General features: G+C 40.4%; 3 protein-coding genes and 1 long non-coding RNA gene across 5 annotated transcripts in view; 1 reads left to right on the forward strand and 3 right to left on the reverse strand.

Annotated features, from left to right (window-relative positions):
• Positions 1–322, reverse strand: part of ARHGEF28 (Rho guanine nucleotide exchange factor 28) — a 301,505-nt gene extending 301,183 nt beyond the window's left edge. Inside the window, exon 1 of the mRNA XM_019463023.2 lies at positions 142–322. The gene's annotated coding sequence lies outside the window, so the exon portion shown is untranslated. The remainder of the gene's footprint in view (positions 1–141) is intronic.
• A 17,795-nt stretch (positions 323–18,117) lies between these two features.
• On the reverse strand, positions 18,118–20,669 carry LOC128778363 (uncharacterized). The gene is made up of 2 exons (XR_008423963.1): positions 20,563–20,669; positions 18,118–20,312 (listed from the first exon to the last, which is right to left on the reverse strand). It is a non-coding gene; the product is annotated as an uncharacterized LOC128778363 (long non-coding RNA).
• Positions 20,670–27,837: 7,168 nt separating this feature from the next.
• UTP15 (UTP15 small subunit processome component) lies at positions 27,838–45,733 on the reverse strand. Its single transcript, XM_019463025.2, has 13 exons — positions 45,561–45,733; positions 42,320–42,492; positions 41,006–41,098; positions 40,723–40,907; positions 39,095–39,273; positions 38,388–38,513; positions 36,632–36,767; positions 34,672–34,756; positions 33,667–33,816; positions 32,849–32,950; positions 32,289–32,422; positions 32,053–32,111; positions 27,838–31,572 (listed from the first exon to the last, which is right to left on the reverse strand). Exons 2-13 carry the CDS (start codon positions 42,407–42,409, stop codon positions 31,355–31,357), a joined length of 1,557 nt encoding a protein of 518 aa, XP_019318570.1. The 5' UTR covers positions 42,410–42,492; positions 45,561–45,733; the 3' UTR covers positions 27,838–31,354.
• A 52-nt stretch (positions 45,734–45,785) lies between these two features.
• ANKRA2 (ankyrin repeat family A member 2) lies at positions 45,786–57,136 on the forward strand. 2 transcript variants are annotated; one of them, XM_019463026.2, is made up of 9 exons: positions 45,786–46,096; positions 48,384–48,776; positions 49,458–49,616; positions 51,660–51,725; positions 53,935–54,032; positions 54,496–54,621; positions 54,918–54,984; positions 55,505–55,585; positions 56,620–57,136. In XM_019463026.2, exons 2-9 carry the CDS (start codon positions 48,488–48,490, stop codon positions 56,673–56,675), a joined length of 942 nt encoding a protein of 313 aa, XP_019318571.1. In that variant the 5' UTR covers positions 45,786–46,096; positions 48,384–48,487; the 3' UTR covers positions 56,676–57,136. The 2 variants fall into 2 exon arrangements, with proteins under 2 accessions (XP_019318571.1, XP_019318572.1); XM_019463027.2 differs by lacking the exon at positions 54,918–54,984.
• Positions 57,137–72,089: the final 14,953 nt, after the last annotated feature.

Consider the following 72,089-nt stretch of genomic DNA (forward strand, 5'->3'; position numbering starts at 1 on the left):
CTTTCCACCTCTGTTGCCCCTCGCGTCCCCCAGTACCCTGGAGAGAGTATTTCTGGGCTAGAGAACTCGGGCGAGGGGAACAAACTTTTCTGCCCTGAGCTACCGGGAGACGCGGGGGATGGAGCCCCCAAGAGCACTTACCTGGAGCCAGGGCCCCCACAGCCTCCGGAACCCCACCGAGACGCTGCAGCCCGCGCCCTGCCCGAGGGCGTCTGGAACGCGCCCCGGCCCGCCGCCGCCGCCGCCCGGAGCCGGGAAGGCTTTCCCTGAAGCTGCCAACGCCCGGCCGCCCCGGAGGCTGGAGCCAGCGCGGAGGGGGCGGAGCCGCGGGCGCGCTCCCGGAGCCGGCTGGCTGCGCCCGCAGCTCGGGCCGCCCCCGCTCCCTCCGCGCCTGCCGGCTGCCACTGGATCCCCGCCTGCCCACCTCCCGGCCCCGGCATCACATGGCCGGGCCCGCCCGCCGCCGCGCCCGCCACCGGCTCCAGGACGAAACCTGAAGCGGCCCGACCGCGCTGTCTCCGCCGCCACCCCCACCCGCCTCCCGGCGCGCCTCGCCTTCCCTCCCCCATCCCGGAGCGCCCAGTCGGGCGGAGGCTGGCGCGGCCCCTGCGGGGCCGGGGGAGGGCGAGGTCGCGTCCCGGGTGCTGCGCCCGCGCTCCCCGGGCCCCCCACGGACCTCGCTTCGGCGTCGCCTGAGGAGGGAGCCGGCCATGCCCAGGGGAGGCGCAGGCTCTTCACTTAAAAGCCACCACACCGGTGACAGGCCGTGGCCCAAGTGTTACTTGAAAACCAGACGCCCCCTTTCTTCTTGAGGCTCACGTCCCTGTGTCCTCCGGCTGTGCGAGCCTCCGTTGCCTCCGCGTTCGTGCGGGCTAGTGGCTGTCTTGCAAGTCCTTGTAACTCACAAATTTCTCATGAGAACCGTAACCTGTTTTCACCACGAAAAACTGCGCGGGAGGGGCTCCCTTACCATCCAAGGCGCTTTTCAGGTTAGCTCCTCATAACCCCGAGCACAGAAGCTTCTCCGTCAGCCAGGCCTCCAAAACACAGACTTGAGACCAACTTTAAAGGCAAAGTTACCAAATGGACTTTTCTTGTGAGCACCACGAATCTCCTTGTTTTTCCTGCGAAGACCTACCGCCCACAGAGCCGGACAGGGGTGTGTGGTTGGAGGAAGCCGGCCACCAAGACAGTCAGCCAGGAGGAGCTCCCCTCCCCCGACCTGTTCCCAGCTGTCTGCAACACCTGTCCTGCGTCTGGGCCACTTGTGCCTCTTTGCAGCCTCACCTTGTCTCACCCGATCTGCTGACCGAGTTCCTGAAGAAGATAGCAGAACAACAGGATCCCGCCTCTGAAGTCCTTAGTCCTGTTCCAAGGCAAAGGTCTGGCGTCCTGCCTTCATAAAGGGGCCCCCGATTGGCCTAACCCCTTCCCGGAGGTGCAGTCCCAGCTGATTCTATTTCCCACTGGGATGAACCCAAGGCCTGGCCTCAGGCACTGCCTTTTAAAGACGGTCCTGCCCATGCCAAGACCTCAAGGTACTCAAGATAAAAACAATATTTTCAAAAAAAAAATTTTTTTTTTCCAACTGTATAATGTCTGCTGGAGACGAATTGAATCAACTTACCAGACAAAAACGGTTCCCAAACTCTGGTAAGCAAAAACATCCATGTGTTAGTGACCTTGTCGTTAATAGTCTTTTTACATCCGTAGTATTGAATCACTATTTTTTCCTTGTCCTTCCTCCCTTTTCCTAGTTATGTTAGATATGTAGAAAGAAGTAAGAACATGTAGCAAGAGGAACAAGTATTAGAGGAAATTATCCAAAACCCCTTCCCCACTAAAAAGAAGCAAAACTAGTCATTGGGGAACCTTTACCAGCTGAGGACATCTAATCATGCTGTCTGCAGTTTTCTTGCCTTCTCTCAAGCACTGAGCCTGATCAATATTTAAATAAGCACTTGGCTTTCAACTTCTCTAGGTTCAAATATTAAGCAAAGTGTACTTCAGCAACCTTAAAAGAAGCCCGTGAATGTATGAGGCAAGGAAGCTATCAGTAGTGTAAATAACCCTTTGCGTCTGATTGATTTTGCTACACCAGGGACAGGTTACTCCGGACACTCAGAGAAAGTACTAAGCTTGGCTGGGGCAGCATTTGTTGAGAATCCAAAGACTACCTATGTATTGTCAGTCCCCAGACAAGGGACATTCTGCCAACAAGAAACCAGGTTGGTAATTCAGTTCAATTTCTAACATCCTGCTGAGGATTATGCCACTATCCCAACTCAGTTCTGTCTTTCTTATTCAGTCTCCACTCATCCTTATAGACCTCCTCCATGAGCCTTTTCTTCTTCATTGTCCTGGTTCCTGCCAGCCTCTGAACTTTGCCAAAGTGTAACGACCTTATCACACAACTTAGTCCTTTACTATATTCACTGTCCTATGTGGGACTGTTACAGGTTCTTATCCACTCTTGACATCTCAAGGGCAAAGACTGTTTCTTATCCCAGAAATCTCTACAGTCCTAACACAGGGCACCTGTGGAGTATTTAATATTTGTATACAGACTCTAGCTCTGGGGGTATTTAATACTTGGTTTTCTTTAAGTGAACTATCCCATCAGTTATATAGGATGGAAAACTTCTATCCCAATTTTCAAACTTTGTTTTAGTGGTTTCTAACTGCTCCAGGTTTGATTATCTACTTAATTCTTTCCTGCCCTTCATTCTATTTTCCAATAATTCTCAAAGATTGAAAAATTGTAAATCTAATGTTGAGTCATATATGTTAGGAACTTAACCTTTTTTTTTTTTTTTTTTTTTTTAAATAACAGCAAGATACTAGAAGACCATAGAGGTAAGGGTGAGGGAGGGGGTACAAATTTTAGCATGAGAAAGGATTGCCTTGGAAGATCCAAACCTTCTAGCCTCCATTTCCTCATCTGTAAATGGGCATAAAAATTCTTCAGCATGGTGAAAATTAAATGAAGGTTATTATGGGATACATTATAAGGATAGAGGAAATGGTGGCAACTAATAATCAGAATATGGGTAAATTAGAATACTTCAGAGCGTTGAAATAATTAATAGAGCATGTCAGACTCTGAGGTAAGAGACTAGTTCTGGAATGTACACTTGGTTGCTCATGTTGAGAAGGTCAGGAACACAGAAAAAAAAAGCCAACTGGATCACAACCAGGGGACAAATCTTGTGGAAAAGGGCTCAGTTTTCAGTATGGCTACACATGAACATTACCTGGGAAGCACTAACAAACTTTGGTTCCCACAATCCCACCTCAGACCAATTATTTCAGAATCCCTAGGGTTGGAAGTGGCACATTGGTATTTTCTAAGACTCCCAGGTGATGCCAAAGATGGGGAACACCTGGTCTAACAACTGAATTTATTGCCACTAGAGAAGGATGAGAGCCAGCCCTCAATTATATGAGGAATCAGCTCTTCCATTTCTGCTGATGATGTACAATCTGTTTTATTTTTTTTTCATTTTTTTAATGTTTGTTAACTTTTGAGAGACAGAATGCAAGCGAGGAAAGGGCAGAGAGAGAGGGAGACACAGAATCCGAAGCAGGTTCCAGGCTCTGAGCTGTCAGCACAGAGCCCGATGTGGGGCTTGAACCCACAAACTGTGAGATGATGGCCTAAGCCAGAGTCAGACACTTAACCGACTGAGCCACGCAGGCACCCCAGATGTACAATCCTTTTTAAATTGCCAGCCAGTGGTGCTTCAGTGCAAGGTACGTGTGAATCACCTGTGGATTTTGTCAAAATGCAAATTTTGACTCCACATCAGTTGGAGGCTGATGCTCTGCATTTGTGACAAGCCCCACATGACCACAATGGCACCGGTCTGAGTAGCAAAGTAACAGATCCAGAATGGTCATTAGGGACAAAAGTAGAGAAGTAGTCACCTTGTTACAAGAGGAGTCTTGATGTTTCTGAACATTTTTGTTTGTTTGTGTTTTTTATTGTTGTTGCTTTCAGTAGGCTTCAAACCCAGCGCAGGGCTTGAACTCAGGACCCTGAAATCAAGACCGGAGCTGAGATCAAGAGTCGGACCCTTAACTGACTGAGTCACCCAGGTGCCCCAACATCTCTGAATTTTTTTTAATCAGTTAACATGTATTGTGCACCAACTATGCACCAAAGGTATTTTGCAATCTTTTAAGAAGGAACAGGCCATTGCCAGCCAGTTTTAAACGTGAGGCCTATCCAACAGGCCTAACTTCTCCACTAGGTACAGCTGGTTCAGTGCCCAGAGCCTACAGTACTTTCAGGGGCCAAAGAACATGTTGTAACTTCTTTTAAAATCAGAAGGAAAAACATGAACTTTTAGGTCGGGTGAAATGTTTTAATATATAATATTAATGTATATATAACAATGAAAATAATTTTTTTATGAAAAAAAAATTTTTAATGTTTGTTTATTTTTGAGACAGAGAGAGACAGAACGGGAGCAGAGGAGGGGTAGAGAGAGACGGAGATACACAATCCGAAACAGGCTCCAGGCTCTGAGCTGTCAGTACAGAGCCCCACGCGGGGCTCGAACCCACGAGCTGTGAGATCATGACCTGAGCCAAAGTCGGATGCCCAACCGACTGAGCCACCCAGGCGCCCCAAAATAATAAAATTGAATTGTTTTATGGAGGCAAGGACTAGTGAAAGCAAAAGGGCCTGGGGCCCACCAAAGTCATACTGTGCCTGTGTATTCAAAGTACATTTTAATCCCAGGTATTTTAAGGAAAGCAGATGGAGCCTGTTGTGGTTGATATTTAGATATTGATATTTACATGAGAAAAAAGATACTGGGGGAGCTATAAATTGCCTCTTGAATGTAATCAGTTGTATAATTAGTTCAACACTTCCCACAGGATTTGAGGACCCCTGGGAATGCTCCACTGACAAAATTTTGTTCCCCTTCAGCGCATTCCTGAGGCCCAAAAATTCTACCAGCGGAGATTTATTCTACCTCCGAGCCACCTTCAGAGCTTTACACTGTCTAGAGACCCTTCCTTTGCAAAACTGATCTTTCAGACCCACGTATTTTTTTACCCTCCTGATCCAGCACCACTTTTTAGACACTACTCGGGGGATTTTCTTAAAAGAAGATACAACGATGAGATTTCATTTTACAAGAAACACCAATTCTAATCCGTTCCGAAATATTCAGATGCGGCCACTCATGGCTAAAAAGTGTCACCTTCATCACTATTATTAAATACAGTAACCTCCACACAAAAAAATACTGATTTCTGATTTCTTTACTGTCCAGTATGGTAGCCATCAGTCACATGTGGCTGTTTAAATTAATTGAAATGAAATAAAATTGAAAAATCAGTTCCTCGTTGCACTAGCCATATCTTGATGGCTTGATAGCCACGTGTTAGTCTTGGACAACACATATTACAACATTTCATCATCACAGAAGGTTCTTTTGGACCGTGCTGTTTCAGGACCCTCTGAAATGCAAGGCGAGTTTGGGAAGTATGTAGCCTCTAGCACAGGCACGTTTTGTTTTGTTTTTTATTTTCTCCAGCTTCACAGGTCATCAGTTACTCTGTTCTTTTCTAAACCTCCCAACCCAAACTTCCTAGGAAACTAGCTGTTGGCCTGGCCTTCCCGAAGGGCAGGGAATTATCAACCTTTTTGTTTTTCTTATTTTGTTTTGTTTATTCATTTTTGAGAGACAGTGAGTGGGGGAGGGGCAGAGAGAGAGGGAGACAGAATCCAAAGCAGGCTCCAGGCTCTGAGCTGTCAGCACAGAGCCCAACACGGGGCTCAAACCCACCAACTGTGAGATGGTGATCTGAACAGAAGTCAGATGCTCAACCGACTGAGCCCCCGCAAGCACCCCATGAAAGCCAGGCCTTTTTGACTTGTGAAGGGCCGGTAAATCCTCTCCTTGATTCACCCAAGGAAACACAGAGGTTTTCCATAGGGTCTAGAACAGGCTTCATCTCACAAAGTGATTGTTTATTTGCATCATCCATTTGTTAGCTTTTTTTCCTTTCCAAAAATGGCTCCAGCTCTCCCCAGTTTGTACCTGACTTCCTAAATTTTAAACCAACTCAAAGGCCCCTTTTTGGTCTCCAGGGCATGACTGTACAAAGCAGGCCAGCTAGATACTATCCCCAAATGCAGACATCTATAAACCTTCCACCGGTTAGCAAGTTTGTTTCCAGGAACCTTACTGGAATGCTCATGTATAAGATTTGGGGCCACATAACTCAAAAGCTAGCTTGTCTCCAGTCCCCTAACACCTGCTGATCACTTGCACAAACATATGAAATCCCAGCCTGCAGCAAGTTTTCACAGTTAAAAGACAAAGCTCTTAAAAAAGAGTTGATCATTGAGATAACAACACCTTTTTAATTAGGGAGATAGAACTCATCACTGATAATATAGGTGGGAACTAATGTGTGTGCCACAGTCACATGGGCTGTAATTATGTTGAAGACTTCTGGTGACATGCCAGATGGTGAGAATGAAGTGTCGGTGTTCTGCACATGACATCATTTGGAAGCCTCAAAATGCACGTATAGCTTTGGGCAGCTATTACTCATTAAAGAGGATCAAGATCCTGTTTTTCCATTTAAAAAGGGTAGGCAGAGGGAGAGAAAAGACAGGAAAATCTATAAATAAAATTGCTATGAATTAGTTAACCTCCCCCCAACAATAACAAAACCTCCATAAAAAATATTTTATCTCAGTAACTCGGACTTTTGCCACTAAAGGATCCAAGAATTTTTTTTTTTTTAATTGGCCGAGTAAACTATTTTGCAATTTCTGAATCCAACTCAGAAGAGCAAGGCAGTCGGTGATAAGTGCAATAATGCATGGGAACTTTGTTGTCTGTTTTTAATTCTGCAAAGATCTCATTCCCACACTCCCTTCAATGGGACACTTTCAGAGCTCTTTCTTCAGCACCCTGGGGAGGTATGGAGAGCAGGTAAGCTTACACAGGCCCTGGTACTCCAACTCAGACAAAAAGACTTAAGAATCAGCCATAATATACAAAGGAAAATTGAAAGACTTGGAAAAAATGGAGAGTCTAAAAATAGACTATTTTTTTCAATATATGAAATTTATTGTCAAATTGGTTTCCATACAACACCCAGTGCTCATCCCAAAAGGTGCCCTCCTCAATACCCATCCCCCACCCTCCCCTCCCTCCCACCCCCATCAACTCTCAGTTTGTTCTCAGTTTTTAACAGTCTCTTATGCTTTGGCTCTCTCCCACTCTAACCTCTTTTTTTTTTTTTCTTCCCCTCCCCCATGGGTTTCTGTTAAGTTTCTCAGGATCCACATAAGAGTGAAACCATACGGTATCTGTCTTTCTCTGTATGGCTTATTTCACTTAGCATCACACTCTCCAGTTCCATCCACGTTGCTACAAAAGGCCATATTTCATTCTTTCTCATTGCCACGTAGTATTCCATTGTGTATATAAACCACAATTTCTTTTTTTTTTTTTTTTTTTATTTTTTAATATATGAAATTTACTGTCAAATTGGTTTCCATACAACACCCAGTGCTCATCCCAAAAGGTGCCCTCCTCAATACCCATCACCCACCCTGCCCTCCCTCCCACCCCCCATCAACCCTCAGTTTGTTCTCAGTTTTTAACAGTCTCTAATGCTTTGGCTCTCTCCCACTCTAACCTCTTTTTTTTTTTTTTTTTTCCTTCCCCTCCCCCATGGGTTTCTGTCATGTTTCTCAGGATCCACATAAGAGTGAAACCATATGGTATCTGTCTTTCTCTGTATGGCTTATTTCACTTAGCATCACACTCTCCAGTTCCATCCATGTTGCTACAAAAAGGCCATATTTCATTTTTTCTCATTGCCACGTAGTATTCCATTGTGTATATAAACCACAATTTCTTTATCCATTCATCAGTTGATGGACATTTAGGCTCTTTCCATAATTTGGCTATTGTTGAGAGTGCTGCTATAAACATTGGGGTACAAGTGCCCCTAGGCATCAGTACTCCTGTATCCCTTGGGTAAATTCCTAGCAGTGCTATTGCTGGGTCATAGGGTAGAAAAATAGACTATTTTAAATAGACACTTAATTTTAAAGTGTCCTACTCAGAACCCCACCCTAAAAGGCAGTTAATTTTCTTCTATCAAGGAAAATGTCTTTAAGTTATCACTCTTGGGGTCCCTGGCTGGCTCAGTCCGTTAAGCATCCGACTTTAGCTCAGGTCATGATCTCATGGTTCATGGGTTCACGCCCTGCATCAGGCTCTGTGCTGACAGTTCAGAGCCTGGAGCATGCTTCAGGTTCTGTGTCTCCCTCTTTCTCTGCCCTTCCCCCACTCATACTCTGTCTCTCTCTCTCTTAAAAATCAATATTAAAATGTATTACTCTCTGATACTATCTCATACTGCAAAAAATTAGTTGTTTTTCATTTTAAAAAGCTAATTTCAGCCATATGCGGTAGTTGAGCAGCAGGCATGACAGAAGCTGTGGACAAGCTCAGAGAGCTTACAAGACAGCCTCTGCCTTCTTCCGCTAGAACAGGAGTCTGCAAACATTTTCTGTAAAGGGCCAGATAGAAAATTTCTTCATCTGAGTGGGTTTGATGGTCTCTGTCACAACCACTCAACTCTGTGGCTATAGCACAAAATCAGGGATTGACAGTATGTAAGCAAATGACCGGTGTCTGTGTTCCAAAAATTGTATTTACAAAAATAGATGGTGGGCTGAATTTGACCCTACAAGCTATAGTTTGCCTACCCACTGCTCTAGACCACTGGAATATGTAGGGAGCTTTTAAAACCACTAATGCCTGGATACTACCTCAAATATGGACAGCTAGTCATGTAGAAAACCACAATGTGACAAAACCCATCCAAGTTAAGCTATAAAATTAAACTTCAGAAATTAAGAATTAAACTACAGGTGGAAAAAAAGTTCTTATAAGTCCTCATTTGTGTATTCCAGAAATAGATAGATAGATTTAAAGTACCTATTGAACAAGAACAAAATGCTGTGAAAATGGAACAGAGGGAGGACAAGAAGGTATACATGGAAATTAAAAATATAATTTAAAAATTCATAGTAAAGTTTAAAATTCAAAATTCAGAAGTGCCTGGGTGACTCAGTAAGTTAAGCGTCAGACTCTTGATTTCAGCACAGGTCATGATCTCATGATTTGTCAGATCAAGCCCCGCATTGAGCTCCATAGTGGTGGTGCAGACCCTGCTTCAGATTCTCTCTTTCTTTCTGCCCCTTTTCCACACACACACACACACACACACACACACACACACACACACACACACTTTCTCTCTCTCTCTCTCTCTCTCTCAAAATAAACATTTTTAAAATAAAATAAAATTCAAAATTCAGTTTGAAAATTCAACACAGGATGTTGAAGATAAAATTGATGAAAAATCCCAGAAAGTTAAAAAAAAAAAAAAGCCAAGTTCACAGAAAATATAAAATCAAAAACAAAATTGTTGCAGGATTAATCTCGCATATCCAACGTCCCACTAGAAAGAGTTCCAGGAGAAGAGGGAAAGAGTAAAAGAAATTATCAAAGAGACAATTTTTTCATACAGCTCAATAGCAAAAAAACAATCTGATTTTAAAATGGGCCGAGGAACGGAATAGATCTTTTCCCAAGGAAGTCATCCAGATGGCCAACAGGTACCTAAAAACACACTCAGCATCAAAGTTACAGTCATCCCAGAGATAAGAGACAAGATAAAGAGACAAGATAACAAGTGTTGGTAAGAATGTGGACATAGGGGAACCCTTGTACACTGGTGAGAATGTAAATTGACACAGCCACTATGGAAAATAGTTGGAGGTTCCTCAAAAAATTAAATCTTTTTATAATTTAACAATCCCAGTCCTTGGTATATAACCAAAGGAAATGAAAACGGGATTTCAAAAATATCTCTGCACTCCCATGTTCATTGCAGCATTATTCACAGTAGCCAAAATACGGAAATGATCTAAGTGTCCATCAATGGATGACTGCATAAAGAAGATGTGAGATGCAGATACATATACACATATACATACACACACACACACATACATAATAGAATAATAATCAGCCATGAGGAAGAAGGAAATCCTGCCCCTTTACAGCAACGTGGATGGACATTGAGGGCATTATACTAAGAGAAGTCAGAGGGAGACAAATACTGCATGATCTGATTTATATGTGGAATCTAGAAAGAGCTGAACTTGCAAAGAAACAGGGACTAGAATGGTGGTTACCAGGGACTGGGAAGTGAAGAAATTATGAGAAGTTGGCCAAAGGGTACAAAGTTACAATTAGAAGATGAGTAAGTTCTGAGGATCTAATGCACAGGGTAGTGATTATAGTCAATAATATTTTATTATATACTTCAAATTGCTGAAAGACTGTATCTCAAATGTTCTCACAACAAAAAAATTATAAAGGACAAAAAAGAAATTATAACTGTGTCGTGATAGGTGTTAAGCTGACAGTAGGATAGTAATATATTGCAACATATAAATGTTGCAAATTGACATGTTATACACCTTAAACATATACAATATTCTGCATTCTATCTCATTTTTGAAAATGAAAAAAAGGGGCACCTGGGTGGTTCAGGTGGTTAAGTGTCAAATTTGATCTCAGCTCAGGTCTTGATCTCAGGGTTGTAAGTTCAAGTCCCACATTAGGCTCCACCCTGGAAATGAAGCCTACTTTAAAAAAATGGGAAAAAAAAGGAACAATATTTTTTTCAAGTTTTTATTTAAATTCCAATTGGTCAACATACAGTGTAATATTAGTTTCAGGTATAGAATTTAGTGATTCATCACTTACATACAACTCCCAGTGGTCATCATTACTAGTGTTCTCCTTAACCCATCACCCATTTAACCCATCCCCCACCCAAAAACATACAATATTTTTAAACACAGAATTCAAGGACACATAAGTCTGCTTCTCAGAATCTATCCTAAAGATACCTGCAAGGGCAGGAACATGTATACACAACTATGCTCAGGTACCGTTTTTGCAAGCAAAAATTGGAAACAACCTAATTGCTCATATGGGTATTTGGTTAGATAATTATGGAACACCTCTACTATTTGTTTAAGAAAATAATAATGTGGCTCTGAATGTACTAACGTGGAAAGATGTCCAGGGTTATATGACTAAGTGAGAAAAGCAAATTGCAAAACAGTATGTTTACTAGCAGCCCATTTTTATTTAAAAAATAGTAAACTTGGGGCGCCTGGGTGGCTCAGTTGGTTGAGCGTCCGACTTCGGCTCAGGTCATGATCTCACGGTCCGTGAGTTCGAGCCCCGCATCGGGCTCTGTGCTGACAGCTCAGAGCCTGGAGCCTGTTTCAGATTCTGTGTCTCCCTCTCTCTCCGACCCTCCCCCGTTCATGCTCTCTCTCTGTCTCAAAAATAAATAAACGTTAAAAAAATAAATAAAAATAAAAATAGTAAACTTTGTGGATCAATATATATTTGCAAATGCATTGTAATCAGTCTAGAAAGCCACCCAAAAAGCTGCTAATAGTGATTATCTCTTGGGAGAGGAGTAGGATTGGGGGATTTGTGAACAGTCTTTTCATTTTACAGTTACATACATCTTACTGTTATATTTAACAGTGTTCATGTGTTTCTTCTGTAATCTTTAAAAATCAGAAGCAGTAAGTAAATTATTTGTAGCATTATAGAGAAGGGAAAGAATTTTGCCATTTACAGTATCACTGGGAAGAAAGAACAGAAAATTATTAATAGGGGTCAGGATGAAAAGAAAATGAAATTCCTGATTAGACAAGGAGGGTGTACCCAGATTAGGAACACAAGTAAAAGGCATCACCCAGCCCTTCAGGAGCTGACATTGGAGTTGGGACAGGCCCACGTGGATGGCTAGTAGTGATCAAGGCTCCAATACAGCCTCCTGCTGAATTGTGTGGCACGTCAAAGCCTGGGAACTCAGAGTACGGAAGCGGATGAAGGCTAGAGTAGCCCAGGTTGCTCACAGAGAAAGTGAGTCTTGAAGGATGGAAAAGGCAGAAGGGAGAACCTAAGCCAGACAACCAATGAGAGTGAAGACAGGGATTCTCATAAACATGCAGCATTCATGCAAAGGTGAGATTAACCCATCCAGATTAGATCATGTTAGGATTCGGTTTAGCTGCCTTTAACAGAAAACTCGGATCACAGTGTCTTAAACAAGATAGAGATTTAATTCTCTTTCATGTCAAAGGAGTCCAGGATTACACAGATCTAGGCTATTTCAATAACTTCATCTTCATCAGGGCCTCAGGCTCCTTTGCCCTTCTTGCTTCACCATCTTTAGCACTGGCTTCCATCCTCGGGTGGCCTCATAATTGCAACATGGTTGCTGTAGTACCAGCCATCATATCCATGCTCCACACAGCAAGAAGGAAGAAGGAGCAAGGGAAAAGAGGCATACCTCCCAGACCAGGCAACTTTTTTTTATAGACACTCTTTGGAAAGTCCCCACCCAACAACTTCTACCTACATCTGCGTGACTACCCTTGTCAATTACAGTAGGTTCGAAACATGTAACTTTTCTAAGCTGGCACATTGCTGTTCCTATTAATACAAGGCTTTCAGGAATAAAGAAGAGGATTTAACCATTTCCATTAAATAATTAGGTTCCACTAGGAAGGTTTTTGAAAACAAGGGAGATACAAAATTGAAAACAGGAGAAAGAAATTAGCAAATTGCCTGCCAGTAACAAAGACATAGGTAGTAAAATGAATAAACTTAAATAGAGCTTTAAAAGCATAGAAAGGAATACGAGTGAAAAATGAGAAAAATATGAGTATCTAGTTACTTCTAAAAGAAGGCCATTGATTGGTTGCACAACCAAGTGAAGATAATACTACTGAACTGTACATCTAAAACGTTTGAGAATAAATTTTACTATGTATTTTTACCGCAATTTAAGTCTATTTATTTTGAGGGGAGAGGGGGAGAGAGAGAGGGAGAGAGAATCCCAGGCAGGCTCTGCATTGTCAGCACGGACACCGATGAAGAGCTTGCATTCACAAACTGTGAGATCGCGACTTGAGCCGAAGTCAAGAGTTAGATGCTTAAGCAACGAGGCCATCCAGGGGCCCCTACCACAACTTTTTAAATTCTAAGTAGTTAATTGATAATTTTGGTAGTGATATACCTGAACTCAAAAAAAAAAAAAAAAAAACAACAACACGTCAGGTTCTGCTCCATCCAGAAACCTCCAACCTTCTACAGTTTTCTAGAAGATTCAGTAACATGCAAGTGTGTGCTCCCAGTGCTCCCAAAACAGGGTAGAATTCTATTCTGCGTATGCTCTAGAAGTCATCCTTGCCCCTTCTCATCCATTTGCCCTTGGTGCTTTGAAGATACCACTGTAATAATAATTACCACGTTGTGCTCCTGAGTTGGTTGTCACCTTGCTGGCTAACATGCGATGTGGTCGAGCCGAAAGAACAGCGTGGACTTTGTCGTCCCACCTAACTTGCCACTTGCTAACTGTGTTCGTCCAGGAAGTTACTTTATCTCATTAAGACCTGCTTTCATCCCCCTTAAAGTGAAGATCGTTCCATGAGTCTTACAGGAATTTTTAAGATTGTGGTAAGGACTGGAGCCTAGTACCCAGCCAGAACCTGGTAAGGGTAGCCTTCAGTGTTATTTGTGTCTTTTCTGCTGGACTCTAAGCTCCTTAAGGACTCTTAGTGTCTTTTTTGTGACCACCCCTATCCAACATGATACTGAATGCCCTGACAAGAGCCATTTCAGCAAATAGAAGGTCGCCTAGTGGGCCTCCAGGGGACCTCTGAGAGAGCAGCTTGCAGGCCAGGCCATGATGGTGGACTGAATGTCACTAACACCCCAGAGCCAGGAGTGAAGCCATAGGAAGTAAATCTCCCCAACAATGGTAAGTGACATTTGTAGGATTCTCCTTGTGGGACATTTGACATTCTGAGATTCTAGACACCTAACAAGTGTTCTGTCTTTTCCTCTTTTATGTTTCATCATTTAATCACTAGGTTGTACATCCTTAAGGGCACCGTGGCCAGTGTGCTTGTTTGAGAGTATTTCCTGGCAAACAGATGTGGAGATGCACTGAGGCCTGGCCAGTCCCCTCTGTGTCCCCTCCTCCAGGGGAGTTACCCTACATAGATCCCTTCCCTGGGTGGTTGTGATGTCACAACACAAAGGCTCTGCAACAGTCCCTCAGACCATCTCTTGTTTTAACCTAAGCACAGTTCCTAAAGCACCGGGCATTCTGCCCTAAACCCTCTGGTTGCAAAGCTCTGCCCCTTTCATCTTTTGCCTCTCCCTGTCTTGACATTTGCACATCAGATTGCAGGGTGGAAAGGAAGACAATTTGATTTATTCTGTGTATTCAAGGAAACTCCCCTGCACCACATTGTGCCTGACACGCACCTACACTAAACATTTTCCCTGGTCACACTGTTATCCTAAGGGGAGGCAGAGACAGCACTGAGCTGACATATCACCTGGAAGCCTTTTCCCTTTACTCATGCCTGGGCCTCACCCCTGAACATACTGATTCAGCAGCTCCAGGATACATCCCTAACGTGTATATTTTGAAAATGCTACCTTGGTATTTCTGTTAGGTTCCTCCCCACCTCTGCCTTGGGAAACACCGAAATAACCTGCACTCCCTTCTTCAGAGCTGCTCTTGGCAATGGTTTATAGAAAGCCACTCTCTCCTTGGCCGCCAGTGCCGCAAGGATCTGCACTATGGGTCACAGCCTCAGACTCATGATAATGGCAGCTAACACCATGCTTAACGTATACCAGGCACTGTTCTAAGGCCTTTTCTTCCATTAGCTCATTTAATCCTCGCAACACTAGAGATGCTGCCAGCTAACAGTAGTATCTCCTCTTTACCAGAAAAGAAACTAGTAAGTGGTAAAGCCCAGATTCAAGCGCAGCCCAGACTCACAACAACTAACCTGTATGGCCTCATGCAGGGAGTTTCAGAAGAACTTAGGAGTCACATATTTCTTGATGATCAAAACAACCCCAGTCACCACGATGACCGTGCCTGCCCCGGTCCATGTGGTCCACCACCAACCTCAGCCGTCACATCTTGGTCTGCTCAGCCATATAAATTCTGAAAGCCAGTCTGCAGATCTGTGTTTTTCTGCTGATCTCCTACATCTTCGTTCAGTCTCTCCCTCCAGAAAACTTTCAGCAGCAACCCCACCCTCCAGGCCAGGTTGAGCTAGATGCCTTTATCTGCCCTTCCGTCCGACTCCACGTAGTTCTTGGTCACTGAACTTACTTGTATGGCGTTTGGATGGTCTGTGTCTGCTTCCATGTCCCTCAGCTGAGAGTTGACTAAGGTCAGGAGTATGCTTTAATCATCTTTGATTCTCTGATGCCTAGTATAAGATTTGGCAGAAGAAACACATAACTGTTTAATAAACAACATTGGCTTCAATGATACCTTCACCCTCAACCTTCTAGCAGGGACTTACTAATTCAGCTCTGCAGTCTAAAGCAAGAAGGAACATCATCTAGTGGGCCCCTATTTAGACTCATTATCTTGTTCTATTTTGTCTTCCAAACCCTGCCCCAATATAATTATGCTTTATTTTGGTTTGTTTTATAGTTGAGAAGCCAGGGACCCAACAGTCTTAGTTAATCTGCAAAAGGTATGCTCCCATTCAAATGCCAACTTTTCTAACAAGAGAGTACCCTTTATCTTTAAATTCTCTCTTTTCCACCCTACCAAGACTTATTAGTGGGGGACCTACAACATGCAAAACAGACTCCTGGAAGCTCCAGATAGAGGCTCAAAAAAAAAAAAAAAATAGATGTACAACATTTTGAAACACTTCATAGTCGTCAGCAACATGAAGGTGGTAGATATAAACTCTCTTGCCTTTATCTTTTAATTTTTGAGGACTTCAGAATTAGTTGCACCTTGTGAAGTGCAAGGAAATACAGACAAAGGAGTGAGGAGAAACTGCCAGTGAAATCACACAGAGGTCAGGAGATAAATAAGCCAAAGGAAACAGAATGGCACTTGCCTTTCAGTTTCTGTGCAAGACATGATTTGGTTCTACAGATAAACATATCCTCCTATAATTTCTATTAACCCCAAGAACACTTTCTTTAAATTTTTTAATGTTTATTTTATTTTTGAGATAGAGTACAAGTGGGGGAGGGACAGAGAGAGAGACAGAGAATGGAAGCAGGCTCCAGGCTCCGAGCTGCCAGCACAGAGCCCAGTGTGGGGTTCGAACCCACAAACTGAGATCATGACCTGTGCCAAAGTCAGACGCTTAACCAATTAAGCCACCCAGGCACACCCCCCACCCCACCCCCAAACACTTATGATATACTCCAAGATTACTGAAAATATTATCAACAGGTCTCATTTGCCATCATTCTCACACAGCTCCCCTGCTCCAGTCACACTTGTGGAGCTGAGTATCTATTTCTTTTGCAAGTCATTTTGGCACTGTTAAAATGTGCCACTGAAATGACTTTAACGGCAAATATAAAGTCCTTAAATATTCCTCATTATAAAACATTACATTCTTCTTTCACCTGACATAAACTGTGCTAAGAAACAGGTTGAGAGCGTTAAAGAGGAGAATGGAAATGGTATCCCAGAAAACCTTTTAACATAGTGCACTTGGCCTTCACCTTTGATACTGACAGTATGACAAATTGTATAAACCATCAAAAGTAAACATCACACGGCAAGATTAAAGCCCCAAGTGCAAAGTATCATTAATCATACCAAACACTTACTTGCTTTTCTGTTGGCATCAAAACGTAATTGTTTCTCTATAAATTAAACATACCTCATGGTACAATGCTGATCCAAATCTCCGCAGTTGGCAACATAAAAGGGACACTTACCATCTTTTGTTCATTGTAGGGACATGTTTTTCTCCAACCAAAATGATCAACCTGAATTAACGTTTATTCTGTCCTCCTGTGTAAATGTTGCCAAACCCAGCCGTTGAAGTTTGAGTAAGGAAGAAAGAATGATCTGTGTTTGTTCACTACATTAATTAAAGTATAAGGCTTCAGGGGGAAAAGGAGTGTGGTCACAAACAGATCTGAAAATCTGAAAAAACCTCAGATCTTCGCCCCAAAATAATACACATTCACTCATATTCACCAAATTTTTTTTTTTAATTTTTTTTTCAACGTTTTTTATTTATTTTTGGGACAGAGAGAGACAGAGCATGAACGGGGGAGGAGCAGAGAGAGAGGGAGACACAGAATCGGAAACAGGCTCCAGGCTCCGAGCCATCAGCCCAGAGCCTGACGCGGGGCTCGAACTCACGGACCGCGAGATGGTGACCTGGCTGAAGTCGGACGCTTAACCGACTGCGCCACCCAGGCGCCCCTCACCGAATTTTGAATTTACTTTCCAGGGAGTTCTTGGCCACCTGAAAGTCTATTAGTGGTTCACAGGTTAAAAACTCACACACGGGGACAAAAACTTCATGAAGTATGGAAATTAAATCACATTTCTTGACAGCAATAGCACACATAAGTTGAGCAGCCATTGAACCCATTATTAATGGAATATTTTCTTCTTTGTTAAATTAGCATCATACTACCTAAGACTAAAAATGATAGGGGCCCCTGGGTGGCTCAGTCAGTTAAGCGTCCAACTCTTGATCTTGGCTCAGGTCACGATTTCACAGTTCATAGAATTGAGCCCGGGCACTGAGCCCTGTGTTGGGCTCTGCACTGACAGTGCGGAGCCTGCTTGGAATTCTTTCTCCCCTTCTCTTTCTGCCACCTCCCCTGCCCATCGTCTCTCAAAATAAATAAATAAACTTAAAGAAAATAAAAAATGATAACATTTGAAGTAAAAGTTAGTAATAAATCACTTAAAAGAAACAAGTTTTGCAGGCGCCTGAGTGGCTCAGTCAGTTAAGCGTCCATCTCTTGATTTCAACTCAGGTCAGGATCTTGCAGTTTGTGCTATCCAGCCCCACACAGGGCTCTCTGCTGGCAGAGCAGAGTCTGCTTGGAATTCTCTCCCTCCCTCTCCCTGTCCTTCCCCCCTCATATGCGTGTGTTCCCCCTCCCTTCTCTCTCCCTCAAAAATAAACTTTAAAAAATAGAAGTTGTGCAGATCCTTCTTTAATTGGTCCCTCACAAAGAGCTTGTCCCTGAATATTTGCAAACTATCTATTTGGTAAGCAGTTACTATCTGAAAATATATAAGGAAGAAGCTCATGCAACAAAAGCAAAAAACAAATCAACGTATTTTAAAATAGGCAGGGGCGCCTGGGTGGCTCAGTTGGTTAAGCATCCGACTTTGGCCCAGGTCACGATCTCTCTGTGTGTGGGTTCAAGGCCTGCATCTGGCTATCTGCCCTCAGCGAGGAGCCCACCTCAGATCCTCTGTCTCCTCTGTCTCTGCCTCTCCCCTCCTCTCCCCCCTCAAAATAAATAAACATTAAAAAAAAAATTAAGATTTAAAAATAGGCAGACAATCTGAATAGACATTTTCCCAAAGACACACACAGGCCAACAGGTACATGAAAAGACGCTCAACATCATTAATCGTCAGGGAATTGCAAATCCAAACCTCAACTAGTAGGTGAAATTAGTAAATGTTTAAGCTTAAACAGGATATTTGAATAATCTCAAATATTTCTCAAATACAAATGGAAAAATAACAATGGTGGAGAAACCTGGCCTAGAATGCCTTAATTAAGGGATCAAAGCAATGTTAGCAGTAATAGGGCATATGGACATCGTGTGGACTTGATGTGACACTCCAAGAGAAACACAGTATCACTTCTCTGATATTCTCGCCCAAAACATGCAGCCTAATCTAATCATGAGAAAACACCAGACAACCCCAAATGGAGACACATTCTACAAAATAACTGACCAGTATTCACCAAAAGTTTCAAGGTCATGAAAGACAAGACTCAGGAACCATCACAGACTAGAGGATATTAGACACAACTATATGCAATGTAGGATTCTGGGTTGGATCCAAGGACAGAAAAAGGACATCAGGAACAAAACTGGAGAAACCGGTGTATTTTAGTTAATAGCATGGCACCGATGTTAATTTCCTTGTTTTGGTACTTGTACTGTGGTTAGCAACAGAAGTTAACACTGGGGAAGCTCAGAGAAGCTGCACTATTCTTGGAACTTTTCTGTAAGTCTAAAATGATTTCAAAATAAAATAACTCTGGGGTTTTAAAACCTTCTGTCCTTGAAGCTTCTTCCATTTTTGTTTAGTTCCCCGGAGACCAAGGACTTAATTTCTTGTTTAGTCCCAAGAGAGCAAGCCACCTCCCTCCCTAGCATCCCTGCTCACACTTATCTCAGGTCTGACATTTGCCTCCTCAGAATTCAGCCTTCAAACAGCAAACACTTAGCACTTACTGTATGCCAAACCCTGTATGTAAGGCAGATATGGCCCCTGTACTCTCACAACTTGTCTTACCCATTCAACCTTATGTCAGCTACTATTTAAGGGGCTGACTCAGATTTTAAATATTGTTCTCCTGTTTTTCCAGGATGGATCGAGGAGATTCATACCCTTATCTCCTATATTGTTAAGAAAGAAATCCAGAGATAAACTAGTCTATGTTGCTATTCGGACTGTTGACGTAACAGTTTATATTGGTTGAGCTGAACATTAAATTAGTGTTCCTCTGACTATCAAATGACGTCCATATCCTATTTTCTAAGAATATCCATCACTGATCACATGGTCTGCTTATAGCAATGCAAGAGACAATGTTATATTTACAGGGACAACCAGTTCTCCAGGATTCTTAACAAAAGCTCGATGTGTTCATCTTTTAATGATTTAGAAATCACCACATCCATTATTACATAGAGGAAAAAGAAAAAAAAAACAACAAACTGCGGTGACCATTAGAGTATCTTTAGTAGAAACTCACTGACTTAGGCAATAGATTTATTTGTAACAAAACCAGAAAACATCTGCCAATCAAACTGCATCAGGAGCTTGGTTATCTGAATCCGTATCAGAGTTTCCCTGTTAGTGACTTCAATTTCTCCACTTTCAAAATAAGAGTCATATGCACTTCCTATGCGCTCATGGGAGGCATCATACCATGACATTATATAAGGCAATGAGCCCTGGGAACTTTCATTAAATGAACCCTTCATCCTTATCTCAACTCTAAGAAGCAGTTTCCCACTTAAGGGTGTTTTGATGAAGCCCTTGGATCTTTAACTCTTTTTTTTTTGATACTGATACAGAAGGTTGGTGGAGAGAAGGAACAATGTTACTTACACATTTTACAAACTAATCACTGTTACCTTTTCTTTATTATTTTTTTTTTAAATTTTTTTTTTCAACGTTTTTTTATTTATTTGTGGGACAGAGAGAGACAGAGCATGAACGGGGGAGGGACAGAGAGAGAGGGAGACACAGAATCGGAAACAGGCTCCAGGCTCTGAGCCATCAGCCCAGAGCCTGACGCGGGGCTCGAACTCACGGACCGTGAGATCGTGGCCTGGCTGAAGTCGGACGCTTAACCGACTGCGCCACCCAGGCGCCCCATGTTACCTTTTCTTTAGATGGCAACCTACATGCATAAGGTGGGAAGTCTCCAAGTCATCAGTGGGGAACACTCCTACCTGCATAGAGACTTACTTGGGAGACTCACATCTTCCCTACAATGTGTGCCTGAAATGTTTTCCTTATTAATTACAGATTTAACATTTTTGTTCATAAGTGAATTTTGTTTATATATATATATATTTTTTTTTTTTTTTTTTTTTGCTGTTGGGGAAGAGGAGTTTATCAGTCAGAGTGGGCTAGGTTATGCTGTGATAACAAGCAATTCCCAAATCTCAGTAGCTTAGAGTATCAGAGGTTTGATTCTTACTCATACTATATATCTACTCTGTCTTTTCTCCATGTCATATTCCCTCTGGGATGAGCTTATATGGCATATTGCTGGTTATCATGGAAGAGAGAGAGACTTGGTGAACCATGAACTGGATTTTAAAACTGCTGCTTACAAATGGCATGATGTCAATTCTGTCCTTATTTCATAGGCCAAGGCAAATTACATGACCACGTGGTGACTTCCAGGGTGGGAATATATCATCCAACCGGCAGGGGGCGCGTCTCAAGTCCTAGAGACATGCCAGATGTCTGTGTGTGAAGAACTATAACCTGTCTCAGAGGAGGAACATCAAACACCTTAATAGTACAAAGTACCAAAAAGATTTGTTGATATTTGTGTCATGCTGGCTTCAGAAAGTTACGTTGAAAGTTTTCTTCTCTAACTTCTAGATCAGTTTGTTGATATTTGTGTCATGCTGGCTTCAGAAAGTTACGTTGAAAGTTTTCTTCTCTAACTTCTAACTTCTATGTCAGGATTTTCTGTTCCTTGACAGTTTTCAGCAATTCACTAATAAAACATTTAAGTCCAAAGCTTCTCAGGTTATGTTCTGAATTACCTCCCTGGCCAGTGTTCTGTTTCATTTTTTCTTTCTTTTTGGGACCTATTTTGTTCATTTATATTTTCAAGAAAAGTATACAGGTATATGGAGAAAGGGGAGCCCTCCTGCACTATTGTTTTAGAATGCAAACTAGCCAACCATTCTGGAAAACAGTATGGAGGTTCCTGAAAAAGTTAAAAATAGAACTACCCTGAGGCGCCTGGGTGGCTCAGTCAGTTAAATAAATGTCTGACTTTGGCTCAGGTCATGATCTCACGGTTCGTGAGTTTAAGCCCCACATCAGGCTCTCTGCTATCAGCACAGAGCTTGCTTCAGATCCTCTCTGCCCCTCCCATGCTCATTCCCTCTCTTTCAAAACAAATTTAAAAACTTAAAAAAAAATAGAACTACCCTATGATCCAGCAATTGCACTACTAGGTAGTTACCCAAAAGATATAAAACACTAATTCGAAGGGATACATGCACTCCAATGTTTATTTCAGCATATTGACAGTAGCTGAACTATGGAAACACCCCAGGTGTCCATCAACTGATGAATGGATAAAGAAGATGTGGTATATATTTTATGTATAAGCATGCGCACGCACACACAGACACACACACACACACACACACACACACACACACACACACACACACACTGGAATATTACTCAGCCATAAAAAAAAGAATGAAATCTTGCCATTGGCAATGACATGAATGGAACTAGAGAATATTAAGCAAAATAACTCAATCAGAAAAAGACAAATACCATATGATTTCACTCATGTGGAATTTAAGAAACAAAACAACAAATGTGGTGGTGTGGAAAAAGAGGAAAACCAGGAAACAGACTCTCAATATAGAGAACAAACTGAGGGTTACCAGAGGGGAGGTGGTGGGGGGGGGGGATCAAGGAGTGTACTTGTCATGATGAACACAAGGTGTTATGTGTTAGTGATGAATCAACTTGTACATCTGAAACTAATATTACATCGTATGCCAGCTGGAATTTAAATGAAAACTTTTTAGAAAATCCATGTAACCCAGCTTTTTAAATATATTTGTATAGGGGCACCTGGCTGGCTCATTCAGTTGAGTGTCCAACTCTGGATTTCAGCTCAGGTCATGATCTCACAGTTTGTGAGATCATGCTCAGTGTTGGCCTCACCGCTGAGTGTGCAGCCTGCTTGGGATTCTCTCTCTGCCCCTTCCCACTCTGTCTCTCTCTCAAAATAAATAAACTTTAAAAAAGAAATATCTATCTATCTATCTATATATATATATTTGTATAAAGTTTTGTCACTCTTCTAAGTTGTTTAAATTTCTTCTACGTCTGTGGTTACTCTTGTTCCTTGTTTTTTCTTTTTCTTTTTTTTTAAGTGGCTCATTCTTTTTTTTTAATTTTTTAAAGTTAGGGGTGTTTGGGTGGCTCAGTCCATTAAGCATCCGACTTTGGCTCAGGCTATTTATTTTTGAGAGAGACAAAGCATGAGCAGGGGAGGGACAGAGAGAGGAGACGCAAAAATATGAAGCAGGTTCCAGGCTCTGAGCTGACAGCACAGAGCCTGATGTGGGTCTTAAACCTGTGAACCACAAGATCATGATGAGCTGAAGTCGGATGCCCAATCGACTGAGCCACCCAGGTGCCCCTATCCTTTTTTCTTTCCAGCTTTAGGGAGGTATAATTGACAAATAAAAATTATATATATATTTAAGGTATACAAAGTGATGATTTGATGTACATGTACAGTGAAGTGATTACTACAACTAAGCTAATTGATCCATCCATCACCTAACATAGTCACCACCTTGTTTTTAATTGCGTTTCCTTTGTATTACTCTATATAGTAGAGAAATACATAATTGCAAAATAGTAATTTTGATGGAGATAGTAATAGTACCTACTCCAGAGTGGTTGTAAAGATTAAATAACTAGTAAGTTGATATATGTACATTGGTGAGAACAGTACGTTGGTAAGTATATTATTAATGTTAGCCATTATTATCGTCTATAATTTTCTAGTTTTGATCACCCTCATACTTATTGTTAAAGCAGACTTATACATGATTAAAACTCCTTAGAGTTTCCTATCATTAATAACATACTGACTTACACTATCTTAAGTAAGTGTATTTACTTGTACTCACAAGTAAATAAAACTGCTAGGTTATGTTTAAGTTTATGAATAATGATCTTATGGGAAAACCATGTGCACAAGCTCACGGTAGTTTCTTAGAAAATACAGAAAAAGAAATCCATGTATGCTATGGTTAGTAAATTTCACTGCAGTTTTCTATTTTATTCTTTTTCAATTTTTTGTTCACCTAGATCTTTTCTCACTAGGAATTAAGAATGGGCTAGGCAAGTGAGGCTCAAAATCTTTTATCCTGAGTGGACAACAGTAAAAAAAAAAAAATCTGTCCACAGCTTTCCATTTGTTTCCTATGAGGAAACTCTTTTGACTCAGGTATTTTTTTGTTTTAATTGGAAGCACTTTGTCAAGAATATATCTCTTAGTACACCTGAAACTAATAGAATGTTGTATGTCAGTTATGTCCTTATTTTTAAAAACTTGAAAAAATATATCTTGTATAGGAGTCCATTGTTTTATAGTTATGTTTATAGAAAACTGCCAAGCCTCATTAAATTAACAGTTTATATTTCTAGCCTTTTAGCCAATAAAGTCATCACACAGTCCCAGCTAATACAGTTGATATGAATAAAGGAACGCCTGCATTAATAAGTACTGTTAAAGACATAGACGACTCTATTTAAAATTTCTGCTATAACACTAATGATCCAATGAGGAGCACCGGAGTGGCTGGCTCAGTTGGTTAAGCATCCAACTCTTAGTTTCTGCTCAGGTCATGATCTGACCTGCACAGCTGATGGCACAGAGCCTGCTTGGAATTCTCTCTCTCCTCTTTCTCTCTGCCCCTTCTCTCTCTCTCCCCTAACAAAATAAATAAACATTAAAAAGTTTTAACCCTAATGACCCAATGGGAACTAACATTTCACTTTTGTAAATAACATGGTTAATGTCTTATTTGCATACATTGCAAATCATACTGTTTACTTTCAAAATGCTTGCGAGCAGCCTGTCTCAAGTCCTCAAGTAACTACACCCCTCATTTTATATTCTATGGGATTAATTTATTTAAAAAACATCCTTTATAACAGAGTATCAAAGAAAATTTCAAATCAACCCTCATCTAACTAGTCCAAATGATGTTAATAATCGGGAACTAAGAAAACACTCCCAACTGGTGCAGGGCAAATAGACTTCTCATAATCACAAACATGTGACAAACACAGTTAAGCAGGTAAGGTACTTTTTATATCACTGCATTTACTCTTGCAACAATCCTGCAAGAGAAGTGATGTTAGTCCCATTTGACAGATAGGGAAGCAGAGGCCCAGAGTAGCTGGGACTTGCCCAGGATCACAGTGTATGCTCTTTTCCATTATTCTACATTGCTGAAAAGGTTAATCTTTAATTCAGAGAAGGGCTTTGAAAGTCATTCTGTCAACATGGCACTAGCCAAATAGCTTGGTTGTTTTCTGAGAGAACTCACCTTTCTACCTAGGAACACCAGCTTGATTCAGAGAAAGGACTGTGGAAACGGGTTTCTCACGGTATTCGAAATAATACTGCCACCTCGTGGACTAAGGGAGAGCTAGGTTAAGTTGTCCTAATGCAGTGTCAAGTTCACCTGATTAAAATTCTCAACAGGCAAAAAAGACAGCTTGCAGAAAACTTCTGAGTTGGAGATATCAGAAAAATAACATAACCTTTGTAGCTTGTATCCATTGGTTAAATTGCTTATGACACGTCTATATCCACAGTGATATAGGAGGCCAGCATAAAATGGAACACAGCAGAACTATGTGCAGCAAGATGGAGCAGTCTGCGACACAAAGGGGAAAACTGAAATGCCCAACAGCAAGTGTGGCGTGGTCCTGTTGGTTTAGAAGTGAGGGCGTACCTGTATATTTAATGATGTGTAGAACAGGTAGGGAAGAATATTGTAGGGATTGCCTTCCTTATCCTCTGCTCCATCCTCCTTCTGGGTGCCTTCAGAGCTACAGAGCTGGAAAGTTAAAAACCACATTTCCCAGATTTCTTTGTAGATAGTGCTCTGGATGCAAAACTGAGTTCCACCAATTAGTTATATTCACACATGATTTGGAAGGCAGGAGTGAGGGGAAGGCCAGTTGCTTGTGTGTTACTTTTAGCAAGATTCCTCTATAGTTTGCCTAAGTGCTACTCATATTCTCAGACCTCTCCTATGGCAGCCCTAACAGGTGGGTGGGTGATCCTCAATGCGGTTTCTGGATCGTTCTCCCTCACTACTCCCCCAAGAAAGCCTCACCTTTGACTTTCATGCCATCTGACTGCAGACCTAATCCTCCCCCTTGTTGGTCACCACTGATCAGTGGCCACTCCCCACCATTTCTTGAACATTCTAGCTCCTGGCTTTCTGTCACTTTCTCTAACATTCCTCCTGTTATAATTCTTGGCTCTTGGACCACCACCTTCCATGTGTCTATCTCACCACCTCCAGCAAACAAACTAACTCTTCAACTCCACACAAATAGCCCAGTGATCCAGTTATGTTTTCACTATCCTCACTCCTTCGTTTCCTTACCCATCTTGCATCTGTGGTCCATCATAACTACACGACATAAATCTCAAAAGCTATTGTCCCTTTCTCTATTATTTTGCATTCACCAATGAAAACCTCAATGCTGGCTGAGTCCGTGTCTCAGGGCACCCCGCATCTGCATCCTATTAGCCAAACGTGAAGAGAGAAACACAACCATGCCAGTTGGCCTTGCTTCAAATCCATGACACTAACTTCACATAGGCCCTTAGTGCTGCTGGTAATCCTACTTAATTCTGTAGTCCACCCATTCTCCCCAAAATAATAATAGCTAACAACAGAAATATTCCAGGTACTTTCACTTAATTCTCACAACCACTCCCTGTGATCTTGTCTGATGAACCAATGAAGTGAATACAAAATGGTAAAATAACTTGCTCAAAGTCACAAAGGTAGTGAGTGGCCAAGATTCAAACCTAGGCAGGTGGCTCCCTCTGAGCTCTTTCTAGGAGTATTTCATATCTTCTGTTCTCTCCTCTAACTTCCTCCTCCAAACTTTTTTATTGGTTATCTAGTTTCCAGTAAAGGTACCCAGTAAGGAATTTCCACAAACCCTAAACATCATCACATCTACACACTTAATGGCATCTGTGCCCATGTTTTGTCTTTCCTCTTGAACCAGGCCTGAACTGTTCATTCTCTTATCTAAGCCAGTCCTTCCATTTGGGCCCTCGACCCCAAGTCCCTCCCCAAAACACTGCCCCGGCAATCGGCCTGCCTCTCTCCTAGAACACTAGTTTTTTTGTCTGCCGGATTATCTGCATCAGCATACATTCTGTAATTTTTTTCAAGTTTAAATCTCAAATGAATTACGAATCTCAAAACAGTTATGCTAAGTGAGAGCCAGCCCCGCCCCAACCTAAATTCTATGATCCCATTTGTGTAAAATTGTACCAAATGCAAACTGATCTATGAACCTATAGTGGCAGAGAGTAGAGCAGTGGTTGTCTGAGCAGGTGGGACCTAAGGTTCACAGAAGGGCAGGAGGAAATTTTTGAGGGTGACACATACTCATTACCTTGCTTGCAGTGATGGTCTTATGGGTGTACAGGTCAAAACACGTTAAGACTGAACTTTTAAAATGTGCAATTTATAGCATACCAATTAGACCTCATTAATTTTTTCAGAAAACTGCCTTGACCTCCTATCCCTCCAGCCGATCTGTTTTTCTGCTCCCCTTAATGGTAAAGTTCCCTCAAAGAGCTGCCTAAATGCATCATCTCATTCCTGATGACTGTCGTACAACTCGTTTCCCTTGCTTCATGTCAGTTAAGCCAGCACCTTGCTATCCTGAACTCACCAGGCATGCTTCTGCCTCAGGATCTTGCCACCCTGTCCCCTAAATGTCAGTAAGGATCTCTCCATTTCCTTAAGGCCTTTGCCCAAATGCCACCCTGGTGATGCCTTCCCTCACTTCTGTTTAAAACTGCAACCCACCTACTCACCCCCAACACACACATATCATTTCCTATCTCCCTCTTCTGCCTGATTTTTCTCCGGATCATTTATCACCATCTGACCCGTGACATATTTTACTTGTTTACTGAACATCTGCCTCTCCCAAGTAGAATATTAGTTCCAAGAGAATAGGGATTTTGTCTATTTTGCTCATGGCTATATCTGCCAATTCCCTGACTCTAATGTACGTGTTTCAATAAGTTTTCAGGATTAGTGAATTAGTCTTTGGAACCATTTGGTTGTGAATAAAGGAAACCACTCAAACTCATCTAAACAAAAAGAATTTATTAGAAGGATTCCAAAGACTCTCATGGACTCTTGAGGGAACCCCTAAGGGACAGCCAGAAGGGAAAAAGAAACTGCTGGTAACAATGATGGTTTCTCTCTTCTCTAGCCTGAACTGCTGAGGCAGGATGGCCTTGTCTTGCTTATTTTCTCTGGACTTAGGTTTCATTCTCCTTTCTCTCTGCAGACCAGCTTTCTCTGCTGATAATCCCAACAGCATTCTTTGAATCCCACATTTTCTTAGATCAAGAATTTGATTATAAATCCTAATTACAACCCCCTGCTTACACAGGGAATGAGCCAAATACACCACACCTAGTCTAGTTACTTTAATCAGGGGAAATAGGCACGTAGCCTATTTACCATTAAGTATCTTTTAGTGCCTGAAGGGAGCATTTTGTTCCTAGGAAAGACAATTTATAGTTACTTGTTAAAGTCAAGCATTTGAAAACTTTTCTTAAAGTTTTAACTTCATCCAGAAGACTAGTACATTTTAATAATCACTTCCAAGGGGGCCTTTAATTCATGTTTGAGAGAGCAGACTTAAGTGGAACAGACTAAAATTTAAATTTCTTTAAACAAACCCATTTACAATCCAAATTCCTTTAAACGACTTAACAACATTTATACACTTAAAAGATTTTTCTTGAAAACAGCGCTTCAAATGCTTGACCCAACAAGCAAAGCTCTCCAAAGTACCTCTTATAAATATAATAAATTAAATGTACGGTGACTTCCTTAATTCTCTGGAACATGTCAATATTTTTGCAGGCTTAGTAACATGTTAAAGTACTTTTAAACTAGAGGCGTCTGGGTGGCTCAGTCGGTTGAGTGTCCGACTTCAGTTCAGGTCATGATCTCACGGTCTGTGAGTTCGAGCCCTGCATTGGGCTCTGTGCTGATGGCTCAGAACCTGGAGCCTGCTTTGGATTCTGTGTCTCCCTCTCTCTCTGACCCTCCCCCGCTCATGCTCTGTCTCTCTCTCTCTGTCAAAAATAAATAAAAAATTAAAAAAAATAAATAAAGTACTTTTAAACTAAAATTCAGGAGTCTAAGATCATTTAGGCATTTTAAATTAGAATCCAAAGGCCAATGTTACATACCATAATATGGCTAACATGCCAATTGTGTTTAAATACTTTAAATAACAAATACTAACTTGTCCCAATGAATGTAAAAACTCACCTTCACTATATATTTCATCTAAGAACTGCAGCACTCAGTGAAGTCCTCTCAAAGGGAAGCAGTAGTTTTGGGCCAGAGGCCAGGCCAGTTCACAGTGCCAGGAGGACGAGGAACTCAAGCTTGGGGAATTTAAGAGTAGGTTAACTACTGTAGCTAATTCAGCATTAAATGAGAACGCCAACAGTGGAAGGGTTGTGATGAGAACTGAATAAAATAACTTATGGGAGGGGCGCCTGGGGGGCTCAGTCAGTTAAGCATTTGACTCCCCATCTCAGCTCAGGTCAGGATCTCAGTGTTTGTGAGATTGAGCCCCGCGTCAGGCTCTGTGCTGACAACACAGAGCCTGCTTGGAATTCTCTCTCTCTGCCCCTCCGCTGCTCGCATTCTCTCTCTCTCAAAATAAATAAACATTTTAATTTTTTTTTTTCAACGTTTTTTATTTATTTTTGGGACAGAGAGAGACAGAGCATGAACGGGGGAGGGGCAGAAAGAGAGGGAGACACAGAATCGGAAACAGGCTCCAGGCTCCGAGCCATCAGCCCAGAGCCTGACGCGGGGCTCTAACTCACGGACCGCGAGATGGTGACCTGGCTGAAGTCGGACGCTTAACCGACTGCGCCACCCAGGCGCCCCTCAAAATAAATAAACATTTAAAAACTAATAATATATGGGAAAACCCTTATCACATGTCACACACTTGATGGCAGCTAGTTTTAGACAGAATTTCATCCTCTCAATTTTTACTAGTACACAAATTACCACCATACTTAAGAAGTATTTTTAAAAGCCTTTACATATGATGTTTATTTAAATAAATTATTTCAACATGAAGACAGTTTCTGACCTCATCTAATCTCATAATTACTCAGGGAAGCAAACTCCTGGTTTCTCATAAGCCAGTGTGCTGTATGTTTACATAAGTCAATTCATAAAAGGGAAACTACACCTTATTTTTAAGCACATGCTCTTACCAGACCATAGAAACTTTTTTTTCTGCTTTAAAAAAAAAAAAAATCTGAATTCACAGAACTAAATTTTAAGAGGAGATTCCCATTATAGAATCTTCCTTTAACTAAGGGTCCTTCTAACCCAAGGCATGTTTCCTTACAGATAACACATGAGGTGGAAAAAGAATGGGAAGGCGGGAGAGGTAGCAAGTGTGAAATGTGTGTGCCAGCATTCACTAGCCAGGAACTATCCATCAAGAATTGATACATCTCAGAAATACAAGAAGAAAATAAGAATATCTTTATAAAAAAACGTGACTTACATTGAACTTAAAAAAAAATACAACTATTTTCCAAAGCAAGCTACTCTAGCTTGGGTTCTGAAGCACAAGATGAATATGGAAATTGAGGGATAAAAATATAAATACAGATCAGAGAAAATGGTTTTCAGAAGGGTCGTGAGCTACAAGATAAGCTCCAAACATATACAACAAGATGAAAGGCTAATTCTTACAAGAGAAATGACAAATTTTATCACTCCTTTGACCTGAGGCAAGCTGAAAACTGGGTAGAAAAACAACATATTGAGATGGAAGAAAACGTGGTCCACTAAGATCTGGAGACCTTGTTCTGACAAGGATGGTCACGATTCACGGAATAAAAAGAGTATGTGGAATGGAGAATACAATTGTTAGGTATCAAAGCTGCCTCCTCACACTTTCTGAATACATATCTAACTAGTTCAGAGTTAAACTGTTCAGAGCTGGCCACTGATTTGCTGCAACTGGAGCAGAGGCAGTCCCACTACCAGTGGAAGCAGAACATGGGACCCATGATAAATGATGATGTCAAGCAGACGGAGCCAAGCCTGAAAATCCCAAGGGCACCGATGAGAGTGAAGAGAGAATTTATTTGTTGTTGCCATTTGTTGTGTTGTTGCCGTTGTTGTTTTTCCAGGACAGAAATACAAAATAAAGCACTGTTCCTTTAGCAGGATTCCAGCTGAAACCCATTCCAGATACTGAATGCCTGCCCAGGTGTTCATACACCACTTCGCTGTATTAAAATTAGTATCAATTTGTCCAAGGTGAACACTACACTATGACCAAGATAACGGAGATCTTCCAGCAGAAGATGCCATGGAATAATTCAAAATATAGTACATATTTGGTAAACCATGGTAAACCATGTCTTAAAATAGGTTCTTATTTTCCAATTATAGTTATTCAGGTCTCTTCCATAAAACTCCTTCTGTGAATAGTTTTGGGGTAGTTTTTAATCTATCAAAGAGATTCTCTTTCAAATAATTAATAGAATCAAATCGATTTCAAATTAGCAGTTCTTACAGGTCTCTTTAAGCAGACACTATGATTCCATCTTCTTGTTCTCTAGAAATCCATCAGATGCATGCTGCCACACAGAAGTGCTTTCTTTCCTTGTCATAGTGGCAAAGAGCATATCCATCATCCCCAAGGTTTCTAGTAGTTCTCTTTGGTAATCAATCTCTTTCTCTACAAGTCCTTGAAGTAATAAAAACTTTTTGTCAACTACAGGTGACTGACCAATCACAGGAAGATATATATCTGGAAAGAGAAATAAAGCACATTAATGGCAAGTATCTTTCTAAACAATAAACGAATAGCCAATGTTTAGGAAAAGTGTAAAAATATTACCTACAAAGGTACTGAAAAATCTGTACTTATTTTACAATTTATGATTTACAGAAAGTAAACAGTCCAACTGAATAAATGTATTCAAAAAGAAATAATTACAGAAAGTAAATTGTAGAGGTTCTTATTTCATTTTCTCATTAAAAAATAGTCATCATTAGTGATGTCTAAGACAAAGTTCTTTAATTATAATTATTCTCAGCAATTCAGAACTACTGTAAACATTTTACTTCCTTTAAAATGCATTGTTTTGCTAATGTTGTTTGTTTTCTTCATGATACTCTCTACTGGAGAATTGATAAAACAAGATATTGTAATCTATTTGATTTCATTATCTGACACCTCTATTGTTGCAAGCATGCTTGGATTTTTCAGGTTTTAACAACTACTCACCAATAATTATTTCAGCAGCATTGATCAAAACAGGGGCAAATCTTGGCTGAGAAAGATTCCTAAAAAGCAAAAATTGTTTACTGAAACTTGCAATCTTTCCCAAAAAATCCTTAAAAAAGATTTACTGAATTGTTCCTTCAGTTGTCTACAAAGGTCAATCTAAAAGTAAATGTCTCTCATTTGAGATAAAGAAGGATTTCTGATGCAAAATACAGGTTTCATGACATAAAACATACCGTATCAAAAAATTAAGAACACGACTTATTTCCTTTTCATCCCGGCCTGCAAGGGCATTTGCAAGGACTCCTCTTCGATTTAGCTCCTTTATGATGGAAACTGTAATCTCAGGTGTCTTTATTGTACAACTAGGCTAGAAAAATTTTCAGAGTCAACATGAGCAGATAAGACATCAAAGGAAAAAGATCATAGTCTTGGAACTCACTAACAATTACCGAAGTTAAATAGGTTTTTATCTTTACAGTTTGGAGTAATGGTAATGCACAAGACAAGTAATAAAACGAGTCTTTTAAAAATACGCTCCTTACGGGTTCATCAACTGTAACAAATGTACCATTTTGGTGGGGGATGCTAGTAATAGGAGAGGCTATGTATGTGTAGGGCAGGGAATATATGGGAAATCTCTGTACCTTTCCCTCAATTTTGCTGTGAATCTAAAACTGTTCTAAAAAACTAAAGTCTTACTAAAAATAAAAATAAAATTTAAAACACACACACACACACACACACACACACACACACAGCATATTGTATGTATGTATACATGCTCCTCACTTACCTCAAGGACTCTGTCAAGTGCTTTAGAGACCCGGAAATTTTTCAGATCCCTGTCATATAATTCTAGGTGTTTCTTTGATGGCCTGTTGATCAAAATGTCATCCTGTATTACAAAGAAAATTTATAAAGAAAAATCAGTTTCTGTATAGAGTTGCATTGAAAACAAATTTTTTCATAGTGTTATTTTTTTACACCAGGGTGACCCTGAACTGTGTAATAAATACCAGGCATATGCCAAGAATGCAGACTAATTGAAAATGGAATACTTTGCCACGTCAATGTATTATTAACTCTCCTATGACTTAACTTACAACATATACACAACACCTCACTCTGGGCAAATATTACTCATTTCAGTTCTCTTTACGTGGCAGCCTACGTGACCTGGCAGAAAGAGAAACCAAGGATGTGAGAAACAGATCTAGTCCCAACAACTCTGGTAACCAGTAACGAAATGCTACATAGACCGTAACTTCTTTGTATCTCCATCTCCTCAGATGCCAAATGGGCACATAATTGGCTCTGCTACTGTTCAGGGTTGTTTAGGACATTCAATCAGATACCATATGAAAGATATTGTTTTTGAATACAGTAAAATACTGTAACATTATAATGATTCAGGATATTAAAGTACTCCTTATTCCCCACTACTTATTAATAATGTTCCCATCTAGCAATCTGGAGAGAGAGCTAATGTAGACAAAAGCAAAATAAAGCTAAATGCCATGTGAACTACACGTTCCAGGAACATGCAGGGACGGAGTTGGCTACTCTAACAAACTACACCATCTAAAAAAAAAGTAAGAAATATACAAATACCCGTTGCTTCATGTAATTTTTTCCTTTAATAAAAGTTCGATATGCAGGCCTTCTTCTCCTCGGAAGAGAATCCTTCTTTGCTTCAGATTTCCTATGTTTAACACTTAGTATTCCATTGGTCATTCCCACAACTATTGTCTCATCTTCATGCTAAAAGCAATTAGAAATATAAGTTAGTCTATTCCTAACACATCATTTATCTTACTTTTTCTTCAAAACACCATTTATAAAGCATTTTCTGCTTATCCGCACTTTCACAAGAGTTCCATTCAGATAGAGATACTTTGCCTAACAATGATCTATGCAAAAAGTCAGAACAAATCATTTTTTCTTCCAGGATATGATTTTACTGATAGAACACGTTATATCCAGTGTAAATTATACTGGCACTTTGTATAATAATACAGAATTAATGACATCTTGGGGAACTTCTAAAATAATTTTTTTCCTACATCCTCTTACTAGGAAAAGGATTGTGCGATGGCATGACTTTCCACAGTCTGGCCAAGAGAATATTTTATAATAAGCTTTTCCTTTTCTAATTCAGATTTCTATATGACGTATTCAAATTTCCTCTTCTTCCACGGCTCATGAAACTTGACAGTGGACATTCCAGAAAGAGCATCAACAAAGACAAGCACATTCACTTTGTTATCTCCTTCTCTCTCTCCTCTTTTTTTATCCCCCTCAGAGAGCCAATGTGACTTTCTAGAGTATGTTAACCCTAAGTTAAATGTGTTGAAAAGAGATTTAACAATTTCCCAGATCCTGTCTTTAGAGTTAACAATGCCTACAGCTGTACTCGGTTTGAAGCTATATGGTGAACAAGACCTAAATCTCAATTCATACTAAATTACTGGGACAAGTCATATAATAGCAACTGTCTTAATCATGTGGCAAGAAGAAAATAAGATTTATTCAAATACAAAGATAAACTGTAAAATTCCATTTCAGTTTCACTCAACAATGTTAGTGACAGCTTTAAAAAGGGCTAAAAATACTTACTGCAAGTGCAAGACTCAAAATTGAAGCTGCGTAATCAAAACTGTGGACTACTTTATAGGAAGTTGTGCTATATATTTTCACCTTCCTGATAAAAAGGAAAGGTTTGTCATAAATCACCTTGGAAAGGAGTATAAATGCAAATTTTCTACTTTTTAGAAATATATAACTATTAAATTTTACACATCAATGAAGGAAATAACGATTAATAATATCAACTGCAAACTAATTCATCACTGAATCTTTTACAACTGAACTGTTAGTACTAGCCATGTCTGTATAAAGACCTGAGTAGTCACCAGAAGAACAGACCGCGAACCAACATAGCCTGAAGATGACACATGAGAGTAAAGAAAAAGTATCAAAGCCCACTGGAAGTCAAAAGAGCAGGGTTTCTCAACGTTAGCATGCTCTGCACCATGGGCCAGATCAGTCTTTGTTGTGGAGGCTGTTCTGTGCACTGCAGGAAGCTCAGCAGCATCCTGAACCGCTACCCACTGCAGGCCAGCAGCTCACCACTCCCAACTGGTGCCAACAACCCAAAATGTCTCCAGCTGCTGCCGCGCATCCTCTTGGAGACACAAGTCACTGTGGGCTGAGAACCGTGAACAGAGCCAACTCACACTTGATTTCTGAGGGACACATCTAAAACCTGAGTCCCAGGGGCGCCTGGGTGGCTCAGTTGGTTAAGCGTCCGACTTCAGCTCAGGACACGAACTTGCAATCCATGAGTTCAAGCCCCGCGTCGGGCTCTGTGCTGACGGCTCAGAGCCTGGAGGCTGCTTCAGATTCTGTGTCTCCCTCTCTTTCTGCCTCACCCCCCACTTGCACTGTCTCTGTCTCTGTCTCTCTCTCTCAAAAAAATAAACAAACATACATTTAAAAAAAGTTTTTTTTAAACTCGAGTCCCAAATTGCCTAGTAACACCATTTCAGAGAATCTGCTACCTATTTACATAATAAATAGGTCCTTTCTGTCTAAAATATTTTCTAGCTTTTAAAATATGTACTAAGCATACTGAAAAACCAAGGCTTTCCATAATAGTGAAAATAGGAAATATGGAAACAAAATGACCAAAAACAAACGAATGTAAGTAACTACAAGAACTGTGCCATAGTTCTAGCCACATGCTACTGAGCACTTGAAGAGTGGTTATGAAAATTAAGAGCCAAATTTTCAATTTTACTTGATTTTAATTAACTTATTTTAATTTTAAAACTGAGGCAGTATTAAAACATTTTTCTGTTAAACAAAACTATATTTCACTTTAATCACTATAAATTACCACATCATAGGGCACATATTGGATGCTTAATTTGTCTCTAGTCTCTCGGTAATAATTTTTACACGGATTACGTGTTGAAATGATATTTTAGATACACTGAACTAAATGAAATATATTATTAAATTAATTTTACCTAGTTCCTTTTGCCTTTCTGTGGCTACTACAATATTTAAAACTACATATGTAGCCCACATCTTATTTCTGTTGGCCAGCACTGTTCTAGAACTTTAACTAATGGAATACTAAAGCTTATATAAAAAAGGAATATTTGAATCACGTTAAAGTATACAAATTTTCACATACAATTTTAACTTTTGAAGAATATATGCTAGAATATATACATACACTCAGAAGAAATCTTTTAAAATATACAAATATATACACAAAGGATTTTTTAAAGCCACAGAATAACATAGACTATTTTAAAGATTAACGTTCAAATGGTTCAATAAAATTCCTTAAGTATGCAAGTTAACGCACTAAATTTTGTCAAGTGAGAAAATAAGTTTACTGTATTGTAAATAAAAGGTCAAAACTATTTTCAACTCAATAGATTTTCAAAGAAATCATTTGACAGAACATTTATTTCATTACAAATACTGCAGAAATAACTCATTTTCTCAAGCAGTAAATATTTCTACAATACCAATGATAAGGAAAGAAAATTAAAATGCTAACCTATCCAGTGACCCAGAGAGTAACCTCTGTCCAGAGCTGCTCAGATATAAACATGTCACAGTTTTATGATGATTTTTCAAAGATACTAGCAACTGTCCTCCTTTTAGTATGTCCCAGATTTTAACATAACGACCTCCTATAGAAAGAAATAATCATTAGTTTGAAATTCTGCCTATACATTCAATATTTTCAAGATTTGAAAAGCATTCTTTACTAGACACTGCACAGCATGGAGGTGAAGTGAAGGGTTCTGCAAAACTGCCTGGTTTCAATGCTGTCTCTATCATTTATTGAGTTTGTAACTGATGATAACAAATAGTTCCTACCATGAAGAACTGTTACAACGAAAAATTATTGCATACCTGTAAAGTTCACAGAACTGCCTACAAAATAAAAAGTATAACCAAAACGGATTTTAAGAAAATTGTAATAAAATCATTCTGCAAAAGAAATGTGTCACTACAGAAATGAATAATAAAGTTTTATTTCCTAAAAAGTTTGTGAATCCCAACAAAACTGAAAAATTTCCCTATCACTTCTACTCTAAGAGTTAGAAGCGTCCTTAAAGGCAATTTAATCTAATAGTTTAAAAAGAATTCTTTTACTATAGCATCTTCTATTTCAATGAAATGTTACACACAAGTCTAGAAGGTAAAATTGAAGAATGAGTTGGAGAGGGGGGAGCAAAGGTCTTGAACCTATCCTGACTGGGAAACCGGGCCTGTGAGCCAATTCATAGTCCCTGTCTCACTGCATGTGGCAGCTCATGAGAGCACAGTTTAAAACAAGTGATCCTATCCAAACTCTCATTTTCAAAGTCTACAGGAGTTAAGGGATTTTCCAAGGTCATACAATTAGCTAGTGACACAGTGGAGATTAGCATACACGTGTCCATTCTCCCCATTCAGCTTGTTTCCATTTCTCAAAATAACATCAAGAAAAATGGATACATCTGACAATGTCATCAATTTATTTTGAAACTAAACAGGTACTGGGGAAGAAGTAAAAAACAGGGTAATTTCTATTCGGGTTTTAGAATTAAGAAAAAAAATCTATACACACAGCCATATACGTGCTATGAATTATACACACCACCTTTGTATTCTAATGTCAACACATTAACTTTGACTTGATAAATCAAAGAAGCCGATTTATTTCTTCCATTCTCATTTTGAAAATGCTCTAGGATCAACATTACAGAAAAATGCCTCAGTTCCAGCTTGATGAAAAACGTACCAAGACCCCTTTTGAACGCCACATTATACCCTCCTCCAGAACTACTGGCTATTTTCTGGACAAAGTCACTTCAGTCAAAAGAGACATAAAAACAGACAAGCCTGATCCTAGAATTGAAAGAACTGTGATCTCTTTCAACCTAAGATCTCTTAGGTAGGAATAACAGGCATACAACCTGGATTTCTGGCTTATATACACAATGCAGGCTCTCGAGTTCTGGGATTTCAGATCTGCCACTCTATCGTGGACCAATTACTTTAAAAACTTTTATTTATTTCCTTAGTTGCAAAATAGGGAGAAAACTCACTCATTTCTAGGCTCAATAATTTGTATATAAGAGCCCAGTACCTGGCTCACATTAGGTAGTCAATAAATAATAACTGCTTGCTTGTCCTGTTTATCAATTGAGCAAAACCTAGGTATGTAATTCAAGTGCACAATATTAAATTATAAAAAGTAACTGATAAAGACATAACTGACTCAAAACCAACTATATAGGTAAAAGCAATTTTTAAAATACCTGCTGATACCAGAAGACCTCCAGAGGGAAAGAGCAGGACACTCTCCACTGGCTGCCCATGCTCAACAGAGATCACACTCTTATTGGTTCGTGCGTCAAACATCTTGAGGGTATGATCGTATGACCCTAAAATGTCAATTTTGGTATTAGGTGAGTTTCGTTACTCAAATCAACAAAAACTAAATATACGTGTGTGTATGCAAACAAATTTGAAAAGGAGAAAGGGCTTAGATAAAATTTAAAGACATCTATGTATGTTCATGATGACAAAGTACCTACAAACTCTGGGACCACTGATTATTTCTGAAAAAGCATTACTATACCATACTATATCATATAGGACCTTAAACTATTCCCATCTTCAAGTTATTGTCACTACTCAATCAGCTGGGAACCTCTGCACAAGCACCCACAAAGACTGAACTCCATTATCTTTGTTTCTCAGCTGCTTGGAGGCTCTGTGAAAACCAGAGTACTAAACCATAGTTCCGACACTCATGTTTTCAAGGAAGCCTTATGTTTCCAAACACACTTGGAAGACAATAAGAACAATCACCAAAAGAAGAAAAAGAAAAGAATTGGATAGACAGAAACATATTCCTTTATAAAATTTTTTACATTGCTCTATCCCAAAAGAGTCCCAAAGCAGCGTCAAATTATATCGCAATAAAACGATCAACTTCAGGAGGGAAAAATAGTTCACCAACCTGTTACAAAGAGATCTGGGTTCAGTTTGCTAGCACATCCACACCTCACATAATCAGAATGTTCTTTGAATGTCAGAATTTCTTTGGAGTTTGGAATATCCCACAATTTAACTGTATAATCATCAGCCCCAGAGACCACATGATATTTGTCAGCTGTAAAATCGACTGTATGAACTGCTCTAAAAAATTAAGGATCAATATGTTAAATAGCAAGAAAAAAACTAACATAAAACATAAAACTCTGCTTTTCCCCAAATAACAAAAAAAGCTCAGTTTTAGGGAGTAATTGTAGGGGGAAATCATGAGAGAAAAATCTTTAAAACAGATATCCGTCCCTAAGCCAATTTAAAATTCTAAATACCCTTACACTATGAAGTTAATAATATTCAACAGCCTTACAAGTTATTTTCTATATGTTAACAATTCTACAAAACTGCTCAATAAAGGTAAACGTTCTAAATGTTGGAGCAAAGGTACTTTTAATTTAAAAACTTTCAAAATGGGGGACGGGCACCTGGGTGGCTCAGTTGGTTGAGCGCTGACAGCACAGAACATGCTTGGGATGCTCTCTCTGCCCCTCCCCCGCTCACTCACACCCTCTCTCTCTCAAAATAAATGGATAAACACTTAAAAAAAATTTTCAGGGGCACCTGCGTGGCTCAGTCAGTTAAGCTTCTGATTCTTGAATTCAGCTCAGGCCATGACCTCACGGTCTCTAGGATCGAGTCCCACGTCAGGCTCTGTGCTGACAGCAACAGAGCCTGCTTGGGATTCTCTGTCTCCCCCCTCTCCCAAAATAAATAAACTTACTTTAAAAAAATATTTCAAAATGGGTAGTTCTTTACAAAATTCGAAGACTTGACATTAAGTAGGATCATGTTAAGTGAATTTCTGTTATATTTTAAATGTTTCACTTATGAGAAAAGACCTTCCTGATAATACACTGTAAAAAACACTTCAGATTTTTAAATCAGTAACAAATGTCAGAATTGAAATTGGTAATTCTGATATAAAGTTATAATATAAAATTGCCCTGACCATTTATCAAGGGGAAAATATTAAATTCAAGAAGAAACAATCAACCTTCCAACTTGTCTTCAAAATGAGAACCTCCACTATAGTTCAGCCTATAGAGTTCTCATTCATAGTTGTGAGGTGCCTTTAGATCAGTGGTTTATAACCTTGACTGATCACAGAAGTCACTAAGAAATTAAATGAAAGCTATAGGAAATCTTTCCGGAAAAACATACATTTCTTCAAATGTCACAAACAATTCTACAGAATTCATGAGCCCCATCAAACTGGACCATAGGACTGGCCTAGATTAAGCACTCTGTCCTTGAACAATCATGAAATAAAGTACATACAGGTACATAATCTTCACAGAACTGCTCTATGTTTTTATTCAAAGCCCCAAAAAAAGAAACCAAAAAAGCTTACAACAACAAAACAACAAAGAACACATAAAAACCAACTGTCTGTAACAATATGGTGACAGATGTTAACTAGACTTATTATTTTGCAACATACACAAACATCAACATACAACTGAAACTAACATAATGTTTTGTTAATTATACCTCAGTTAAAAAAAAGTTGTTTTTAAATTTTTCAACCCTGGCTCTTACTTAGTATGGCCTTCAAAGTGCCTGAGGGGAGCTCTCCCCGTTATATCAAAAAGCTGAACTCCACCATCTTCACTGCCAGCTACAAGCAGTCTACCATCCTGACGAAAAGTCGCACAGTATGCTGTGTCTTTAAATCGGGAAAAGGTTTTTATAGGTTCTTGAGAATATCGGCCATAAATGTGAATCTATGAAAAGATAAAAAACACAGTACTTAACCAAACGCCTCTAGATCAGTCGTACATACAAAGACACAAAAGAAAAATAAATGTAATATTATATTTACCCTCGAGGAAGCTGTGACAGCATAATTATATGGAGGCTGCGGAGAAAAGTCTACTTTTGACACTGCACCAAACTCCTTGATCTGAACAGGGGTCTTAACAAAACAAAATACAAAGTATTAACAGAGTTACAACTGGTAAGACTGTTCAAGCATTACATAATTTCTTACTCGATCGTTTCACTTTGTTCTTAGTAACATTTGCTAGGTTGTATCTAATACAGAAGTATGAAAAAACAAAAAAGGTCCAAATAACAACACCCAGACCATCCTGGCTGTCATTAAAGTCATTAAAGTATGGAAAACCATACTCCACTCTTTCTCTTCAGCTGTGGAGTTTTCTGTGATTATTACTGGGGAGAAAAAGTTATGCCTATGCCAGCATACATTTAACCATGTATTCTGTAACTGACAGAAAGATCACACCATGCAGGCTGTTCTGAACCTCGCTTCCTTTCACTCAATTACACATCTCAGCTAATTTTTCATATGATCAATAGATTTGCCGTCCGTTATAGGGTACATCATAATTTACTTTACCAGTCCACTATTAAGGGACCCAGGTTTTCCCAGAATTTCTAGCATTACAAATAATACTTTAATCAACATCTATATACCTGTATCTCAGCAAATTTAGGGGACTGTAATCTTTGGGTAAGTTTCAAACTGTGGAACTTACATGCCCAAAAGGTATTTTTATCACAATAGATAATGCGAAACTGCCCTCCAGAAAGTCTGCATCAATTTTCCTCCCTCGAGTAGCAATGATCAAAATTTTTCATTTGTGTCAATATAACAGATGAAAGTAGTATCCAAATTATTGTGGTAACTGACATTTCTTTATGAGTGAAGCCACAGCTCTTTTATACATTTATTGGTCATTTAAAGTTCTTGTTCCATTAACCTCCCAATCCCAATCTTTTTCCACTTTCCTATTTAGTTGTTCATCTTTTAAAAAAATTAATTTTCAAGCTTTTATAGATAGTCTAGCAGAATTAATTCTGCATCACTTTCTCCTTAGTTTTGCAAAGGCAAAAAAAATTTTCTCGCATGAGATTCAAATTCTAAGATTTAATTCATTTGGCATTCATTAATCATCTATTCTGCACTAGGTCCTTGTATGATTAAAATGATTAAGCAGTAGGGACTTTTATAAAAAATTCTAAGAAAAAACATCAGCTACCTAATTTTCTACCCAAATTATGAACTGGTGATTGATTCCTTTTAGTTATTAGCTCTCTATTAGAGTATCCAAAGTATAACATATGCTGGAGAAATGAGCATCAGTACAACCCCTTCGTTACTGTCTCCACTTACCTTATAGTTGTTCCAGTACAGTGTGTCTTGGGTGATTTTTTCACCAAGTATAGGATACGTCTGAATAGCTACAGGCTTATAACCAGCCATAATTTCATATAATTGGGCTGTTATCCAAGAATAAATAGTTTGAAATTGATGTTAGAAATAATTACAGTGACTCTGCTTTATGTCTGAAAAAGAAAACATTTTAAATACACATTATTCTTAAACCTGTATAACTTTCACTTTGTGTCTTTTCAAAAGGCTGTGTGGTAGCTTATAGGATTAGTGACCAATAAACCATTTAACTGTAACACAGAAGAGACAACCTTAAGGAAGCAGGTAGAATACAGATAGGACTACCAGAGTGCACCCTCTACTCAGCTATACACAGAAGCTGTACACAAATATTCTCACATCTAACTAGCCAATTTACAACACTTGGAAGTAAGTCTGGCTCAACCATCCACCCAGTAGCCAAAGCAGAAGTGCACTGGCTTGGATTGTTTATTTCTTAACAACAGAAAGCATTAAGGTGAAACTGCAAATAGAAAAGTTTCCTGAAACCAAATTTAAGATAACATTCAATCTGTAAGAACACAGTCTAGGGTCTTGACTTCCTGAAAGCCTTAGAAATACCAAGAAGGAAAACAAAGCTAGTATTCTAATGGAAAAGCTTAAAATTAAAAATTTTTTAAATTCCTTTTTAATGTTTATTTACTCTTTGAGAGAGAGAGAGAGAGAGCGAGCACACAGGCGAGGAGCAGAGAGAGAGAGACAGAATCTGAAACAGGCCTCAGGCTCTGGGCTGTCAGCACAGAGCCCGACGCGGGGCTCGAGCTCACGAACGGTGACATCATGACCTGAGCCAAAGTCGGACGCTTAACTGATTGAGCCACCCAGACAACCCGGAGAAGCTTAAAATTAAATTTAAGAAAAGGGGCTCCTGAGTGGCTGAGTCATTAAGTGTCCAACTCTTGATTTCAGCTCAGGTCACGTTCTCCTGGTTCTTGGGATTCAGCCCCACAAAGGGCTCTGTGCTGACAGGGGAACCTGCTTGGGATTCTCTCTGTCTCCCTCTCTCCTCTCTGCCCCCATCTCTAAGAAGAAATAAATAAATGAATATTTTTTTTAAACAGTAGGATAAAAATGAATTAAAACTTTTATCTAACATAGAATTAAGCCAAAACATCTCCCCAGAACTATTCAGCTGTAAAAGAGATTCATGTTATCAGTGGTGCAACTCATTGTCTATCCCAAAAAGCCTGGTAACAGTGCATGAGTAAACCAAAATGAATAGGGATGGCATATGCTAAAGGCTATTTTGATGAAACACAGCAATCAATGATTCAAAGGAAGGAAACGTTTCTGTTCATTCAAGTACCTGCACTGTTCTAGGCTCTGGAGATACTATGTTGAGTAAAACAGATATGGGTCAGTGCTTTCACACACTCCAATATTCTCCATTTTAGGTGGTGACTGGCAGAATCTAGGACTATGGAATCAGCTTTGACTTGTCCTTCCTCTTCACTTTTAACATCCAAGTAGTTAAGATGAGTTTACCTCCCAGATCTTTCTAAACCTCCATCATGTCCACTCTACCAAGTTCCACTGCCCTAATCAGATCTTCTCATCTACTGATATGGTGCAGGATAAGGGCTCCTGACTCCCTCATTCATCCTTTAAATAGCCATCAGCAAGATCCAGCTTTTGCTACAAAGCCCAACCTTGCCTGAAAATAAAGGTCGAAGCTCCCTAACATGGCATGTGATCTGGCCCTTGCTTACCTTTCCAGCTTCACTTCTTTGTTACTCCTTTTTAACACAGAATTCTCTTTCTTCTCTCATTCTTTGCTCATTTGTCCTCTTTTGCCAGGAATGATCTCCATCTACCCACTTGCTGTTTATCATTTAAAGCTCAACTCAAGAATCACATCCCCCAGGAAACCTGTGAACTAATCCTACTTCACTCTGCATATTTCTGTCACTGTGCATAGTAAAATTGCATTTGTAATGATCTCTTTTTCCTACTAAACTGAACATTTTGTACCTGGAAGATTTTTTTTTAAGTGCTCAAAGAAAACTTGTGGAAGGAAGGAAAGAAAGCATTGTGTTGGGTTCTATGGAAAAACACGAAATTAAAATCACAAATGGTGTCTGTAATATGAACATTACTACACAGCAAGAGTCAACAAACTTCTGCAAGGAACCAGAAGATAAGTATCTTAAGCTTTGCTGGCCAACAGGCAAAATGGAGAATCATTTGTTACAAGAAAGCAAGCAAGAAAAAAAATCCCAATTTTTTACTAACCGCCCCCCAAATAATTATGAGTACAATTTTATGTTTATAAATGAAAAGAATGAGATTTATGGAGGCGGGGAATAACATTTTACTCACTTCAGGTTCAAAGTGCTTCCTAGCATCAGACTGCAAAAAGTTACCTGTAAAACAATTCTAGGCTCACTGGCAGGCGAAAAGAAACCATCACTTGCCCAGATTTAGCCTGTGGCTCCTTCCCTTACTGGCATACAGGCAAAGCCATCCCTTACTAGAATATCGGCAAAGGAATACCTAACTCTGCCTCGAGAGAAACAGTTTAAAGCTTTAAATGTTTACAAGTAAGGAATAGTAGTGGTTTGCCAGATAAAAGTGAGATACAGCACTGGAGGAGAGGGAGAGGGGGGACACGACACAATACAAAGGCATGCAGGCAAGAAATGATGTGAAAATCAATAAGAAAATGATCAGGGAGAGGTCAGAGCCTGAGAAACTGAAACTAAATGAATAGACACTACTACAATCCGACGCAGAATAACAGATATATGCTATAAGTAACGTACAAAGTACTAAGCGCTCAAAAAAGATTTTTAATTCTAACCGGGAGGCTCCCAGAAAGATTCACAGTGCAGTTCAGCTCGGCCTTGACGTATAAGATCAAAATAGACTGACCTCTTAAGATGAGCGCAAGCACACGGGGTGAGGGCAGCATTCGAAACCGAGGGAACATCATCAGCAAAGACAGAGATGGAAATTTGCCCATTGCCTCGGAGGGATGCGGATTAATAACGGTGCACAAGCGAGAATGTGGTCGTAGAAGGGGCAAATATGGGTCGAAGCTAAGCGGTGGGGATCCTGAGAGGTTGGTTAAAGAGTTTCAGCCTGTCTGCGAAGACTGGGAAGCCCCAGAGGAGCACGCGAGATAGCAAAGCAGGCCCGACGTGAGTCCGGACTGCGCCCACCAGGAGCTGCCTTCACCTACCTCCGATAGGCCCCGCGGGTCCGTCGGGGCACTTTGTGTCCAAGGAGAATTTCTTGGATTCGGCCAGCCCCCACCCGGACTATTAAGGCTCACTCGCGGAAGATCACGCGGACTCTACACGGCGCCGCCGAGACACAGAGAGGGCAGAACTACCTGGCCGGTCGCACAAAAGTGACGTAAGGGCGTAGGCTCACGTGACTTACGCGGCCAGGAGTCGTAGGGGCGGGTCAGGGGGGCGGGACGATGGGGGAGGAGGAGACGTGATCCCAGTACTGGACCGGTGTTGCTCTAGAGACCCAGACGGGTCCTGCTGAAGTGACCCAGTGTCTGTAGTACTTGGGCAGCAAAGACTGTGCAGCGGCGGGGGAAAAAACCTGGAAGTCCTCTCGGCTGCGGTGACGCGGAACGTTTTTTGGCCAAACCCCGAAAGAAGAAATCGGAAGTGACGTCGCGGTCAAAACAAGCCGGGGTTTGGGGGCCTGCAGTGAATCTGTGGCCGCAGATGGAAAGGCCCGACTGGCTGTCGGCTGTCGAAGGTAGTCGCGAGGCCCTGCGCGCCCATCCAGTAGGCTTCCGGCCCCTGTCCCCCGGACCCTCCCGCCGGGGGTGAACCAGAGTTTCCGCCTGAGCGACTTTTCGGGCGGAGCTGGCGGGTGGCTCCCGAGCGGACTTCCCTCCCTACAGTGTCCCTTTCACGGGGCTTCTGCCCTGGGACACCTGTCGCCTGTGAGGCGTCATTTTCATAGCACCTTCCTTTCCTTGGTGGACAGTTTCAGGAGTAGGAAGAGCCAAGGGACACCTGTGACTAGGATCCACTGCGGAATGTGTGTCTCATTAGGTTTTCTCCCTTCATCCCTGGGCTCTGACCCATCGAAGTGATCCTAGCTCTCCTTTGGCCATCGTCTTCTTCTCACTGCCTCTTACTCTCAATCCTATTTTCACCTCTCCTTCCCCAAGTCTTCAAAATCTTAGCGTAACCCATCAATTTTGGCTCATCTCGTCTAGCGTATTGGCAGGACCAGCGTTCTGTTTTCACTCCTCCTCGCCCCAGTTCTCCCCTTCTCGAAGAGGGTAATTCCGCCTATATTATGACATGGAAGATGTTTAGAGCTACAAAGAATACTAGAGATGCCTATTTCAACCGTCTTCGTTGTATAGATTAATACAACGAGTCTCAGAAAACGTATATGACTTGTCTTTCCATTGTTGCACAGCTAGCTAGTAGTGATGTTGAGACCAGAATGCCAGATCTAATTAGCAAGCCCCTGTTGGGCATCTCGCAGGGTCATTTTAGGATAGGAAATAATATGAAACAGTGTTAAACTTCATATCAGAAAACATTTCTGGAGCACCTGATGGGATCAAGCTCTGTTTTGTATGCAAAGATTAGTAAGAGTGGCCCCCAGCCTAGAGAAGTTTTCAGTTTCTTGGGAGTTTAAGTGGAAACATTCAAAGGAATGGTAAATGCCAAAATGGAAATAAATGCAGTGTGCTAAGAGAGCTCAGGGGATTGCATTTAGGCCAGCTCTGGGTAGGAGTCTGTGGGAGATGGGTCGTCCCTCAGGAAATTTTCATAAGAGCCTATATTAAGTTGCTAACATTTTAACTAAACAAAAACTGAGAAGTGTATCTTCAGTACATCATAACCAAAGCTTTGTAAAGCCTTTACCTGTCCAAGAATCAGGTGTTATAGATGCCAATAGACATGGATACAATGAATTTTATCTTGAATTCAAACTGAGAACCACTTATAAACATAGCATGTTAAAAAATGAACTACAGGTAAGAGGTTAAAGTTTTCACATCAAATTTTTTTAATGTTTTAGCTGTTTTAGTTTATAGAATGAAGTCTTGGCACTTTAAAATTAGAAGGTGGTTTGGAGCTACTGGGTAGCTCAGTCGGTTAAGTGTCAGACTCCCGGTCAGGTCATGATCTCACAGTTTATGAGTTCAAGCCCCGCATCAGGCTTTCTGCTGTCAGCATGGAGCCCGTTTTGTGTCCTCTATCCCCCTTTCTCTGCCCCTTCCCCTGTCATTCTCTCTCTCTCTCTCTCTCTCTCTCTCTCTCTCTCTCAAATAAATAAGCACTTAAAAATCTAGTAAATAAATTTAGAAGGTTGTTTAAATCTATCAGTCAATGAAAAGGTCACTCACTTGAACTATGAAAATAACAAATGCCCAATTTTTGAGAGAAAGGTGCTATGAGAATTTTTTACAAGGTTTTCTCCCAACAGAAACTAGCTTCTTTCCATCTTGATGAAGTGCCTCCCACCCCTCTCTGGGCTTCGCCTGTAGCAGGAACTTCAGTTAGTTCTGAAGGCTGGGCAATCCAAGATCAAGGTGCTAGCATGGTTGTGTTCTGGTGTGAGCCCTCTTCATGGTTCATAGCTTTCATCTTTTTGGTCTAAGTTGGTGAAAAACCATGAAAGTTTATTTTCATTGTTAGCTTGATCTTCTGTCCACTTACCAATGTTGAGGAATAGGAGAAGGGAGAAAAGAGTAAAATGTGTTGGAACCTGGTGATGAAGGTAAAAAATATGCCTGTATCTCATTTGGTCTTTACCAAGATCCTATGCAATTAGTGGCGATACCCCCATTTTACAGATGAGACTGAGACTTGGAGAGGTTGAATAATGTACAGGTTCACACAGCCAAGAAGTGGTGAAGCTTGGATTCATACTCCGGTGTCTGCCTCCAAACATTGTATGCTTACTGTTATGTATAGGGGCTTGTAAGAGCACTATGTGCATACTTGATTGAAAAATGATTATTTTGTGTATTATTACCTAAGTTGATATAATCTTTTTAATTTTTTTCTTTCAGATTTTTCAATATCTAAATTCCAAGAACACACTGGATACCACTCCTATAAAACAAAGAGGAAATCATGAAGGAATGTTTTAATCATTGAAACTACAGTTGAAGTCATGGCTACATCAACAAATCTGGATATTGGAGCCCAGCTGATAGTGGAAGAGTGTCCCAGCACTTACAGTCTAACTGGCACGCCAGACATTAAAATAGAACATCAGCTGGACTCAAATGCAGAGGAAGGATCAGCTCAGGGTGTTGCCATGGGAATGAAATTCATATTACCTAACCGATTTGATATGAACGTGTGTTCTCGATTTGTGAAGTCCTTAAATGAAGAGGATAGTAAAAATATTCAAGATCAGGTTAACTCTGACCTGGAAGTGGCATCTGTCCTATTTAAAGGTTGCAAGTTATGGTATAAATATGTGCATTTGTTCTGTTTTTGTTTTTTTTGTGTTTTTTGTGTATGGTTTTGTTTTTTTTTGTTTTTTGTTTTGGTTTTTCCTTTCTGATCATGAGATTTTGAGTTTGGGAAGAGAGTTTGGAAGTCATCTTTTAATATGATTTTCTAGAATCTCACAGAAACCGAAATTAAATAATTTTCATGTTTTGTGATGTCTATAGTGTATGTTGATTTTTTAAAATCTTCTAGCTTAACCTTTATTTAGAAATTAAAGTTTCTTATTTGTACCTTTTTAAATGATAGAAGAAAAATTATTCGTGCCTTTTAAGAAATGAATTAGCTTAATATTCCCTCTTCCATGAATATTTGATTGGCCTCAGTTTCCCATGCATTAATGCAGTGAAGTCTGCCATCATATTGTAGATTTATTTTTATAACAATCTACTGAATAAAAAAGCTAATTTCAAAATAAAATTGTTCAAAATTAATACAGATTTTTCCTGGAACTTTCACTATGATGATATAGATTTTTTAATAGCAAAGAATAATTTAATATCACTTGAGAAACAGTTGAAGATGTACCTCGTGTATTTCTCTTTTAATGTAAACATTGACATAGAACTCTGAAATGTTTTATCATTAAAATATTGTGTTAATGTGTTTAAATTTATTTTACTTAGCTGAATGCAATATCCATACATCTCCTTCTCCGGGAATTCAAGTAAGGCATGTCTACACTCCCTCTACAACAAAGCACTTCTCACCCATAAAACAATCAACTACTTTAACCAACAAACACAGAGGAAATGAGGTCTCGACCACACCTCTCTTAGCAAATTGTAAGTATTTCCCACTGAGTTGTTAAAATATTCTTATTACTGGTATAATGCTTTCAAGAGTTTGGCCTTGAAACATTATTTTCTTTAAATGCATATCCTATTTGGAAAGTGATGTCTTGATAGTTTTAGTAATTTAAAATTTCACAATATTACTGCAGAGTCACATATTTCATGTTTTATATTTCTATGTTGAGAAAAAGTACAGATTTTAATACAGATTTTGTATAGGTTTATACAAATACAGGTTTATATTCATACACATACAGATTTTTACAGGTTTTCATTCTTAAAACCTTTATAGTTTTTTTTTTAATGTTTATTTTTGTGTGAGAGAGAGAGACAGAGTGTGAGCAGGGGAGGGGCAGAGAGAGAGGGAGACACAGAATCTGAAGCAGGCTCCAGGCTCTGAGCTGTCAGCACAGAACCCTACGTGGGGCTGGAACTCACGGAACGACGAGATCAGACCTGAGCCGAAGTCAGACACCTAACCGACTGAGCCACCCAGGCACTATTAAAACCTTTATAGTTTAACTATAAAAAAACAATCTTTTATTCTGAACTATGTGCAAAGTAAGAGAGTATTTTTACTTCACATTTTACTTTTAAACTAGATCAGTGATCAGCAAGTGATTTGTAGTAAAAGCTGAGTGATTTGTAATTTAGAATTTGACTATAATAACATGAATATGAAATTTCTCTTTTTAAAACCTTGAAGCCACAATTTTTAAAAATGGAATCATTCTAGAGGAAATAAAATGAAGCTTTTCTATACAAATCAGAAAAATGTAGTATGGGTATGTTAATGAAAGAAAACCAGTTAGCAGTTTGACGTTAGGAACTGTATCGAATATGTAATGTAAATGCATCTATATTCTAAAGCATGGTGAAATATTTGTTTTTACTTTGGAAACACTGTATCTCTCCTAATTTTGAATGGCATGCCCTAGCAGTTAAGCAGGAGGAGTCCATGATTCTTACTTCACCTATTAGCCAAAGTTTCTACTTACTATATTTCCATGTGCTTCCTAATTGCTTTCCTTTCTATTAAGGCCACTCAGTCATATTACTGAAGTCAAGGATCAAGTGATACTAATTTCTAAGATGAACTCTCACAGAACAGTGCCTGTTTAGTTTTGTTGTAAAATAAAGATGTTTTAAAATAAATAAATGAGGGGTGCCTGGGTGGGTCCATTAAGTTTCCGACTCTTGACTTCAGGTCATGATCTCACTCATGGGATCAAGCCCCACCTGGGGGTCTGCGCTGATATTGAGGAGCCTGGTTGGGATCCTCTCTGTCTGTCTGTCTGTGTCTCTCTCTCTCTCTCTCCCTCTGCCCTTCTCTTTCTCTTAAAATAAATATATAAACTTTTAAATATAAATAAATGAATGAATAAATGAATGAAATAAAGATATTGTCTTAAAATAGTCCAACCATATTATTTTTGAGCTAAAAAGAAACACCTAGAGATTATGCAGTTCCCCTCCCTCATTTTATAGACAAAAACATTTAATTATTTACTCAAGGTCACACAGCTGATTAGCCACAATGAAGTCTGCATTCAAGAATTTACTCTCAAAGTTAGTTTTCAACTTACTAATTCCCATGGGTTAGAAAAAAACCCGTGGAGTCTTGAAATAATGGTCTTTGGGATTTCAGAGGATTCAGTCTATAAAAAGACAGAAGGTATATCTTTGTGTGGTTTTAGACCCAACATCCTCCTAAGTTTGGATATTGAGTTAGCATTTTAAAAATTAAATACCTAAACTGTTTCTTTGATTGATAAGATCAGTGGCGATTTGCATTAATAGTTGATCATAACAATTTGCCTGTTCATTGCTAATAATACTTTGTAGCTGTCAGAATTGCCTTAAACACATACCGATCCTCAGATATAGGTATATTTTAAGTTACATTTTTTTTAAACAATAAAATGAGAGTTTTTATTTTAGAAAAGAAAATTGCTGCACACATATGAATACTGACGTGATGAAAGTGTACCCTATAAGTCGAAAACTGTGAAGCTTTTTATGGTATTGTTTCAGCTCTATCTGTTCACCAGTTGGCTGCTCAGGGAGAGATGCTTTACCTAGCTACTCGGATTGAACAAGGTAATAGCCTGTTCTTTTAAACGTACTTAAATTTTGTAGGGTTTATTAGATTTTTGTTGTTTTATTTTAATACAGGAAAGTATAAAGACAAAAAAAGTAGTTGCATAATCTCACCAGGCAGATAACCCAATAGGTAGTAAAAAACAGACAAACAAAAAGTATATAAAGTATAAAAGTCACAGCTTCCCATACCATCCCAGCCTTGTTCCCAAAAGCAAATATTATAAATTTCTTATATTTTCAGGAAACTTTTCTAGAAAACATTTCTGTTTATTTTTGGAGTTCTGTATGAGAATATATATGTGCTTTTTTGTTGTTTACACAAGAGGGAAAGTATTGTACACACCGTATTACACTTTCCTTTTTTTCACTTAATATTTTGGACATCTTTCCATATAAGCACATAAAGATCTGTTTCATTCTTTTTAATAGTTTAACAGGTCTATGATTTTGCACTGTATTGCTGCATACACATGTACCATGTTTTGTTTTTTTTTAATTTTTTTAAACATTTATTTATTTTTGAGAGACAGAGGGAGACAGAGCATGAGCAGGGGAAGGGCAGAGAGAGAGGGAGACACAGAACCTGAAACAGGCTGCAGGCTCTGAGCTGCCAGCAACAGAGCCTGACACAGGTCTCACGCCCACAGACCGCGAGATCATGACCTGAGCCAAAGTCGGACACTTAACCGGCTGAGCCACCCAGGCGCCCCGCATGTTTTTATTTTTTAACTAATCCTCTTGGAGGTGATTCCAATTTCTTGCTCTTAAATAATAGTCTTGCTTACATTCCTTTTAAGTATGTAAATTCCTACAAGTATATTTGCCGGGTCAAAAGAAATGTGAATTTTTATTTATATATATATTGCCAGATATTTGTCCTGTCCCTACACCAGAGTTAGAGTTTCTGTTTCCCCATACCCTGACACAAGATATTATCAGACTTTAAAATTTGCTAATCTCATGGGTGAAAAAATAGTCTCTCATACTGGTTTTGTTTCAGTTTTTTAAATTATGGTCTATTTAAGCTTTTTTGTGTGTGAACTGCCTGATATGTGTTGATTTATGTGAACTCTTATCTAAATTAAAGAAATTCACTCTGTTGTTTATGTTGCATTTTTTTTTCTAGTTTGTCATTTTCCTTTGATTCTGATGTTTTCAAACAAAATTTTAACATTTTGTAGTGGTAAATTTATTTTTTTCCTTGCAACTTTTGAGTTTTATATCCTGCTTTGAAATGATTTTCTACTTCAAAATTACAAATAAATTCACTCACATCTTATTCTACAATTTCTGTGGTTTGGTTTTTTTCACATTTCAATCTTTGACGCATATGGAATGTTTTGGTATAAGGAGGTAAATGTCAAGCTTTACTTTTATTTTCCTTTTTCATAAAGTTAGCCAGTTATCCCAACATTACTGATTGAGTACAGGGTGCATGATAAAAGAGGTGGGTTTTTTTTCATCATGTCATTTTCTTATAAGACATACTTCAGTATTATATTTCTTTTTGTTCATAAATATTTGAAGGTTTCATTCTGTCTACTAAATAAACTTAGGGGAAACCTGTGGACTTTATAACTAGTAAGGTGAATCTAGGAAACAAAATGGGGTTCAAGGTAGAATTGCATGGGACTGTGTTTCAGATTATTCTGTCTTCATCCCAATTATGTTAGTAAACCACCAAGAATGAAAAAAATATCAATGTTAGCTATAGAGTAGAAGATAATTTTAATAAGGTTTTGGAGGTTTTATAATATATATTTATATAATTGTAAGGGCTATTATATAATCTCGCTTCTATTGTGTTTCTCCCAACTACTCATTGAGATAAGCAAAGTATTATTCCATGTATTGGAGAAATTAAATGATATGCCCAGAATCATAGTCCTGTAAAGTGACAGAGGCAGGATTCAGACTATGGTCTCCTGATCCCGAGTCCAGTCTTTTGTGGACTGCCCTGTACCTAGCGTTACGTCATGTGCAGTAGAAACACGCTGTTCGAACTGAGCTGTGTATACCGAAGCACATTTTAATACATTCACACTGCACCCTGCAACAACACTTAATAGGACTTCAGCAAATAAGTCGGCAGAAAGTGAACTTCAGTGAGTAGTAGTATCAACTTTTTAGAATGCCAGTATTTTCTTAATGATATTAATAGTTGGTTGTTAAATTAGATGACAAAAATTGCTTTTCTTTTAAATAGAAAATGTTATCAATCACACGGATGAAGAAGGATTTACTCCTCTGATGTGGGCTGCAGCACACGGGCAAATAGCTGTGGTAGAGTTTCTACTTCAGAATGTAAGGAAAATGCCTCAGAAAATGTATATGTACAGTTACTTAAGTCTGTAGTAAAGATTTTGTATCTTCAGCCAACTAGATGCAATGGTAGAGGATCCAAAACAATTTTACATGCTTTTCATGTTCTTGTGGAACCTGGATCTAGCTGGGCAGACAAGACCAATCGTACGTGAAACAGCAAGAGAGAATTTAATGCCCAACTCCCTTGAGGTACAGTGGGAGCAAAAGTACCGTCAGCTCTCTAGGACCAGCTTCGTGGAGGAGATGTAATTTGACTCCAGAGCAGAAGGACAGTTAGGACCGAGATAAAGGGAGGAAGGAAGGCATCCATGAGTAGAAATTTGCGTTATTTACCCCAGAACGTTACCTGACCGAAGTATTGAACTGAATTCTTAGTGACAGAAACAACAGTATTCTTGTTTACATGAATTGAAAAGTCTTTTCTCTCCACTTACCACTCCAGGGTGCTGATCCCCAGCTTTTAGGAAAAGGTCGAGAAAGTGCACTATCATTGGCCTGTAGTAAAGGCTACACAGATATTGTCAAAATGCTGCTTGATTGTGGAGTTGATGTGAATGAATATGATTGGGTGAGTTTATGCTACTGATTTTAAAATACTGTAATAAACTCTAGGATTTACTTAGTTTGGAAAGACGTAATACATTTCACTAAACATTTGGAAAAATCATTAACTTAAACACCTGGAAGAAAAAGTTAATGGTGTAAACTCACTTGTGACATCTGATTTAAGTATTCTTCACAAAACATGAAAATTGCCTTAAACTACTTTTACATGTCCATTTCTTAGTAAAACTCCTCAACGGCAACATTGAAATACTCGAATCTTGCTCACCTTGAAAACTAAATGACCTTTTCCTTTTGCAGAATGGAGGAACACCTTTGCTTTATGCTGTACATGGAAATCATGTTAAATGTGTAAAAATGCTCTTAGGTAAGCCATTTTTAAAAGTGAAAATATTTAGAAAATACCATGTGAGGGGTTTATTTTAACTTCTTACAAGGTGGCCTCCCTTGGTATTACTCAGGAGAATCATTAATTACTATTAAACACGTGAATCCTTCTGGAACACGTGCTACCAGAGAGTTGCCCGTGTGAGAAGCAGCTCCAGCACACCGCACACCTGTGCTTGGAGCATTTGTCTTTGTTGCTTTCCTTTGGAAGATCACGTGTGAATCCACAGTTGTTTCCTCGACCCGCGGCGTCTTTATGCAGAAGTTCTCGCTGTAGTTGTTGATGAGTTTCAGCTTTTTGAGAGGATGCCTGTTTGTTTGAAGTGTCTTCCCTCTGACTCACCGAAGTGAAATCTCTGCCCTTCGTGCTTTGTCAGACCATCCTGAAGATACCCTCCACTTTGCTGAAAATCTGTCCTGCTGTTTGCACATGAGCCAGTAATAGACAAACATGTCTACATTTTCATTTTATTTATGCAGATTTTTCTGTTTTGATACAGAAAATGGAGCTGACCCCACAATTGAAACTGACTCTGGGTATAATTCTATGGATTTAGCTGTAGCCTTGGGCTATAGAGGTGGTAAGTATTTTAGAACTGTCAGATTATATTTTTTTTTTATTTTTTTTTAACGTTTATTTATTTTTGAGACAGAGAGAGACAGAGCATGAACGGGGAAGGGTCAGAGAGAAGGAGACACAGAATCTGAAACCGGCTCCAGGCTCTGAGCTGTCAGCACAGAGCCCGACGCGGGGCTCGAACTCACGGACCGCGAGATCATGACCTGAGCCGAAGTCGGCTGCTCAACCAACTGAGCCACCCAGGCGCCCCTGTCAGATTGTATTTTAGTTAGTAAAGCTATATAAATAGTACAAACTGTGGTCTAAGCCATTTTCATCACTTGTCGTCCTAAAACATGACATGTTATCCTAACTCCTGACATATACTTTTAACTATGGGCAAAATCAACAAATTCTTACCAAAAAAAAGAGTTTGTTACTGTTACTTTTCACCAACCCAAATAACTAGTTGCTAGAGTGCACACCTATTTATGTACAAGGTTTGTTTAACATTTTGTAACAAATTATTTACAAAATGCATTCTGGTTGCCCTTTCTCTGTTCTTTAGAACAAACTTTGTGCAAGAACAGAATCCAGTAACTTAGACAATTACTAAGTCCATGACAGACTAAGTTTTAAGTGCGTTAAGTATTGCATGCAATCGTATCACCCTCAGACTATGAGTATATATTACTAGGATATATCCTCAGAATATGATGAATAACTATTTTAAGAAAAAGTTGATGGGGGTGCCTGGGTGGCTCAGTCGGTTAAGCAGCCAACTTCAGCTCAGGTCATGATCTCGCGGTCCGTGAGTTCGAGCCCCACGTGGGGCTCTGTGCTGACAGCTCAGAGCCTGGCACCTGCTTCAGATTCTGTGTCTCCCTCTCTCTCTCTGCCCCACCCCCCCACTCGCGCTCTGTCTCTCTCTCAAAAGTAAACACTTAAAAAATGTAAAAGAAAGAAAAGAAAAAGTTGATGTTAAGTTGAATTTGATAGTTCTGTTTAAAATTGTGTAATCAGCATGCTGTGGTCTTGATAACCTATCTCTTCTAGTTCAACAGGTTATTGAGTCACATTTGCTGAAGCTGCTTCAGAATATCAAGGAGTAGACACAGTCATCAAGAAGTGTCGTCTGCCCTTTCTTTTACTTTTTGGCTCTTATAAATGATAGTTTTGTTTACTTATAAATTTTTACCTCAGTTGCAAAATTTACTGGTTTTGGTAAGTTTTAATAAATATTCCTCTCAGCAATTCACTGGTTTATAATAAAATTAATATTGATGCTTTTTTATAAATGTGTTTTACTGCATATTTAAAGTTATAAATTAATGTTTTGTGGCATGTAAATTTTTATGGTACAGATAGTTATCTGTCTTTGTATCAAGTGCTGTAATTTAACAGTTTCAAAAGTTATTCTACCCTATTTGTCTTCAGTCTTATATTAACTCATTGACTTCACATAGGTTTGCTATAAATCTATAGAAAAAAATTTGTTATTGTTGAATTCAAAAATGCACAGTGTGATTGTTTACAAAATGATGTTATAAATAAAGTACTTTTTCTGTTTGCATGCTAGTTTTTTTTTTTTAATTTTATAAGATTATTGAGGAATTACTTTAAGATTTTGGTTTAACCCTTCTGTCCTGCTAGGATACTCCATTAGATCAAACAGTATAATTAAAATAAATCAAATGTGAGTCAATCAACAAAGATTTGATTGTCATTTTTAGAAGTATATTTAGAATATTTTTCTCTTGTAAATAAGTTTTTCAGTAGGAAAAGTCCTCCATGAAAGAAAAGTCAGCCCTTCAATAAACGTCAATTAAATGCTCTTTAATTCCACTGAAGGAGTACTATAAATATATATATTGGTTTTAAAATAAAAGATAACCGCGATATAAAAAAGGACCGTAACATGATTGAAACCTTTTAGATGTACATTTAGAGAGAAAATACAATCATTTAATAAAAGGGCTACAACCTAAAGAGAACTATATAAATATTCTTTGGTTAAAGGAACCTTCTTTTTTGTACAGATTTTCCTCTTAAGACAGTTAAGCCTTTTTGCTGGAGTGAGAGCTATGTAATGCTAGCTGTGTGCACAGGAATAAAATTCACCTGCATAACCTCGTCAGTGACTCCGAACAAGAAACTTGATTATTGGTGATTTTATATTTAATGGAATTGAAATTGCAATTGGATACATAATTATTACATTCACAGTAGACCATCCCAAACCCATTGCTTTCTGAGTTGTCCCTGTGAAAAGGATAGACCACCGTTTGATACCTTTGCCCCATGTTTTATTTTTTATTCATAAATTCAGTGAAATTGCTCTCCATTCAGACATATTTGCTCATATTACATTATGGACCTGGAAAGCATCTCAACATTTTACATGTGTCCATTATGTTTCTTTTTCACATCCACTGAGAATAGTCGGACCTATTACATATACCAGAATCAATTCATGGCAAGTGTCATAAAGTCCTTATTGGTACTCAGTCCGTCTTCTGTTCACTGTCTCTTGTCCAAAAGGTTAAATATTTGAAATAACACATTTCCCCTCAACAGTCATTCAATCCTTCAATACACATTTATTGAGCTCATACGCCTTGTTAGATTTGGGTTGGACTCAGGAGATGCAATGGTGGGGCCCCACAGGGACATTTTCACCGCCCTGCCTTGAAGATCTTACTTAGAATCTGCCTCTGGGGAGCCTGGGCGGCTCACTTAAGGGTCCAACTCTTGTTTTGGGCTCAGATCATGATCTTACATTTCATGGGATTGAGGCCCAAGTCGGACTCTGCACTGACAGTGCAGAGCCTGCTTGGGATTCTCTCTCTCCTGTCTCTGCCCCTCCACCACTCACACGTGTGTGTGTGTGTGTGTGTGTGTGTGTGTGTGTGTGTGTGTGTGTACACGTGCTCCATTTCTTTCTTAAACTTAAAAAAAAAAACCAAAACTCCTCCCAGCGAGTTTGGTTTTGTTCAAAATCATCTCCTGTTGTCCCACACATCCTGAGGACAAGTTAAAAATGCCAAGTGTCGGGGCTCCTGGATGGCTTAGTTGGTTGAGCATTGGACTTCTGCCCAGGTCATGATCTCAAGGTTCATGGGTTCGAACCCCACATCAGGCTCTGTGCTGACAGCTCAGAGCCTGGAGCCTGCTTCAGACTCTGTGTCTCCCTCTCTCTCTGCCCCTCCCCTGCTCACTCGCTCGCTCTTGCTCACTCTCTCAAAAATAAACAAATTTAAATGAATGGTTAACTGAGGCATGTTCAAGGCCCTAAAATGCCTGGTACTGGGTTTATCACACACTAATTGTCCTGCTGTGTCCCCACATTAGTCCTCCTTATGGACACAACAGAACCCTCTATGTCCTGAGGAGAAACAGAGGGCAGAGGATCTGAGAGTAGCAGAGGCTCCACTCTAAGGACAATTGGTTCTCAAGTTGGGATGCACGATGGAATCATCTGGAGGGCGGTTGAAAATGCTAAGGCCGGGGTCTCCCGGAGAATCTGTTTTATTCGTCTGGGATGCCAAGAGGGGGCATGTAATAGCTTCCTGGGTGATTCTCATGTACAGCCAAGAGTGCCAACCTTGCTGTGGCTGGTAGAACCAGCATGTTCCAAACCACATTCTAACATTTGCCTTTCACATTGCCACCCTGTCTACAAAGTAACGTTAAGAAAGAACCTAGCTTATCCTTTCTCTCTAGCCTGTTGGTACATGCTCTCTTTTATAAAGGTAAACATGAATAACACATGAATAACTCGGCTTTTGTCCTTCAATGAGCTGCTAGTTATAACTGCACATCCTTTATTAATTTGTGTTTCTGAAAGACGCATTTCTGATGCCATACAGTTGTTAACTTATTTTGCTTATGTTTTGGATAAGAAAAGAGCCCTGAACACCCGGGACAGTAGTCTATTACCAACAAATGCCAAAGAACTTGTTATTCCTTTGTTCTAGGATTTCCTTCGGGACACGGATATTGACTAAAGCACTGGCTATCCAGAATTCACACTGGCTCATGGGTTCCTCCACAAGGACAAGGCTGGGTAACCCTCTTCCATGATGTGTGCCTGTTATGAAAACTTTGATCTTCTCATACGTGGTGACGCTGTGTTTGCCCCTCTGCCAAGGAGACTGTCAACAAAAATGAAGTCAATCACATGTACCCCTGTCTCAGTGATCTCCTGCCTCTGAGGTCCCTCAGCCACTGCAGGAACAGGTCGGTGGTATTTAGCGAAGAGCTCGTTTGGGCCAGAGTTTGGCCTTACTGCCTCCTTCAGAGAATAAACCACTCCCTTTGTGCCATTCTAGGTTCTTCTTAGAAGATACTGTTGCCTTCCCTGTGTCGATAAGATGACTGGGGCCCTCCCCAAGAAAGCACCATGTACTGTGTGTGGTCAGCTTTCACACAGCCTCCTACATGGGGGAAAAGTCAAATACAGCAGCTGCTGTTGGCTTACGAGAAACAGTAGAACACAAATGTCAAGGTTTGTGCCAGGTGCTGAAGTCACGGCCCCTGCACCTCAGGATCTAGTCAGGGAGAGAATGCAGTACAAATTCACTAACCTCAACGCAATATGAAGTAATTGATAAGAAAAGTTGATGTCAAATAGGAATTGATTTGGGAAAGAAACTTACTTCCGTGGCTTCAGGAAGCCAAGGTCAGAATCCCTGACCTTTATCTTTATTTTTTCTGAATATAAAAGTAACGTGTACTTCTCATATCTGTCAGAATGCTTTCAGGTGTAAAATAAAACCCACTTGAGGTGGCTTAAACAAATAAGTAAATGTATTTGCTCACATAGGAGGAAGTCCGGAGTTAGGAGGACTTGAAAGTTGGCTGACATAGCAAAGCAACAATGTCAAGTAAGACCCAGGTTATTTCGGTCTCTGCACTCTGTGGGCCACAATTCAGCCCTGTCCTAAAGCTGGTTCCCCTCAGGGCCATGGTGTGGTATCTAATAACAAGGGCCATATGCTTCTCCATTTCTGTCTAGTTCAATGAGAGAAGGAGGTGTCCCATCCCCCTTCCAGAAGAGGGAGGAAGAACTTCTCCGGAAGTTTCCAGAAAACCACTCCTCTAGTCTCATTTACGACAGGCTTACATGCTCGTTCCTGAACCAGCTATGGAGATTAAGACTAGCTGAGCATCTACCAGTCATACCCAACTCAACTGAGAGCCAGTATCTTCTGTAGCACTTGGGCTGAGTGGGGAGAAACACCAGCATCTGTTAAGAAGGGGGAAAAGGGGGGGCACCTGGGTGGCTCAGTCGGTTAAGCGTCCGACTTCGGCTCAGGTCACGATCTCGCAGTCCGTGGGTTCGAGCCCCGCGTCGGGCTCTGGGCTGATGGCTCAGAGCCTGGAGCCTGCTTCCCATTCTGTGTCTCCCTCTCTCTCTGCCCCTCCCCCGTTCATGCTCTGTCTCTCTCTCTCTGTCTCAAAAATAAATAAACGTTAAAAAAAAATTTAAAAAAAAAAAAAAAAAGAAGGGGGAAAAGGGGAACAAACACAATACCTATGGAGAGCCCTGACCAGGAGCCATAAGTAGATAAGCAGAAGAAGAGAAAATGGAATAATAAAAAAATGCTTGATTGATTTGAAAGAAGGAGGAAGCAAGAAATATGGAAACATAGTTAGGACAAATAGAAAACAACTAGCAAGATGGTAAACTTAAATTCAACATTAAATGTACAAGGACTAAACATTACAGTTAAAAAACAAAGGCTGATGTGGGCATCTGGGTGACTCAGTTGGTTAAGTGTCTGACTCTTGATCTCAGATCAGGTCTTGATCTCAAGGTCATGAGTTCAAGCCCCGCATTGGGGTCCACGCTGGGTATGAAGCCTACTTAAAAAACAAAAACAAAACAAAGAAAAGACAAAGGTTGAGAGACTGGACTAAGGAAACCAAGCAAGAATCACCATTTGCTATTTTAAAGAAACAAACTTTAAATATAAGGATGAAGATAGATTGAAAGTAAAAAACTAGGAAAAGATACCATAAACATCAACAAAAGGATGTTGATTTGGCCACATTAATATTGGCATCTCAAACGTCAGGTGCCTAAAATTGACAAAACTTGAAGAAGTTCTTCTTGAAGAAGAACAAAGTTAGAAGAGTAAAATGGTCAGATATCCAGACTTACCATATAAAGCTACAGCAGTTAACACAGGCAGTGACAAAACAAATAAACCAATGATATAGAATATAGTCTAAAGAAGGATCTGCACCTGTGTGTCAGCTAATATAGACGAAGTTACCGCTGCGATTCAGTGGAGAAACAATGCCTTTTCAACACAGCTTTTTAATCTCTGAAAACTTTGTATGCTGCCTAGTAGTCATGGGTAACTGCATTCACATGGAGCTTTGTAAGTAGAAAATATGAACTGTTATTCCCTTTTCCTTAAAAATAACTGTCTTAGAACTCTTTTTCTCTTCTTTTGGGCATAGATGTAAGTAAACAGAAGACCAGTTGATTCATCTTAAAGTGTTCCAGTGTATCCCCAAAACTGATTTGATTTGTCATTTGGGTTCTAGCTTTGGGCTTTATGTTAATTTTTTCAGAGCGTATATATTTTATTTTGTGTAGTTAGATTCACCAATACCTTTGTGCTCCCAAGACAATGTCTCCAATCGCCTCCCTTTAGAGAAGCAAACAAGTCAGGGTGCGTTCTTCCTTAGCTTCCCCACCCTCCTTACCCCAGCCTCCCCTGGCGACTAGAGTGCAAGTGTGTTATGGAGCTTTAACCAATCAGATGCTCTGAGATGTGTCATACAATAACTGGCCGCCAAGTGGCAGTCATGATGCAGTACGAATGTGACACTGACCCCTCCAGAAAGGATCCAGAATCTGTCAACCTCAAAAACACCTAGGAGCTGGTGAAATAAATGATGACCTGTTTGAAGCAAAATATAACTACAAGAGTTTATTTTAAATGGGGATCAGATAATAATGCCAGGAACTAGGTTATATTTTAATTCTAGCGTTAGAATTCTCCAGGAGGGAAGCCTTGAGACACAAGGCAGCATCCTCAACCCCATAAATGAAGAAGGCTCTCTCTCTTTACCTTTCTCTCTCCTACTGACCTGGTCATATGAGCCCAGGTGTGCCATGTACCCTCCAGAACTTGTGAGTAATAAATCTTGTTTTTATTCGCTGTTCCCTGGTGGTTGTAGTTGAGCTGTAATTTGCAGACATAATAGGAGCCCCAGGGCAGGCGCGGTAGGTGCAGGTGGGGGAAATGTCCGTGAGGGTTGCCACGGATCGAAAAGGGTGCAGGCATTCCTAGCTGATAGGATCACCATCAATCAGCTGAGACTAACAGAAAACAACTGGTGTAATAGCCCATACCATTATTTTATGTGTGTGACCTTTTATAGTTTGTGGCATAGATAGAAACTTAACAACATGTGCTTTATTTCCTTCTTCTCCATTCCAGCCTTCTGTCGATCTGTCCTCACTGCATATTTTATAAGCACACAAATCGGTATGACTCAAACATCCCTAAAAAGACAGCCAGATCTTCAAAGAGGTTAATAAGACATGACCTAGTGCATGAAAAGGAAAAAAAAAAAAAAAAGATTGTTTCAAAACGACCAAAATGTCAACATGGTTTGAAAGAATCTAATTAGCAATACAGATACAAAGATGCTACCCTTGTGATAAGCTTGATTAACAAAACAATGAAGCCTGTGAGAAAAATTTGAGTGAAACATAATTTGAGTGAAACATTCCGGTGTTGAAAGCTTATCTTTGATGGGCTGGAAACGCCATGAAAATTAATCCTGAACCATTTCCCAGTTGAGAAAGATTTTGTTTATCCTTCTTTGCTAGAGTGGGAGCCAACAATTCTGATGGTTTGGATTAGCTCTTAATATTTCTAGCCATTGGGGTATTCAAATCACCGGTGCGTTCTTGGCGACAAGCTGTCTCACCACAGACAGCAGGAATAAAGGAACGAAGTCTTCTCCACGCAGAAGTCACAAGGCTTCTCTCTCACTTTGACCAGTGGCCTTTCGTCAGAAACAGGCAAAAGGATGTAGTAACCCCAGGGCATCCACACACCAAGGAGATCTGCGCTCTACCCTTCAGTCCTCGTCAGTTTTCAGGGTTTCCAATGTGCTCAGCTGTGCACTGAGTTTTCCAGGCTTCGAGTCCGTTAACCCCACCCATTAGGCATCTCAGTCACATGAAACAAAACAAAACTACACTGTTGAAGCCGAGGCCACGTGACAGTGACAGAGAGAGAGAGGCCAAGTTAGGGTGGATAAGAGGCTCATGCAGTTTTTAAGGCTTGTCAGAGACAAAAAGAATGTTTTCATCTGGAGAACTATTTTAGACTGGAAAAAAGTGCATGTGTTCATGTATTCATTCACTCTATAAATCCATTCACTTTACAAACTGCTGTATATAAGATTTATGCCATAGTGAAAACAATGAGAGTTTCAGAATCGGATGAACCCGGATTCAACTCCTGACTTTGACAATGCTTTTCCTGAGCCCAAGTTTTCTCACCTGTAAAAATTAAAAAACTAATACAGTCTGAGGGTTTTTCTAAAGATTTGAGATAATGTTCATACTAGCACATGATAATTAATAAATGAGAGCTATAATTATTACTATTATATTATTATTAACATTACCTCTATCAAGCAACACCAGCCTCCAGTTCAATCCTGCATATTTTCATAAGGATGGTTCTTCCTCTCAGTCAGCTTCTTTAGCTTGACAGAGACAAATCCTGCTAGCTTTTTACTACCTCATCTCAACCATGGGAGATCTCACCCCCTGACCAAACTTGAGTCAAGCTCCTCTGAGCCCTCTTCTTGTTTTGACCTTGACTTTGGCTTTGGTCTACTGCCCTTGACCTTGGCCTGCTGAGTCCAGTCTTGGCACAAATCTCCTAAGCCAGTTTACTAAGAATCCCTTGCCCTTGATAGTTGGTCATGTTGGCCTGCATTAGCAAGGATCCCCCTACCCTTGATGGCTAATCAAGTTCCTCTTAGTAACTTTCCATCCATAGACCCCCTCACTCTGCTCACTGGCTGTACATCCCCAGTTGTCTTTGCTTATAGGTGGAGTTGAGTTCACTCTCTCTTCCTACTGAAATAGTCTCAAATGAAGTCTTCCTTACCATTTTAACAAGTGTCAGAATAAGTTTTCCTTTATGCCCTTTATCTCTGCATGTCTATTTCTTTCTTTTTTTTTTTTTTTAATGTTTATTTTTGAGAGAGGGAGAGATAGAGCATGAGTCGGAGAGGGGCAGAGAGAGACAGGGAGACAAAGAATCTGAAACAGGTTCCAGGATCCGAGCTGTCAGCCCAGAGCCCGACGCGGGGCTCAAACTCACAGACCGCGAGATCATGACCTGAGCTGAAGTCGGAGGCTTAACCAACTGAGCCACCCAAGGGCCCCCTCTGCATGTCTATTTCTGACTGAATGGTGTCACTGCCCATAAAGACAGAAAATGGGGGGCACCTGGCTGGGTCAGTCTGAAGAGCGTGCAACTCTTGATCTCAGGATCATGAGTTCGAGCCCCACACTGCATGCAGAGATCACTTAAATATAAAAAACCTTAAAAAAAAAAAAAAAGAAAGAAAATGGAACTTGGTGTCCCAGAGAGTTAGGACAGGTCACCAGGGCAGCCCAGTTGATCCCCCTGAAGCCCAGCCACCACTAATCTACATGCCACACTGGACAAATACCCATCTTCTGAAACGGAAACACCGAAAGCCTTGAAGAAAGTGCAGCTGGCTCCCTCCAGGCCAGACCTCCTCCATGTGGCCAGCCCGCACCACCCGTCACCCAGAAAAGCTCACTTCTGCTCCTCACCCTAGCCTCTGTCCCTCCTTGCAAGCCTGCCTTTGCCCTCTCTCAATTAATCCCTCTGATTAAGCTCACCCATTTTGTTCTCTTAGTCCCTCAGTCCCTGCTGGCTGACTCACTCACAGCTCCGATAGCAATCCTGTTAGGGGCGAGAGCTGACCCTGAGTGCAGGCCTTTCCTCTCAAAGCCACACTTGTAGTGAATTGGAGGCTTTTGTTGACAGAATCTTGGAGTTGGCAGAGGCCCCAGGGTTCATCTGGTTCTGCGTTTTCCTGCTGATAACAATGAGCCGGAGCCCTTGTTAAACACACATTGCCAGGCATCTCCCCTGGGTATTCCAGATCTGGGCCGGAGACCAGGAATTTGGGTTTTTAAGAAACACTCCAAGGGACTCTCATATTTAGAGAAGATTGGGAGACATCGGAATTCTACTGTGATCCTGACCATTTTATAGAACAGGAAATGGAGGCCTGTAGAGGGGCGGTGACTCACACAAGGGTGCCGATGACCGCCTTAGCAGATCCCAGCCTAGGTTCACGATTCCAGCCCGGTGCCGCCACTGTGCCCACTGTGCCATTAGTCACAGGTGCCTGCTGGAGGACAAAGAAAGTCTCGGGCACCGTGTCGGCAGGCGGGCGAGGAGTCGACTGAACCAGTAATCACTTTCTCCTCGTAGTGCCTTTCGTCACTAGACTTTGTAACGAGACTCCCTCCTACGTTAGGAACAGGAGACCAGCAGGCCATGGGGAGTAATGACTGCTGCTTCCCTGTGCAGGAATGCCAGCTGTAGTCTCCACTACCCTTGAACTAGAGTCACTTTATCCATCTAGTCCCCAGCGTCTTCAGGTGTAAAACAAGGTAACTGGTCTAGAGTAGGATCTCAACACTTTTCCCAAGAAAGAGAGGCCCCTGACGGGCACAGGAACTAAGAGTGGAGTTACAGTAAGAGAGGAGTCAGGGCTGACCGCACTGAAGAAAAAAGAGGAAGGAAAGAGATCTGTAAGCTCTCAGAGGCGAGCCATCATGGAGTGGGAAGGGCATGCAACAGGGAGATAGGATAGCTCTCTCTGGGGTGGGTTCCTCTAACCTGGGTACTGAAGGAACCTCTGCACACTTGGAAAATTACTGCAGGCCCCAACTCTCACCAGGTTACCATCATTTTAATTTTTACTAAACCGTTATTTCAACACATACAACCATGAAACAATGTATAAACTCCAGGGTGATAGATGACTATATAACTGAAGAAAAAGAAAGAAAGAAAGAAATCAGTTGCCAGAAAGGTAGTAGAATTCAGATTTGTAACAGTAATTTAAAGTGATGGGTAAGTGAATGAGTAATACAATTGTCAATTGGGGGATAATGGTAGAAAAATGTTAGCTCAGTTTTGGGTCCTATAATGTAGTCTGTTTCTTTTTTTCTTTTTTCTTTTTTAATGTTTATTATTTTTTTTTTTAATTTTTTTTTCAACGTTTTTTATTTATTTTTGGGACAGAGAGAGACAGAGCATGAACGGGGGAGGGGCAGAGAGAGAGGGAGACACAGAATCGGAAACAGGCTCCAGGCTCCGAGCCGTCAGCCCAGAGCCTGACGCGGGGCTTGAACTCACGGACCGCGAGATCGTGACCTGGCTGAAGTCGGACGCTTAACCGACTGCGCCACCCAGGCGCCCTAATGTTTATTATTTTTGAGAGAGAGAGAGAGAGAGAGAGAGCACAGGCTCCAGGCTCTGAGCTGTCAGCACAGAGCCTGTCGCGGGGCTCGAACTCACAGACCGCGAAATCATGACCTGAGCTGTAGTCGGCAGTCCAACCGACTGGGCAACCCAGGCGTCCTGTAGTCTGTTTCTATATTGTGAGTCTGAAAACACAACTCCTGAGAACACCTGTTTGCATACAAAACAGGAGTGTTGATACATCCCTTTGTTTGTAGTTCAGGAGAAACACACCTTTCACTTAACCAACACTCTAAGCGAGCAACGCAGATGTCACTTGAAAACTCTAACGTTCTCTTCGTTTGCAGATACCAGTGTGTATTCAGTGGGCAACTAAGCCAATTATTGTTGTATTCTGGTACAGAACCATTCTTCAGGGCATACTTCCTACTAAAATGATTTTTTAAATCAATATTTAAAGTTGATATTTTCAAAGAGTGAGCCACAGTGCACATCCACTGGAAACGTGGACGTGGATGTTATGGGGTGAGTTACTTTTCAGCCTGACACGCCTGTATTTCGTGTGTCCTCAGAGGACACCACGTTTCTATCTCAGTGACAGAACACCCCATGAAGTCCACTGAACTTCCCTTGGTGTAAACTCAAAGACAGATACAGATTGCAGAATAAAAATAAGGATTCTGGGGATACATTCCATTCCTCGGTTGTGGTCCGTCCAAAGGATTCAGAATGTGCTTTTATAATGACCGTTACAGATGATCCTCACAATGAAGACAAACATTTAGATTCTCACAGAGGACGTATTTGCAGGTTCCTTGGCAAACTGTCCAGGAACTCTGAGGGAGGCGAGATGAGCAGAAGTTAACCAGTATTTGCTTTTAGGAGACTCAGGTTTAAGTCCCGTTCTGCCACTAACTAGCTTTCGATGGTTGGACAGGTGTTCACATCTCTGGGCATCTGTTTCCTCGACTATAACATGGTCCTACAAATCCCATTCACCTCACAGACTCCCCACAAAAGTTGATGAGACAGCGTATTGGAAGGTGCTTAAACAATGCTCATGCTGCTTACAAAAGGAGAAAACACAATCACAGGGGCAGGGGCAAGTGGCTGCAGATTTCCCCCCAGGCGCTTGAAAAGTCCTAGCCAGTCATTCCTGAGTAGCACGGGACAGACATGAGTATCTCCTGGTCCTTCTGGTCCTTCCTGTCAGGGCCACCTCGGAGCAACTTAGGGTACTGATCGTCAGGTTAGAGGGCTGAAAACACCTCCCTCCTGTGGAATTAGGGCCGGTTCACTGCTGCTCTCTGCTGCCCTCTGCAGTATGGAAGTTGGTCTTGCATCACATGGAGTCGGCCTCAAGCGAGGAAATGCACACGCCCACTGTCCTGGGCACCCCAGCTCCACATTCCAGCGCCCCCTCTCCCCACCTACCCCACCTCCTCAGAAGCCCACTTCCCGAGGCTTGTCCTGAGTGATTGCAGACCCTCAGGCGTCCAGGCCTCACGTAAGCCCCTCTGTTTATCTCTCAGTCTGCACAATTGCTTCTCCCTCCCTCTTGGTTGTTAGTTAAGACGATGTATTTTAGGGCCGGGAGAAAGTTCCCTCACCTCTGCTGACCTACGGTGGAATGATTTCCAGTTACGCAGCAGCCACTGAGGTAATGAAGGCATTTTGTGTTGTTCTAATTCCATTGTAATGGCACTGATCTAAGGCGATGTCTAATTCTATTTTAATGATTAGTTTTTGCATTAGGTTTTGAATACCTTTCAGGACTGTCACACTAAATAAGCACTGACTTTTTAAAAGTAGCTTCCTTTCTTGTGTGCCACTCACGGCCTCATTATCATTTAGAGTAGAGAAGTGATTTCCAAATGAACCACTCAGGGTATGCAAGAGACTCCAGTGGGGTCGGGAAAAAAAAAATTAGAACTTTCATTTTTATATAGTATATTTAATTTCACCCTTCTTAAATTTTAATTTTAGACAATGCTTTACAATACATATAATATTTGGTGGACTAGCACATGTATAGATTTATCACTAAGTATTTGCATGCCATGGGGGAATGACAATTTTATTTCATTTATTTATTTTGTTACTGAAGGCATATGCAATCGTAAAAGTTTGGAAGTCTCTATTCTAGAAGAGTATTTATCATCCCATTCATCCTGACTGTGTTTCACTCAGTGAGCCAGTCTTCAGGAGGGAGGCATGGGATATGTGAACTCTTAAAAAGTACCTCCTCATGATTCTGATACAAACTCTCTTGCCAAAAATTACATTGTTCTCCAGACTGTAAGCTCACCAAGGCCCGGACTCTGTCAATCTGTCTTGTTCACTGTTGTATCTACAGGGTCTAGCACACTGCCCGACACAGATGTTCCATGAACATTTGCTGAAGGAAGGAATGATAAGAAAATGAACCACAGTCGGGAGGGAGAAGGCCACAGGTAACTCCTCCAGCCTTTGCTTTCATCCTTAATGTTTTTATTTTTATTTACTTTTTTAAGTTTTTTTTTTTAATGTTTATTTATTTTTGAGACAGAGAGAGAGAGAGAGAGAGACAGAGTGCGACCAGGGGAGGGGCAGAGAGAGAGGGAGACACAGAATCTGAAGCAGGCTCCAGGCTCTGAGCTGTCAGCACAGAACCCCACGTGGGGCTCAGACTCAAAGTGCAAGATCATGACCTGAGCTGAAGTCAGACACTTAACCGACTGAGCCACCCAGGTGCCCTGTCATCCTTAATGTTTTTATATAATAGTTTATGCTTTTGAGAACCCATCATATATAAAACTGAGTAGTTTTTAAGTCACTTTAGTAAATGTGTATTTAATATTTAAAGTCAATGAAGTGTTTTAGCATTGTTTAGCATTTAGCATTTCCTATTACAAATTACAGTATGTAAAAAAAGTCTTCCTACATACAGCTTTATTCTATATATCCTATTATATGCACAGGGGAGAGTCCTCGAATTGAGATTTCTAAATCAAAGAGTAAGGACATTTTAAAGGTTATAGGTACTTGGGAAGGAGAAATTCACATTGATCTCAGGAGGTGGAGACTCTGGCTTAATGAGGAAGGGCTGACAGGGGTTTTGTGATCCGGCAGAGAGAATCTTCTGGAGCTTTGTGGACCAGGAAGTCTGAGTTCTAGTGTCTGTTTCTACCACTTACTGTCTGTGACATTGAGACTCTAAGTTTAAGTTTCTTTACCAATAATGTGACTATTCACAGCTACCTGACACTGTTAACACTATTAGGTGTTGGAGAGAAAAGAATTAATATTTGTATTTGATTTACTTCCAAAGGGACAGAAGTCTTAGAGTCTAGGAGTTGCTCCCATGAAAAGATGCCATCCCATCTATCTTCTGTTAAAATGTACTAGGGGCACCTGGGTGGCTCTGTCGGTTAAGGGTCCAACTTCCGCTCAGATCATGATCTCGAAGTTCGCGAGTTCGAGCCCCGTGTCAGGCTCTGTGCTGACAGCTCAGAGCCTGGAGCCTCCTTCTGATCTGTGTCTCCCACTCTCTCTGTGCCCTTCCCCTACTCATGCTCTCTCTCTCTCTCTCTCTCTCTCTCTCTCTCTCAAAAATAAATAAGCATTAAAAAAATTTTTTTAAATAAAAATAAAATAAAATGTACTATTTTCCCACAGGGGTTTGGATGCTAATTTCTGTCAGTGGAGACCCAGAAATGTCACAACTGCAGCCTCAGGACACTGAAGAAGGTTCAGAGATATTTAGGAACCCTGGCCAAGGGCCTACCTCAGAAATACCAAGGCTCTCCTTGTCTGGGGAAGGTAGGGCTGCTGAACTCTGACAAAAATGACCCAGAGCAGTCTGAACATTTTTTTTCTCTTCATGAGGTGCCAATAAAACCAGTCAGGCAAGTTCCCACGGTGCCAGGCCACTCTGAAGGGCGGCAGCTTGCATCTCCTGCCTTTCTGTTGCAGGATCCTGGGGTTCGCCAAAGCACCAAGTGCCAGCCTTTGGAACTTCTGGTTGGAACCCAAGACCCAGGTCTGCGTGTCATCTTTGGCACAGAGCCATGGTTCTCAAACTTTGGTGTGGAGGCGAATGACCTGACGTGCTCAGTCATACGCAGACTCCCTGCCCCATTCACTAGACATTCTGATTCTGTAGGTCTGGGGTGGGGGCAGGAACCTGCCTCTCCTTCAGTGAGTCTGAGGTAGATAGTTTGAAAACCAGGGTTTGGGAAACACTAGCATAGTAGAAGTAGTCCTGGGCGGGGAATCAGAAGGCCCGGGTTTGAGGTGACATCATTCCATTGATATCAACATAAACCTCGGAAGCCATTTCACCTCACTGGCTCTGTTTCTTCATTGTATTTGTTTTTTATTTTTTTGTTATAGTAGTTTAGAGTTTAGCTTTTTGTTATATTAGTTTATCTAGTCATATTATTTTTAAAACATTTTAATGTTTATTTTTCAGAGAGAGAGAGAGAGAGAGAGAGCGCGCACAAGCAGGGGAGGGGCAGAGAGAGGGAGGGAGGCACAGAATCCGAAGCAGGCTCCAGGCTCTGAGCTGTCAGCACAGAGCCCGATGTGGGGCTTGAACCCACAAACCATGAGACCATGATCTGAGCTGACGTTGGATGCTTAATCAACTGAGCCACCCAGGTGCCCCAGTTTATTTAGTTAAATTAGGTGTACAATATAGTAATTCAACAATCCCATTTATCACCTGGTGCTCATCTGTTTGTTTATTTTAAAACTTCATTTTCACAACTGGGAGAGCGATGCTCATTCATCGTAAGGCTGGTTACACAGGGACACCAGTCTAGCTTAGTTGGTAGAGCATGTAACTCTTGACCTTGGGGTTGTAAATTTGAGCTCCATGTTGGGTGTAGAGATCACTTAAGTGTAAAATCAAAAAAAATAATCCTAAGGCTGCTTACCCAGAAGATCAAATTAGAAACTGTAGACACGGAAAACACCACTCTAACTCAAAGCATACGTTTAAAGTCCTGTAATTTTGGCTCC

Source organism: Panthera pardus, unplaced genomic scaffold (assembly GCF_024362965.1).
Source record: "Panthera pardus isolate Hobbes unplaced genomic scaffold, ASM2436296v1 HiC_scaffold_2, whole genome shotgun sequence".
Classification (NCBI taxonomy): Eukaryota; Metazoa; Chordata; class Mammalia; order Carnivora; family Felidae; genus Panthera; species Panthera pardus.

Excerpts from the sequence above, each read along its gene's own strand:
- UTP15 (XM_019463025.2), bottom strand. The coding sequence starts at position 42,409 with ATGGCTGGTTATAAGCCTGTAGCTATTCAGACGTATCCTATACTTGGT. Across the intron at positions 34,757-36,631 it reads CTCTCTGGGTCACTGGATAG|GAAGGTGAAAATATATAGCA; the intron begins GTTAGCATTTTA and ends CCTTTTTATCAG. Across the intron at positions 32,423-32,848 it reads CACTTGACAGAGTCCTTGAG|CCTAGTTGTACAATAAAGAC; the intron begins GTAAGTGAGGAG and ends AAATTTTTCTAG.
- ANKRA2 (XM_019463026.2), top strand. The coding sequence starts at position 48,488 with ATGGCTACATCAACAAATCTGGATATTGGAGCCCAGCTGATAGTGGAA. Across the intron at positions 54,985-55,504 it reads ATGTGTAAAAATGCTCTTAG|AAAATGGAGCTGACCCCACA; the intron begins GTAAGCCATTTT and ends GTTTTGATACAG. Across the intron at positions 55,586-56,619 it reads AGCCTTGGGCTATAGAGGTG|TTCAACAGGTTATTGAGTCA; the intron begins GTAAGTATTTTA and ends TATCTCTTCTAG.